This window comes from Gambusia affinis, linkage group LG01, assembly GCF_019740435.1.
Source record: "Gambusia affinis linkage group LG01, SWU_Gaff_1.0, whole genome shotgun sequence".
Classification (NCBI taxonomy): Eukaryota; Metazoa; Chordata; class Actinopteri; order Cyprinodontiformes; family Poeciliidae; genus Gambusia; species Gambusia affinis.
This window is the reverse complement of record NC_057868.1, coordinates 16,590,072-16,642,538: the sequence shown is the minus strand read 5'-3', so window position 1 is coordinate 16,642,538 and position 52,467 is coordinate 16,590,072. Positions and strand designations below refer to the sequence as shown.

Below are 52,467 nucleotides of genomic sequence, written 5' to 3'. Positions count from 1 at the left end.
CCAATACGACGGACGCCTGGAGAGGAGCTCCCGTCTTTTCTGCGTGTCCGTAACCGACCCGTCATCCTCCAGTTCTGCAACTGTAACAATCTGAACAAACAGGCAGCCTTTGCTATACCTAGAACCCGTCCCCGTTTGGATGAATTCAAATTAAAGCATTTAATTTTTCACACAAAATTAAATGTGCATGAAAAATATAAACAATATAAATTATAAATATTATTGACATGACATTTAACTTAAAAGGTTAAAAGTTCTTGTCACCTTATGGCCACAAGCTGGCATACTTAAAAACCAATTTTTACATGCATCCAATTGTTGAGAGATGGCTAAGACATACATTTAGTTGCATCAAAAGCTAAAAGGTCAGTCAACGTTTTTACGACATCATAGATACAAGCGACCAAAACGAGGTTCTGGACACTGGAGAAGCACCTCTAAAGCCCTTTCTCCATTGTCAAGTCTCTCTCTATAGGCGGTTTATGTCTGTTATTCACAAATTTCTGCCATCAACCTGAGGCCTTCAGAGGTACTGGATTTCTAAAAGTCTCTCAGTATATTTGTCTGTTGTGGGTTGCTCCTGCCATTTGACGATGTATGCACTCCTCTGCCAGAATTGATAAAAAAGATTGGATCTCAAGGTTTGAACATGAAACAATTGATTTGCTACTTGCACTCGCTTCTCGGATTGGTGGTTGAAATGTTATCAGAGGAGTCTGAGACATCCAGTGACTTAAATCCACAGTCCAATAAGTCTACTGCCAATCAAATCATTTGCATGCAATATCTGGCTTGGCCCAGCTTGCACCACCCCTGTGGTGGTTTTAAAAAACGGGGAGGACCATGAATCTGGCTGTGCTGGACTGGGGAACAACTAGTTAAAGCCACATCAGTGGGCTTAAAGGAGAGTCTTAGAAGCTCAATCCTCCTGGAGAGGCTCGATAGATCTGCTGCTTCCACATCAAGAGGAACCAGTTGAGGTGGACTCAAACGTCTGGTTAGGATGACCTCTGGATGTCTCAATAGAGAGGTGTTCTGTGCACATCACTGGATTGAGGTGGGTTCCTCTAGGATACAGGACACACTGGAGGGACTCTGATTCTTGGGTGGCCTGGGAACGCCTTGGGATTCTAAAACCAAACACCACTGGGAGTCTCCCATGACTCAAGCTGAACCACCCCAAGTTTCCACAATAAACACAGGACTGCAGATAGGGTATGAAACCACTGGTTTGTCTTTTAATTATTTCAACATAACACATGAGAAGTCAAAGATACACTGTACTGTACAATAAGTCAATATTTCTGCTGTTGTGTTCATCTCTTTGGATCAACCAATATTCATCTGTCACTAAGAAATTGCAGCAACTGATTAGATGAGATATGTTAAAAAGGAAGACTCCTGATGTGGATCCTTGAACTCTCCCTGTAGTCGATAAGCTCCATGCTATGTAACATAGTGTGAGAGGATGCAAGTAGCTTGTTATTGTTCACCTTTTTTAGTTTATTCCAAAAGGTGGCTGTAGTTGCTTGTAAAAAAATAAAAATGGGCTATGTCACCTACCAAGATACACAAAGAGGATGGAATGCACGACTTACATTTTAGCTAAAAAATATATAAATCTAGACATTACCCAGGTCAATATCAGCAATTTCTCAGGTTTACAATGATGGAAATAATTCCCTTAAAATGTCTGCACTGCACCTACCAGTAAAAAGGAAAGAGAGAGAGGATAAGTGCATCCCTAGTAGGTGCAGGCTGAGGTATTGGAGCTGCAGCCAAGCGGATGACCAGCGCAACATCTCTGTCAGAGCGCGGTGCTTCAGAAGTGTCTGTGTCTCAGCTTTTTGTTCAACAGAAGCTACAGAAGCCGCACACTGGAAAAATGTCGAAAATTTAGACAAAAAAAAAAGACACTACAGCCGTCAAAAATGATCATTTTCCCTCCCAAAGGTCTACATCATAAATGCTCACAATTTTTACCTACTGGATAGGTAGACATTCTATATTCATTATTATTATTTCTATATAATTATTTCTGTAACAATACCAAAATTACTCGTATCAAACTCCTCTTAACTTCCTGAATGGCATGTTGTTGTTTTTTTTCACTTCCTGAACTGTTTAGTTGTGATCACATTGAACGGCAGTGGCCTCCTGCAAATAATTACAATTTTACCGTCAGCTTAATCAGCCATAAACCGATTAGACAGCCTGTGTATTCAGAAAACATTTTTATGACCTCAAGCAAATTTGTAAGTCTTCATGCCAACGATTTCCCATTCTGCCGAGTTGACAAGATGCTTAACAAATAATAAAGGATGAGCGACAAATTTATCATGTGACAATAATAACAAAAGCAATAAAACCTGTTTCATCTATTTGTTGGGAGCTACATTAGCTGTGACTGCATGGGGCAGAAATCAATTAATGGTGACGACAAACCAAAATTATTCTAAGAAAATTTTCATGATAAATGATACACTAAATACCCAGCACTAGTGGATAATATTTTTCATATTTATGTATGGCAAAATTTCAATAATGATAAACATGACTAATGTGGTTTTAATGAATTAAAAGTGCAATGTATCAGATTATTACTTTTTCTGTAATCTTTTCCCCCCATCCTGGATTTTTAATCTTCTTTCTTATTCCTGTAGCGGTTTTAGTTTCAACTCCTGCATTTTTTTATTTTTTACTTTTCCATACTAGATTTAGAAAAATTCTCAAAATCTTGTCACTAAACAGACATCAACATCATATCAGATTCAAACCCACCGATAATTACAGGTTTGTGACTGAAGCCCCTGAAACACCTGAACGCTGCTCTTCAACAGGACTTTTTAACGAGCTGTACTATTAAAAAATAAATAAAATAAAAACGTTGTGGCTCTATGAAAAAGACCATAAGTGCTTCATAGCAGGGGTGACTGATTTTTCCAGCTATGTTGTGAAAACGGCCAGTAGGTACCACAGTTTGACTAAAGCCATTTGTAGACAGAAAAAAAAAAGGAACAAATTCTCACTAAAATAAAAACTGAAATTAAGAGATTAATCTCATGGAAAGTCTGAAAAATCAACATTTTAAAGATAAAAAAGAAGAAATTTTGAGATAGAAACTTCCAAAAATTTTCTCCAAAAGTCAAAATGTTTTAATTTTCAAAACCCAGAAATTTCCAAGTTTTGTCTAAAAAAAAAAAAAAAACTATTCTGAGATGAATCTCAATATTCTGGAGTTTTCTCTGGCACATTTTTGATGCGTCAAACTCAGAAATGTCCTACTTTTTTCCTGAAAAATTTCTGAATTTCTTCGGAAATGTATATATTTTTTTTTTTGACAGTTCAAGCTCAGAAAAGTCCACATTTGTTTCAAGAAAATTTCTGAGTTTTTTTTTTTTTCTAGCAAACGTCCAACTTTCTGCTCAGAAATGTCCAAATTTTTTTGTCTAGAAAATCTTTTAGATTAATCTCAAAATATCTGATTTTTTTGGGCAGAAATTTACTCCACTTCTCTTTTCCGTCTACAACGGCCCTGATCCTGGTGCAGCGAAGACGTCTTTTTGCGGTTTTTGCTGCAGCAGGATCCACGCGCTGCGACTGGCTGTGGATTTTGACGCTCTGCTGACAGCAGCTCTGTTCACCGTCGCCTCTGAGAAACAGACGTGCTGCTGTTGCTGCTGTTTTCTTCAAATGCTTGGCTGCAGTTTGACTAGATACACTTTTGAAAAAGGACAGGCGAAGCTGGTTAAGTCAAAAGCAACAAGGGAACGAGGAGAAAGGGAGCGGGGAGCTCTTCTGTAGAGGGATATTAGTGAAACGTATATCAAAAATACTGTTATTCTTTTGGAGAAGAGACATACACAAATCCTGATAAAGTTTAAACATCAAACTAATGGCACATACATATACAGGATCAATACAAAATTAAAAAACATATGAACATATAAGCTGAAACTTTAAAAGAAAACAAATACTCTTTTTTTTTAAAGTTGAAAGTGCTAGAATTCAGATTAGCTCACAGAAACCCAGGGAGGACAAACTTAATGCACACTGAAAGCTTTTTTTTCTTCTTCTTTCCTTTCATTTAGGGACAAAATGAGAAATTTGTTCCAAAAATATAAATGCTCAATGGGACTGCTACAAATTTGGCTTAACCCACAAGAGTTTTTCTTTAAGAAGTCTTAAAACTCTTACAAAAGAAAAAAATAAAATTAAAAAAAAAAAAATAAATAAAAATCTAATTTTAATCTTCGGTTTACAATAGAAATTCTACGGAAGGTGCCGACAGCTATTCATACAGGATCCTTAGGAAGTTTGATCAATCATAAAAAAAATAATGATTTAATCTCGTAACTTGTGTAATTTTACATTGATATTGGAATAGAAAAGTGTAACTTTGACGACAACGTGAAGCTGCGTTAGTTTTAAACCTTCAGACACCATCGCTCGGTCAGAATTATCTATCGAGTGAGCTTTTCCAGCGCACCGGGCCGTCAGCGACCCACTGTCAGGGTTCCTTTTTTACCTACAGCACAAACAAAAAAAAAACAACAAAAAAAAAAAAAAAGTGAAGATTTCCCAATAAGCTATTGTGCAAAGATGTAGTTTCTTCTCCCAAGGTTTTGGTAAGAAAATAAACAAATAAAAATGAGGTGATGTGTTGTGTCTTTTTTTTTTTCTCGAGGTCCTGTTTTATACAAACAGAAAATAATATATCATGAAAAAAAAGAACAAAACAAAACAAAAAAAAAAACAAATACATAACTATAAGTAATTTCCCCCAAGTTGTACAGTCAGTCTCTTAGCACCTTCCTGTTGCTTTGAATGTCAAAGCCCAGGCGGTTCCATGACTGCGTTCTCCTGGAGTCGCCGTGTTTTCAGACCCTTTTACTCTACGAAGCAGCTAAAAAATTAAAAATTAAAAAAAGAGAGGAGGAGGAGAGGAGTAACGAAGTGGTGGGGCTGATGAACACTTTGTTGGTTTGGCTCACTGTCTACGTTGCAGGGGGGAAAAAAAAAAAAGTCAGCTTTCAAAATGTTCTAGTGGTCTACAGTTGTCAGACATCACCAACCGTGGCTAAAGCAGCAATATGAGATTTAGCTTCAATGCTTATGTGCTATGGTTTTGGATTATGTTTCTTCTTTTTTTTTTTTTTTCTTTTGTTATTTGTTTTTTTCCAGATAGGGCTCACCTGATGCCCAGACCTTACTAAACATAAAGAGAGTTGGTGTAAAATTGTAACAATATTTATGGATGAAATAAGATGTTACGAAGGAGTGAGATGAATATTCAGATTTTTCTGTCGTTTCAGGAACAGAACAGCAACAACAACAAAAAAGATACGTTTCGTTTATATAAGTGTGATGCAGTTCTCTATAATGTGGTCACTGTGAACAACATGCTGTCTTTCTTTTAAAAGTCATTTTTACCTCAATGTATTTTATCTGGAGTCTCACAAAATCTTACTTTGAAAAATTAGATGTAACTCTTTAGATACTGTCAAAAAAAAAAACCGTTTCATACGTTAAGAAAAAGTCCAGTTTGGAAACAAAAACCTTTCTACAGGTGAAAGAGACCAAAAAAAATTAATAAGAGAGTAAATGAAAAACTTTGCATGTTAACCAAAAGTTTATAGGGAAGGAAAAAAATTCTATATGGGTTTTTGTAATATGCCAAAAAGGTAGATAAAAGTTCTGAATGGTAAGCAGTAGATCTGTATGGTTAGAAAGCAAAACAAAATAAATACAAAAACTGAATGGTAAGAAAAAACTAAAGAGGTACTAAGTAAGAAATCAAAAGGTCTTTAGCTCCATACGGCTAGCAATGCCTGCATAGTTTGTAAAAGCTTCATATGGTGAGCAAAATACCTGTATAGTTATTTAAAAAATATATGTCAAGGAGAAATTGTATATGGAGTAGCCCGGTACTATAAGAAAAAAAAAATTAATACTGGACATAATAAGTTTATATAGTAAGTAGCAATAGATCTGTATGTTAGCAACAGCTACATACAGTTAACTATAGCTGCTACAACAAGAGAAATGTCAATAACATGCTATAATGTTGAAAATAAGAAGATAAAACAGATTTAGAAGGAATTTAAATTTACTATGAGATTTTTTTTTGTTTTTTTTGAAACATCTCAAGCCAAGGAGCCACAGTGACCACACTATAAGAGATTTACAACAGATGGAACTAAATCTGAAAGGAATTTTGAAAATTGGATTTTCAGGCTTTAAGTGAACTTTGGACTAAGATTTTCTTTTTTATAAGCTCTTGGTTTAAGGTTAGAACACCAAGGCCTGCAGTTTGAAATACTTAAATGCCATCCATGTAAGCATCCCTACAACACAATCTATAGCTAGATGAAATACTAGCTGACAACTAAACCACTAGCAGCCTCCTACAAATAATTCCCATCCAAAGTTTGGATTCTTCTTCTCCGACTCAAGTACAACAAGTAACGGTCGGATACGACAGAGAAAGCTTGAGGGACAAAGAAAATACTTCATCTTTTTCTTACTCAAAAAAAAAAAAAGAAAAAAAAAAGCAAGATACAAACAACTGTAAACCTGCAAGACATTAAAAACATTGTCACTTAGTTTTAATACATCTACCTAAAATACACATTAAAAGCAATTTCGATATTTATTTTTGAGATATTTCGTACACTGCAACAACATTCTTAAAAACATTTTTACTTATCGGCAACTGATTTCCTTTGTTCTTTTCATCCATTCACATATCCCAGGGTTCATCATTCACCTTGATGATGCATCTTTTTTAAAGACTGCCTAAAAGATGAGTTTGGAGTATTTAATAAAAAAAAAAAAAAAAATAGACATACGTATCTTAAGAAAAGATATGTAAGGCAGCCAAGAGAATGCGTCAAGAAAAAAAAAACGATAACGGAAACTTTTAAAGGTAACTGCGAGGAGGAAGAAGGGAAGGGAGTCCTACGCACCGTCATCCAGAGTTTTCCCTCCCTGTGTGGATTATGTCTGCCAGCCCCGGCTCTGGAGTTGTCAAAGTTCATTTTCGTCTCAAACACGGACCGGAAGTTTTCTACCTGTGTGCCGCCTGTTGGTGGTATCCAAATTCAGGGACTGCGTCCTCCGAAAGTCTTACAAGTCAACGTAAGCTGGGTCCTTCGTTTACCGGGAACGTAAACGTGGAGCTGGATGCTCCAGCCGTCAGATTTATCGCTGCCTGTCCCTCTGTGTGTGCGATGTCACTTAGGAACAGTGACAGGGCTAAACACAAGCTAGCAAAAATAAATCTTGCGTTTTTATTACCTCTTTTGTCCTTTTTATTAATTAAATTATCAAATTAATTTTCTATTCTTCTTTTTTTTTTAAACCAAAATATTAAAAACAACGCAAATGACAAAAGCTTAATAATACAACTGCTTTAGGCTTCTAATTTTTCTACCACCAGATTTCAATGCATTTAAAACCGTATTCCTCTCCCACTCTCATTTCCTGCTAAGGCCACCATTGTTAGGACAATGAATCTTGGGATTGGGTGGGCTGCGAAGGACTCGCCGGGCCCGTCCTTCAAATCTGGAGACTTTGAGTTTGGACAGTCTTCGCCACATCTTTCAGATGTAATCGGACTTCAAGTGCGGCCTTTGACGGACGCAGCCCCTGAATCTGGACACATCCATTGTGTGATTCGTAGAGATATCAATATGGCGCTGTTAATGCAGAAAAGCTGTCATTCCAGTATGGAAATTATGCATGGATTTTTCGCAAACTACAAAACTGACTTGGGAAGAACTAACATTGTTCTGTCTCTTGATTCTTGCAGACCTTAGAAATAGAGTGCATAAAAAATTTGCTCTCCTGGTTTACGGTTTACGCAGTTTTGTAAACCGAACGTGTCAACTTCTGAATAAGTGGAGTTTCACAGAGCTCTTCGTATTTATTTCTAGCCAGCACAAAGAGGCTTTCTTACGAAAGTACGAGGGAGGAGACGAGAAGCGAAGTGCCTTCTGTTAAACAAAAAAGTGCTTTTCTTGAGAAACGACAACAAAGTAAGTTGTGGTAAAGTTCATAATTTCTTACGCATTTCTTTCGTGTTTTGCTCCTAAATCAGACTAATTCACGGGTCATTTTTGTATTATTTGAAGAGTACTTTCTTTGGAGGTTGGGGTTGTTTTGCGGGTCCGGTTAAGTCACCTCATGGAAGAAACTACCGTTCATCTCTTTCCCCCACTGAGCTCTCTCCTCTCCGAATTAATCAAGATGATTCAGAGTATTGGCACAGGTGGTTCAAAACTCAACATATGAAACATCCTACCATGTTCTTACATTTGGGGGGGCGGGGAAAGAACAGTAAAGTAAAAACAAAATTTCCACTTCAAACTATATTTTTCTGGGTCACAACAAGACAGATAATCTCCACTAAAAATTATCTTTGTTTTTTTTTTTTTTTCCTTTTATATTATTACTTTAAGTATGCAGTACCACGCCTTTAGGCCTACTGATCCTGCCCTCTATTCTACTAAAAAGGGGAAGTAAATGAAAAACAAAAAAAGCATGGGTTAATACATTGTTATATCTATAGGATAAGGGGGGAAAAAAGCCCAAATAAAAGCTGCTTCAACTTCTTTTCTTATGTTTTCCTTTTTTTGCTCAAAGGGGTTTCAACTTCCTTTTAAGGCTCAATCAAAAGCTTTTGTGCGCACTTTCATTTAAGGCTTCTAAGTGTTCATTTACATATTTATTTTTAAACTTAATTCTCCAACTTTCCCCATCAGGCCTTGTTCATGGAGACCTGAAATATCCAAGCTGAGCTTGTGCTGGTGTGGAGGAGGCCGCCTTGGCAGGGAAGAGGCTGCCTCTGTCACTGAAAGGCCTGGTGAAAGCGAGGCAACGTGGTGTTACTAAGGCTGGAGCTGAACACTGGAGGAAGGGGGTGCAGGGATCCAAGGCCTAGACCCCCGCTGGAGCTCTGCTGCTCCTGAGGTTGCGGTTGCAAAGAGGTAAGAGGTGCCGTGGCGACGGCGGCTGCTGCCGCGGCAACTGCAGCGGCATGGGGCTCGGCGGCGTGCAGAGATGAAGAGGAAGAGGAAGAAGTGGAGGAGGTCACAGATGAGGTGTACCCCATAACCAGTCCTCCTGTGCTCATGGGGGCACTGTAGGGAGGAAGGTTTAGGGGCAGGAAACCCAGCAGGTGGGAAAAATCCATGTTAGCAGCACACAGAGACTCAGCGATCACTGCAGGGCTCTTGGACAGGAGGGGATCCCCGCAAAGGTCATCGGCCAAGCCTGAAGTGGGCTCCAATCCGTCCTTGGGGGGTGAGGCAGCAGCATGGGGCTCTGCAGAGGGAACCGGGCCTGGTAGACCACTCTGCAGATCCATGAGAAAACTCTCCATCTCTACTTTCAAGGGCTTGTCCAGCAGGTATGAGGTAGATCCCAGCTGGTATTTGGGTGCCGACTGGGGCTGGTGCTGCTGCTGGGGAGCCGCAGGCTGGTGATGCGGGGGCGTTGGAGGGGAATGGTGATGATGGTGATGGTGGTGGTGGTGGTGGTGGTGATGGGAGTGTGGATGAATAGATGCGGTGGATTCCATATGACAGCCCATGCTCATAGCTGCAGACAAGGAATTGGGCATTAGGGAAGGATGTGGAGGACCCACACCAGAATTAGACATGGCCTGGAGATGGTGAGGGTTATACATGCTCATGGGAAACGGTGCCCCGCTAGGGAATGATTTTCCCATCATGGGGTCTTTGTTGGGCCCCATGCCGCACATCATAGGGCTGAGTTCCTCCTTTACTGAGCACGGTGGAGATCCTGTCGTCAACAGGCCTAGCATATCCGGAGGCTCCGTCTTAATCTTCAGCAGCTCCTGTGAGTGGCTCTTCTTCACATGCCGTGTCAGATGGTCTTTCCTGCCAAAGCGCTGGGCACAGTACTGGCACAGAAAGTCTTTTCGCCCTGTATGGACCACCATGTGTCGTCTCACATCTTTCCTGGTGTAGAAACGTCGGTCACAGTGGTCGCAGGGGTGTTTTTTCTCCTTGGCACCACCGGAAGACTTCCCCGAGTGGCTCTTCAGGTGCTCCAGGAGAACAGGTGTGCTTTCGTAATTCTGCATGCACACTTTGCAGGTTAAATCCCCTGCAGTAGCCGAGTGCATGGCCACATGGCGCTTGTATCCCAGCTTGGTATTGTAGTGCTTCCCACACTCCTCACACTTGAAGGCCTCTTTGTTGGGGTCATGGGTCTGCAGGTGGTTCTTCAGGTGGTCTTTGCGGTGGAACATTTTTTCACAAAACGAACACTGATGGGTCTTCTGCGGAGAGTGTGTGGCCATATGCCTGCAAATAATGGCACAATGCAAAGGGGGTGTAGGAAACATCATAGATCTCATGTCTTACCATCATGTATTCTGCAGATAAAGAAAACTGCTTCTTACAGAGCTTAAAAATTCAAGTCAAAAGAACTTTTTGTGGAACAGTTCACCAAGAAATGGAAGAGAATGTTGATTGATTTACATCTTGATTTAAATTTTCACTGATAACTTTGAAAACATTTAGCTCAATAGCTGTGTTTTATCATTAGACACCATGTCATCTCAAACTCATATGATCACACTGAATTAGGTGACTTTTACTGTCTTTTATTTAGGGTTATTAGAGTAAAAAGGCATGCAACAATTTTTGATTTGAAACATGTTTGACATTCTGCTCTTGGCCCATCACATAAAATCCCAATAAAACACATTGACGTTTGGGGCTCTAACGGGACAAATTGTGACAATGCTTGATTGGCCTGAATACTCCTTTGTATGAAGGTAGACATTTCCCATGTAGTAGTTCAAACGACTACATATAAACATAAAGGTTTACACTAGGCCTCAATGTGGTCTGTAATCAAATTATATCAAATTGCAGACGGAGGAAAAGTGACTGATACCTGAAGAGTTTGTACTTGGAGCTGAAGGCCTTGGGACAGTGTGGCTGTGAGCAGTGGAAAGGCTTCTCTCCGGTGTGACTCGAAGTGTGGAGCCGGAGCTTCTCCTGTGTGACAAACAGGGCCCCGCACACCAGGCACTCGTTCCCACTTGCTCTTCCTACCTGCTCTCCTTCCTCTTCCCTCTCTTTCCCCCGATCTCGCTCTCTCTCCGTCCGTGGCAGCGGGGCGGCGCTCCCAAACAGCTTGGCGGCAGTGCGTCGTCCCTCTTCCTCCGGCGTCAGTGCGGTAATACAGTGTGAGGCATCGGCGGCAGCAGCTGCCATGGCAGCCCTAGAGTGCCGCTGCCATGAAAGTCACGTGCGGTTCCCCTGCCTCGCAGGCTCAACGTTGGAAGGTGTTGGGGAGAAGCGAAAGCTGATCGGCGGTTCAAAGGTTGCGTCTGGTTTATAGCTGGAATATTGCGGTCAAACAAAGTCGGTTGTGAGACAAAAATGATTTAAAAGTCAAAACGATTTGAGGTCAAATTTCCCATCTTTGAAATGAAACCAAACTGTACCGACTGGTTAGTTCTTCTGTCTGTGAACTTCCCACCTTATGTCTCCACCTTGGTTACTCCTCCTCTCGTTTGGCTTCTCTACCCCTCACCCAGTGCCAACAGCTACGGCTGGCGGTGAGTGGGAAATACTGCTCTGCATCTTTACTGTCCTGTCAGAAGAGAAAGAACACAAGCGACGCAAAGATAAATGAATAATATTTGTCCCAGCAACACAAACTGCAATAAAACGCTTCTTGTGATGTGAGAAGTGGTGTGATGTGGTTTGGTGATGTGAGCAGCAACGTTCTGGATCAGCTGTAGCTGTCTGATTTTATTAGGCAGACCTGCAAAGACACTGTTGCAGTAATCAATGTGACTAAACATAAATCGTTGAGTTTCTCTAGAGCTTTATGAGACATTAGTCCTGCAATCTTGGATATATTCTTCAGGTGATAGAAGGCCGACTTTGTAAATGTCTCTATGAGGTTCTGAAGGTTCAGGTCAGAGTCCATCACTGCATCCAGATTTCAGGTCTGATCACTAGTTTCTATTTGTAATAACTGAGTGCCTAAATGAGGTTAATGCACAGCCTTAACACAGAAATCCGGTCAATTGGTGTGGGAATGTAGTGAAATGAAACCATCTTTGCTTAAAGTCACCATACAACCAGAAACCCGTGGCCCATGCCCAGCCTGCCCAAAGAAAATCATCTGCAAGTTAAATTTTTGCAACAGGTTGCTTTTATGACCACTAGAGGGAGCTGCACTCCAAATCTGACAGACATGAAAGGAACTTAAAGAAATCGTTCTCAGTCTTCAGAGGAAACATTTAAGATAAAGTGCAAACACTGAGTCCCATTGCTCGTCATGTGTGTCCATAGATGACAGAAAAGAGCAGAAAGCATGATGTGTGTGGGTGTGTGTGCATGTGTGTGTTTACATGTATGTACTTGTTATGAAACAGGATAAAGGCTATTGTAATTCTTGGGAAAACAGAAACAAACACAGCCACCTCCAGGCAAGCTGTTTAGGTGTGTGTAACATCCTTAACTGACTGAATTCTTGACAACAACAAGAACAGTTTTTAAGACAGAATAAGTCACATTAGTTGCTGAAGGAGCAAATGATCTCCCTTTCTTTGTGTCCTCTCTGCTGTCCCCCTTTCTTCCCCTTCAGTAACCTGACTGAGCTCTCCCAGGTGAAGTAGCTGCTACGTTCCACATGGAGAGGACACAACGCTGATCCCCAATGTCAGCCGCTCTTTGTGCATCCGTCACGTAAACACGGACAGTACATGCAAGATGAACAAGTTGCGAAAACACAACCATTCACATGTGCAACTAAAAAATTGTCATCTTCTCCTCTGTGTGAAAGGTCATTTGGATTTTGGAAGACAGCAAATATTCTGGAATATAAAATACTTCTAATGTTGTCCAATCACACGTTATGGCCTAAACGCAAACGCTTGATCGCTGTGTGTCACTTTCCTTTACAAACTATGTTTCCCTTCATCTGTGTTGAATGTCTTACACATGTGCATCAATATGTCCATGTAACGTATGTATATATGTATGCGTGTCTACAGCAGCTGTTGAGAGGACGAGGCAGCAGTGGTGCAGAGTGGTGGTCATCACCCAGCAGGGAGGCTGCATAGGGATGACACCCGTCCCATTGAAGGCCCTCAGGGAGCCCTGCTCTATTGTAGAGGGGGCTGCCCACATCACACATTCCTGACCTGTACCATGTCGTGTCGCCCTCTCTCTCTTCACACATTACATACAGTGCATTCTGCCTACAGGGAGAACTGCATTGTGTACACAGAAAAAACCGATTGGTTGTTTTTGGTCATCCTTCAGAAGGCAATAGTAGCTCAGGGATGAGGTGGAGAAACTGATCTTTTCTCACATTATGTGTCTCATGCTATACTGTCACAACATGTTTTAACAAATATTCAAAAGCATTTTTTTATGAAAGTTACGTACTGCAGCTTTAATAGCTAAAATCAACAGAAAAATGATATATATTAAAAATAAGTACAATCACTGTGAACTGTGAGATTTCAGTCTGCTAGCCAACAGCAAAACCTAAGCCAGGAATGACAGTCGGTCATGACAAAAATAAAAATAATCAACTAAGCCGTTGTTAATAATGAAAAAGTTAGTAAATAATTCAGATGAATATTTTTTTTTCTGTTCAGAAATGTATTTTATACTGTCTTAAATTGTGTGAATTAACATAAAATTCATGTTCAAATTCATGGGCTGCTTTTTTCCAGGGGCGCATTTGAGCGCCGATTACGTCACAGCGATGCAACAAAGGCTGTTGGAGTTCAAAGGCTCCTCCAAATGCTAACCTTAAATGTGTGATCCTTTTCCTGTATTTGAAGGACGGGTCTGGTGTATCCTATCCCAAGTCCAGCCTATCCCAAGAGACAGTTTTAAAAAAGAAATATTATGTGTTGTTGGGCTTTTGTCATTTGCATAGACGTGTATTTTTACTACAATGCTCTTTAGTGTGAACTATTTTTAGATCACACTAAAGATAGTTCTTTTTAAAAAAAAATTCTTAATGAGAGTGAATCATGCAGGTCACTTCGCTCAGCAGCATTTTGTCCTTTGCGGTTCTGGTCATTTTGTGCCCAATGATTTCACGTTTACATGAATTTGGACGTTAACCCACTTTAACAAGCAATGGCTTAGAAGTCATTTTCTATATTGTAATTATAGTCATAACGCCAGAGCCTGGTGTTATGACTCCAGAAGAGTATTATCTTTCAGTCTGAGATCATTCAGTCTTTCTGGTTTGATCCTGGGGAAATCATTTTCCAAAATGTAATGAGGAAATCAACCCAAATAAATGGAAAGTAATGTGTAATTCAAGCTTTTCTGATAATACCTGAAATTATGTGCGAGATTTCAGCATTTCTATAACAGAGTGTTCCAACAATTCATAAAAACATTTGTGTAAAACATGAAAGCAACCATTAAAATACACCGATATGGAAACAAGGCAGAGGAGGAGAAAATGGCAACATGAAGGTACAAACTGGGGGTGCAAATTTTCTATCCAACGACACCGTGGCTCAGGCTACAAACAGAAACACTGATGTGAAATATAGAGTTTAGTCTGTAAGTCTATAACTTGACTTCTAAATAAGGGCCATATAATGCATCAACATTGCAACAGTAATGAGTGAATCTATTACTTGTGTAAAAAACTGTTTGAAATGTGCTTATTTCCACTCATACAGAATACACACTCTGCATGAAATACGATATGAAGGCTCCCTGCAGTAGCTACCGACACCTGGCACAGGTAACAATGGCCCAGATGTTCAGGGTGACAGGAAGCACTGGATGCAATAATTTAGAATCTATTTACTGCAGTCAAAGTTAACATTGTGGAGGACAGGCTGCTGATTTTATTCTGATAATCAACATTATCAGAATAAACGTACAGAGATAAAAAATGTCGAAAAGAAACATTTCCAAAGAAAATATTTGTTAGTATTCAAGTTAACTATACAGCTGCAATAATTTTCAAGCAGCTGATAAAAATGAAAATCTGATTTATTTTCAAATATATTTTGGAATAAATCAGTTTAGCAATCATAGTTACTCTCGTGACTGTTTAGGGCAGGGGTCACCAACCTTTTTGATGCTGGGAGCTACTTCATGGGCCCAGAGTAACACGAAGGGCTACTTGTTTGAAACAGACATAAATATTCTTGGCTTAGCCTTTATAACAATAATTCATATATGTATGCAGTACAGACCTTCTAATTGAATTCAATTAGAAGGTGTCTAGACTGTAGAGCTATCTCAACCCTGCTGCTATTTGAACACTACTAAAGTAGTCACGTAAAGCTGTTTTTTCTCAGGTTTTTTTGTTAGAAGCTAAAAAAAAAAACGCGAATCAAGAGAGAATCACAAGTTACACTTAGATCAACTACTTAATACAGCAGTATTAAGTAGTTGATTGATGTTTTCTTGAGCTTTTAAAAAGAAATTGAGAAAAATAAAGCTTTACATTGACTACTTTAGTAGTGTTCAAGTAGCAGCAAGGTTGAGATAGCTCTGCAGTCTCAACACCTTCTAATTGAATTCAATTAGAAGGTGTGTCCAAACCTTTGGTCTGTATTGTATATGATTACATGCTGCCTGATCGTATTAATATTAGGGACTACTCACAATAGTTATCAGTAAGGACAGATATGGTTAATTGCTATTATGTGATCTGACATTCTTAGTTCAGAGTTTAAAGTTGGTGAGGTGGGACACACCAAAGCCTAAATCTGATTGGTCAGTTTGCCTTTGTTTATTTCACGGGTTGGCATTTTTCTGTAAGCTAATAATGAATGAGTGGAGTTTGAACCTCCTGTAGTTCAAAGATCCCGCCTGAGCTTCTTCTTCTTCTTTATTAAGAAGAAGATTAAGTTAAGTTAAGTTAAGTTCTTAACCGGGCCTTTAATAAGGCTCGTTGAGATTAGAGTTTTGTTTCCACAGAGCCACCAGGAATCTGAAGGGTTTTTCAAAACTGTGGGGTTTCCGATCAGGGAGAACTAAAATATAACAAGCTGCTATTGTAAATATTTATTGTGTTTTTAGTATCCTTGATCTGATTATATAACGTTTTTTGTTAAATTATCCTTTTTTGTTGCATTTTTAGCAAATTTATCCGCCAACTCATTTCCTACTCTTCCAATATGGGCAGGAATCCAAACTAATTTAACCCGGGATCCATATTTTTTAATTCTAAAAATGGATTGACTAATATCCAATATGATATCTTGTCTTGTTTCTGAATTTTACTCTAAAATACTTATTAATGCACTACTTGAATCTGAACAAATCAATATCTTCTTTTTTCTAGTTTCTTCACTCCATTCTAGAGCCACTAAAACAGCCATTAATTCACCTGTATATACTGTCAACCTGTCTGTTACTCTTTTATTTTTCATAATATTTAAGTCCAGAATTATAAATGATATTCCTATTTTATCATGACATTTTTTTTTGACATTTTAGAAGCATCTGTATATGCTTGTATATGCTCTGCATATTCTTTCCTTATATACTTTTCCACCTCTTTCTTTTCCATTTGTCTTCCTCTTTCCAATAAACTTAAATCAACTTCAGCTTTTCCACTTAACCAAGGTGGAGCATCAGAAATACTCACTACAGGACTGACTAAATAATTAGTTATTCCTACCTCATTTATTTCAGTATTAATAATCCATCCAGAACTATTAATTTTATTTTTTTGAACTTTTTCTTGACAAAGTTGTAACATGGCATTTGGAGGATAACTTTCCTGAAGTCCTTTAATATTTGCCCAATAATTTATGGCTGGTTGTTTTCTTCTGAGCTCCAGTGGCCGCCTGAGCTTTTTACAGTGCGCGGTTCTGACGGGTCACCGGTTTATTATTTTTTTTCTAGTTTTCCGAACTGAACAGCTGACGTGTCACCGCTGGCTGACACCAGCAGATGTTGAAGATGTCTCTCTCTCTCTCTCTCGAACCCCAGAAATTAAAAAATCCAGGGTGGCACCCGATATCTCAATGTTCCTGACTTGTACATCTGGATAAAAGTTCGCCCCACTCTTTGTAAAACGGTTGGTGCTTGAGTCTCTCCTGCGGTTTCTCCTTCTGTGTCTTTTTGTTTTTTCTCTGCCGTCTCTTTAATTTCGGGAACCTCCTTAGGGTTTTGTGCCACCCTGGACTTCAATCTATCAGTCTTCAGCTTCAAAGCTACAATCTTTGGTTTAATTCATCATTGCATGTTTGAATCCAGTTCAAGTGTTTAGATTTTTCTTTTAACGTACCCTCAAAAATTTTTTCTCATTGCACGCTCTGATTCTTCCAGTTGCACATTTTTTCTCGAAATTGTATCAAAGTCGCGTTCCAGATCATGAATTGTCACTTTTGCTTCATCCAGCTCCAAAATTAGTGTCCTGATCTGATTTTTATAAAATTCATTTGCGTTACCAAGAATCTCGTTCTCAGCTTGGAAGCTCCTGGCATTGTTATTGGTGCAGCTATTTATCCGTTCAATTTTTGCCCTCAGTTTATCAACTGTTTTCTGAAGCTGCTCCTTCTATTCCTGCAGCTTTACGCAACTCTTCTCCAAAATATCCACTTTGGCCAACAATAAATCCTGTCCTTCCATGTTCGCTATCTGGAAAACTTTATTCGCAGGCACACTATATAACGACAGAGTTATGCCTAATTTGTTCTGCCTCAAGAAAAAACAAATACAGATAAATATATTCAAGAAAAAGAAAAAGCTGAGGAACTTTGGTTCCCTACTGTACATTCAAAGCAACACAGATTTCAATTGTGTTAATAACTATTTTGTGTCTTTGATAGTCAGGATATAAAATTTAACTTCATTGTAAAATGCAGCAAGGCATGGCTTTGTTAGGAATAATTCAAATGAATTTTAATTTAAAGATCACATTAATGTTACAGATCCAAGTAAAGTCACAGATCAAAGTTAAATGCACTTTCAAGTTGTATCTAAGTTTAATTAACATTAAAACCAATTAAACTTAATTGATTCAAGTACTGTTTCAATAAACAATGAATTGGTTTTTCATTTTATTGCGCAACTCCAAAGAAATGAACTAATTCCAGAACCGCACACGGTAAGAAGCTCCGCCGGGATCCAAACGACCGCTCCTAGAACTACGAGAGGTAGAACTCCTGTCATTCATTTTTATCTTGCAGAAAAAGCGCCAAGCCGGTAAATATACAAAAGTAAACTGACCAATAAGATTTAGGTTATGGGTGCCCTTTGACCCCCAGAGACTCACACAGATGTGCGCTACGTACAAGATGTTTTGGCACAAAAGATCTTTTTTTCTCCACAATTTTGTTAATAGTAAAAAAAAGTTAAATACAAAAATTCCAGAAATTATTCTTTTCCTTTTTTACTAAAAGATCTCAAGGTTTACAGAGTCTGTACAGCTGCAGGCACTGCTGCCCTCCAATAAAATCCTGCAGGCGTTCTGAACTTTAATCGTAGGAAAGAGTTTTACACATAAAGCAATTTAGTTTAAACATTTTTATCATTTCCTTTTTTAAAACTCTAAATATAAACAAATGTTATTACTTCAATGTAAAAACATTTAATTAAATAATTTCTTTGGCAGTGCTGCCTAATGACAATGGCTATTTTTACAGCTTGCTCTGCGGGCGACTGACAAGGTCCCCTTGGGCGACCGGGGGCCCGCGGGCCCCGTGTTGGTGACCCCTGGTTTAGGGAGCTTAACTGCACATATACAAGGTAAGAAGAAATAATTGATTCACTGTCAATTCAGACTCTTTGATAAAGTAGCCACATACACTTAATAGAAAAAAGGACTCAGTGACTAATAATGCCTTATGACTTTGTTTTTCCGTTAGTAAGTTATTTCGTCTGGTTTGTAAGGATAAACTCTGTGACAAATGTATGCACTTACAGGTCACACAGGCCTTTTAGCTTCCAGCACCAGCGACAAACCAGCAAAAGAGTTAACGTAGTGTCACATAGTAACAAAAACATTGCTGCAGGATGGAAAACCAAAATGGCAGACGCCTCTACAACAAACACAGAACAGCACATTCACAAGGAGGAGCCTCTGCTTACTTTCCCTAATCAAAAATGTTGAAAGCAGAATTGAACCGCCACTTTCCAACCGCCTGGGTGTCTTTGGTTTCTGTCCTGGATGAAAGAGCTTCCACATTCCTTTCCTGCGGGGTCAGAGGTCAGCCTCTGCGCTGCCTGCCTGCCCGCCTGCCACGGCTCCCGCATGCTGAGTGACTGCTGTTAACCCCTTCGCTCCCGCACCGAACGGTTCGCCTTTTCTGTGTTAACGGTGGCATGGCCTCTGCAGAACCGCGCTCTGTAAAATCAGGGTAAAGTCACTGCATGAGCTCCCTAACTGAACTATATGAACATGCTAAATATAGAAAGTGAGTTCGGCGTCCGGAGCTTAGGTGACAACAGGCGCACTAGTGAGGAGAGAAGGAGTGGGGGGTGGGTGAAGTGCTGCGCTGCACAAACATTTCAGCGAAAATATAGGAAATGATTAGAGGTGAACGAGGAAGGGCTCTGCAGAGCTTGAAAAACACAGTTTTACAAGGCGGGTCATAAAAGTCTGAAAACTCCAAGATTTCTCATAATGACATTATTTATTTAGCATAGGTAGCTAAATAAGGTTTTTAAGCTGCCTATGCTGTAAAACTCACTGGTTGGTCATTTTAAATTAAGTTACTTCCTAAAGTCTCCAGGTTGCACAAATTTCAAACTTGATGAATTTAAAAATCCAGACTGGAGGATCGGCTGCGTCATCAAGACTGTTTTCTATTTTCTAAATGTCATGGATACAGGTCTCCTGCTAGTTACTCAGTAGCGGAAATACTGATCACTGAAAATGATTCATTCTTAAATTTCTTATGACCAGGGGAGGAGGGATGGAGGGAGGGAGAGACGGTTACTTCGAGCTTTTATTTTTTTTAAATAAAAGCTCCTCCACATTCAATACATAGATCAGACATATTTAATTATTTCTTGCGCGGCCCGGTACCGGTTCATGGACCAATTGTAACGCGCTCACCCCCCGCCCCCTGGTCCGCAGAAAATTTACGAAGGGTTTACCGGTGGTTGGGGACCACTGCTGTAATAGAATATAAGCAAAAATTAACAACAATGCTAAGGTTAGCATAAATGGTACCATGGTACTTGGCTGTAAACAGCAAAAAAAAAAAAAAGAGCAATTAAATGTCATTATTTTCTACATTTATTACACATTGACCCTTACTTTGCAGTTATTAGCAAAGGTACCAAGATTTTTGGGCTGACTTTTGACATATTTTTCTGCTTTTTAACTTTGTGTTAGCTCAATGTAGATGTCAACTATGGCTACAATTGTTTTTCTTGAGCTCCTTAAGAAATAAAAGTATGAAACAAGGTTTTTTTATTATTGGCGACAGGAAATACTTTTTTTCCACGTGTTCTTATTTATTTCAAGTTCATATACACGCTTAAAGAGATGGAGAAAAATTATCCACAATTGGCAGAGAGTTTTCTGAAGAAAATAAGAGTTGATAATCACACCCTGGTAAGGACTAACTTAAGCAATTCAAGAGATGGCTCGGGAAGCAGCAGAGTAAGACGGAGGGTGTGGGACAGAGCGGTAAACAAGAGGGGGATAAAGCACTGACGAAAAAAAGAGAGGGAAAAGCAGAGTCATTTGCAGTTGTGCAGTCAGGGTGTTAGCACCAGTCAAGTGACCCTAGAGAGAGAAAGCGATGAGGACAGCTACGGGGTGGGGGCAGCAGGTCACGCTTTACTGACCACATTGACCTGGATGAGAAGCAAGGAAGTTTACGGTTAGTGAGGGCAGCGGGGTCACCATCAGCTCACTCGGGGAAAAAAAAGTTACAATTCACATTCCAAGAAGGTTTTTTTTTCCTAGCAGAAAAGGTTGTGTATTTTGAATCCTGTCAGTATGAAGTGCTGTTCAAAGAACAAAGGAGATGAACAGGAAGATCGCATTTGGGCTGAAATGTTCTGAACATCACACAAAGTAGAGTAAAAGACCATTTCCGTTCTTTCCTACTACTGACAGGTTTTCACACCAGAGGAAATAACACGAGCAAGAAGGAGAAAACACGAGAACAGATTTAGCCCGATGACTTTAAAACACAGAACGTGAATCAAATTCCAGACAAAGAAAAGGGTCAACAAAAAAAATCACACTAAACACGGAAAAAAGCATGATTATTTCTCAACATGTAAACATGATGAAATTTACATTTCGGATGGATAAAATGGAACTTCTGAGATGATGGTTACTTCCCTGGCTTCAAGAACAGATTTTAACATTTGAAGTTTGTACTTTGCTTCTGTCTCCCCAAACTGTCAATCACTATTGCTGTGGTCATAAACTCAGTGAGATGTTGAAGTTATTGGTCAATGATGAGACTCATGAGAACACCACAAAACCTTCCAATAAAAACCACTCGAAGAAAATACAATGACCAGCGAGAAATTAGAAACAGTTTTCTATCTCGCCGCTCACAACTTTGTAAAAATGGATACAGACTTTTATGCAGATGAGTGAATATATGATGAACTACAATAACATGAACCATGCGGAAGCAGCAGATAGACGCAGTCTCAGTGCAGCCCAAACCCATCATCTGTTTCAGCAAAGTCACCCCCTTTTCTCATTCTCCATCCTTCCTCTCCTCGGTTTCATTTCCTCTCCTGACAGAGGGACACGTATGGGGGAGGAGTGGCTTCGGATGCTGTAAGGACGGCAAGAGGAAGAGTCTCTGCCATGCCAAACGCTCACCCGTCCCGACAGTAACCACGGGCCACATTGGAGCCGGGATGTGGCCATAAACCCAGAAGCACTGGCCCGGTGTCCTGGCTAAAAATAGCTGCGGTTGGGATGGAGGAGGTGCAGGGCTCAACTGCCATCTAGAAACACCTTCACTGTAGCACCAACGGTGGGAAAAAGAAAAGCTGACTTTCCTTTAACTGTCACTTAGTTTTCACAGGGGATGACCTTGATCATTCTTTAAAAGATTAGGAATGTAGTCTTCATTTGGTACAGATTTGATACAGGCGTTAGACGTTCTGAATTGGTCAGTAAGTGTTAGCTTCATATGTCCGGAAATACAGAGTGTAAATCCGCCTGAGTTGCTGCTCATCGCTAAGAGGTTTCTTTTGTTTAAAGAATGTAAATTTAAAGGTAAATTTTTCTAAAAAGATGCCGAAGAACTTGTTTCAAGAAGATGATCAAGTTCATTCTTACAGTTTTTTTCCCTGTATTTTTAGGCTGCTGTAACCACTTCTCATTTGCTGAATTTATGAATTTGTCTTTTAATCGCTGTGCATTTATACAGATCACATCTGATGTTGAACAACACTCAGCGTTCCTGATCAGATCCAGTACTTTCTTCTCTCTACTTCCTTCTACATTCTTCTTCTTTATCTTGGACAAATCAAAGAACAACTCCTGTTAGAAGCTGAAGGTGGTGATGAGGAGGCATTGATTAATGTAAGCATTGTCTTAGAATCAAGTTATTTTAGGTATATAAGTTATCAAAAAGGATATTTTCTGTTCTGTTTACACCGATAAACAGAAAATGGAATATTAACGTGACAACAGTTGCCGAATTTAAAATTCAAAAAGTCTAAGCTTGAAGACAGACATAGAGTCAGAGTAGCACAGAGACACAGTATTTGCTCTTTTCTGCTGATATTACAAACTTTTCCATTAACTTACCATGGCTGCCATTTAAAGCTGCAAAATGTGATGCCCATGTTGTGTGATTAAACCCTTTTTTGCCAAGATGAAAACCTTATCAGTAAATTATTGGTAAAAATAATTCAGTCACTTTTAAAACGCCGACACTGAAACGCAACAAACATAATTTGTTCACTGAATGAATCAGTTTGAGGAAGATATTGGCATAAGAACCAGTTGGACCACCAGCCTAACCAGATGATCATAAAACACGTTTCTGTGGAGAAATTCTACCCCACTTTTTCAAACCATACAAATACACAAATATGGACCGATTACAAGGTATCTGACAGACTTATAAATATACTTTATTTACATCAGATCAAACCACTGCACTAGCTAACACAGTGAGATATATTCAATCATCCGTGAAGGCCGGGCATAAAGACAGTTTTCTTGCAAACCACTCCAGACACAACAATGTTTGCACTGCCACACGTTTCACTGACATTTCTCGTTAAATTTTAACTAATATGTGTGTGTGTGTGTGTGTGTGTGTGTGTGCGTGTGTGTGAGAGAGAGTCAGTGTTTTATTAGTGTTGGGTTGGGGTTAGCCAGGTCGTTTAAGTCGACACCAAGCCCACCCTGCTTATCTGACACTGGTAATGTTTCTGTTAGTGAGACCACAGATCACACACTCAGACATATACACACGCACACACACACGCCGGAAGAAGACTTTACACACATTCAGTTTTACCAACTTAAAACAGACAGAGGAAGCCACGTCTGGCTTAAAGCAAAACTCTACATCAGAGCATATCTTGGTGTTTACGTCTGACTCAAAGACATGTCCGATCAAAAAGAGACGTTAAGTGGTTCTGGCTGATCTTGTCAGTTTCTTGAATATCTGCCTGATTTAAAGATATATTATTTTATCACAAAGTGATAAGGAGAGTTGGAGACTAAAGCCAATTTATTTACCTACACCACAAGTGTTCAAACTTTTGACACGTGGACAAACGTAGTATTTGCGGGCCATTATTTAAACACTCATTTGACCGGTGCTTACATTTTAACATGAAATACACAGCTCTATCTGAGAGTACAATGAGGCGATGAAGGAATGTGAAGAAGGGACAACCCCTGCTAAACTGAGCATAAACAAGCCTTGTACCAAACCCTGAGTTCGATCTGAATTATAAAATACAGAAGTAGTTTGAAGTAAACTATGCCGTAACATACGTGTTCATATTCTAACAGCAGGAATGTAGTGACACCTGGAACTCACATGGTGAGATGCAACGCAATACTGAGTTCACAAGAACAAGACGAGATATTGATAATTATATTATTCCTTTAAAAACAACAATAATTAATATTACTTTGAAGAAAACTTCATAGATCAAATGTATGCTTCAAGGCCTTTATTCTGCATTTCTATTGATTTTTGCTATAAACTGAGTAAAAAAAAAAGCAGCCCCATGTTCTACGCTTCGCTTCGTACAGATGCTCCGGACCCTCGGCTACTGAGAAATGATTACTTCTTGGAGGCGTGGACTCTGTTGGAGTTTTAAATGACTGGATCTGATTTTACCCACTCACTAATGTTTGGCTGTGACGCATACGACTGTGAAGGAGTCTACCCAATGAAGCCGGATATTTCCTACGCTGCAAACAACCCCGTGAAATTTGGGCCACGACATCTTTGCCAGCACTAAAGCGTCTTAAACGTTCCTGTCGCTCTCTGACTTTAGTTACTTAATATTTGGAAGCGAGACAAAAGCAAATTGAACGGCTTTGCTGCCACAAGCCAGACAAACTGTCATCTTTTTATTTCTTCAGACTTTAGGACAGTGATTGAACCATGCATGGGTCTGCAGTACTACATTTCCCATTTCGTACTGACAGGGTCCTATGTGATAGTGATGAAGGGTGTAACAATAGATACAAATAGATGATTATATGAGTAATTTGGGGTTAACTTCATCAGAAAAAAAATTTTTAAAATTGAGAAGTGTTGCTCATTTGTTTATGTGGTTGTTAGCATTATAGCTACAAACTTTTTTCCAAAACTTTCATCCCACAATGTAAAACCAAATAGGACAAAAAAAAGCAAGTGCTGTTTTCTCATTTGGTCAAGAACTTAAAAAACTAAAAATCATCTCCTGTGTTCTGTTTCAATTTAGCTGATAGATAAAAATCAGGCTTGTCATCTGAAAAGGATACCTAATCAAGACAGCAGGAGAAATGTCATCGTGCTTTACTTAATCTTTAGTTTTATTTTTCTCCATGTCGCATGGGAGGAATCTGCCTGTTCTTGTTAAAAGCTCCATCGATTAATTCCTAGCCTGAATCGTTCATCTCTTTCTCTCTCTCTCTGCCTCCTGCTGCGGATACTGCAGAAGAGGCACGTTTGGGAGGCACCAACCCAGAATAAGCTGCACATGTGTGTGTGATGGGGGAGGAAAAAAAAAGAAGCCAAAATTGAGCCACATCTCCCGTCAACACAAAACCACATCACAGTCCAAGTGTCATGTTGACAAAGATCCACAGCATCATGATCTCAAGTGCGACAGAATCCTCTTTGATCTGCTTCAGCCTCTGCTTTCACACATCTGGATAACACGTTTTAACAATGACTGAGCTCGGAAGAGACCAATTAGAAAATTAACTGGCTCCGCAAACAAGAACAGATTTCCACTCTCTCTAATTAAGTAAGAAAACATTGGGTTTGGTTGTAATAAAATCAAATCAGCAACAGTCTGGGTCGGCCACTTCCTGAAAAATGATGCCCAGGTCGTGCGTGTACGTCAAAGTGGTCCACCTCAACACGGCTACACCTCAGGAGTTATTGGTTGAATCTATCACGGTGTTGGAATCAGGTAACTGACTCTCTCTTTGGTGAGCTAGCAACAATCTTTTGAGCAGCATGCACAGCAGCAGTTTCAGGTTGCCTCCAACATATTCGGGCGGACGCCACTCGTAGAGACCCGTAATCGAGGCGGGTTCAATGTGGACTCAAAGACAACGAGCCCTGGACACGACTATCTTTATGACCACGGACACTTAGCTGGCGAAACAGTTTGGTTTGAAACTTAATTCATTCAGTTTCTTGTTTCTGTTTGTCGTGTTTAACTTTGGGTGTTTAAAATTAAACACCCAAAGTTAAGTTCCTTCTTTCAAAATAATGGATTATTGATCTCTGAGAGGGCAAACTTGAATTATTCAATATATTACTTGGAAAAAAACAAAAACAACAACAATTCTCTGGTTTATTGCTGTAATTTCTGGGAAAATTTATCTCCCAGTAAAATTTGTTGTTGGAATAACAATTTTTTGGGGATTTTATTTTAAAAATCAAATTTGTTTAAGTAAAACAGTACAAGATAAAATTCTGGATAAAAGAGGAAAGATCATGTCACTAGTTTGGCAGTATTTTGGATATTGAACGCAAAAAAAAAAAAAAAACAATAATTATTGTTAACGACTGATATGTATTGTTAATATTGTGGTACGTTTCTCAGTCATATTGCTCAGCCCTAAACTCTAGTAAAATATTTATTCACCAACAACTCATATCTAACTATATATTTAATTACTTTACATCTCCTGTATCATAGGTACTGCCCCGCCCCACTGCACCTACCCGATCATTTAACTTTCAAACAAATCAATCTATAAACCACTAAAATATGTAGAAATACAAGCGTGGCACCTTTGACTCAAACATTCACAGTACTGTAGATGTTGCATCACCACCACTGCACATATGAAACTTGTGACAATCTTCAAAGTTCATCTGAGGCTTTGGTTTTAGATTTTCAGCTAAGTAGGTTGAAGTTATGAGCATTTTTTTGTTTGTTTTAATCTATACAAAACTACTCATATTAATTTTCAATCAGTAATAAGATGCCAATGAATGCTATCGTTTCCTTAAAGTTTTTGTGCCAAGACCAATAACAGATTATGCTTCTGACATCATCTAAACGCAGATCACAAAGATTTCTATTGGTTGGGCCTTTAAAAAAAAAAAAAAAAAGAATACAGGGTTTCTTTTTCAGAGCGACTGAGTGCCTGACAGAGATGCCTGTACAGCACGTTTGTCTTTAGGATGGAGAGAGAATGGATGTGTGCAGGAGAGGGTCTGGGGGAAGCCCTTCTGGCAGGGAGTCCTGGCATTGACACGGAGCTCCGCAGCAGCTGGAGATGTGGGCACGGTGCCAGCAGGCGTAACGCCAGTCGCCCTCAGCCTCACTCTAACTCTCCCTTTTCTTGCTCCATCATGTTTAAAGAGCACGGCTCCGACAGACACAACAAATATGCATGCTTTAAAAGCCGCCGGCCTCCTCACTCGTGTGCTGAAACAAGTGTGGAACATGTATCGGGTTACTCGCCAAAGTCTGGAGACCTCGCAGAAAGTCTCTGACTGCAAAAACTGACTACAACTCAACGAGTGTACCAGATGTATATTCTTTGTGATGTGCTCTTGCTGCGTCTGGCTGAGGTGCCTTTTGAAGACGGGCCAGGACGCGCTGCCCGGTGATGCAAAGTTGTAGATATGAACATGTGTCAGAACTTGCAAGTCAATCCGTCCGACTCTGATTTAACACAAAAAGCACATGTTTGAACTTAAGACTAAAACAAGGTGCTTTCCCAGGAGTATGGAACGTCACGCACCGTTTCCACCTTCACACTGCATTCAGAAACACCAAGCAATGAATAATAATTTTTTTTTAAAAAGAAACTGAATATGAAACAGGGACATAAGTCTACAGGCGATGGGAACGCTGATGCCCAAACTGCACACCAACACATGCAGCCGGCGGTCTGAGCCGGTGCATCCACTCACTAGTGCGTGTTCACTTTTGTTTCCCCGCGCTGCCGCTGGCTCTCTCCGATTCAGATGGGGTCAGCAACAAACAATCTCTAAGTTTGGCAACGTCAGCTCAGCTTAAAACAACAGGCATTGTTTCCTGGGCTTTTGCTCACGGAAATCTACAGGTTTCAATGGATCTGTCGCCATTTTCAGGTTTTTTTGTTTTTTTTCTCCCCACCCCATCCCTACTGCTCATATTCTTCTATTTGTTTCTAGTTTTAACTAATTCAAACAAGTGACTGATCTCCTAAAATACATCCGGTGAAAGGACAAAAGTTCATCAGCATGTTGGGAAAGTATGAAGTTGTATGGGGGTGTTGGTGGCTAAAATGTAGACTTGTAAAGATAATATTCTTCCATAAACAGGACCCTGAAAATGGGAAGAGGGTGGTTTGCATTCCTCAAATTTCTTTTTAGAAACCTGGTCACGTTCAGTAAATTAGAGGCTGCAGAGACTTTTAGTCAGATGACAGCGAGTGGGAAGAGAAAAAAATAAAAGATGAAAAATGAAGGAGCAAAAAAGGTGGGGAAAAACAAGACACAACCAGATACAGTTTATATGAAATGTATGAGTGGGACTTGTTGTTGGAAGACCCTGTATTTTAAAGTTTCATTTGAAATATCCATAATCCAGTCATTTAGAGCGGAAAAACAACCTGTATCCTTCGCACCCAGCAGAAAAAAATAATTTAACAGCAGCCACACCAATCCTCATCAAACTTACTTTCTACTCATTTTTTCTCATTGCACAATTAAGTAATGCATTAAAAATGTTTCAAAACCAATTGGAGCTGTTCAGGTTAATGCAAATGTACTTCTGTGGTTTGGTCGTGTGTGCTTTGCAGATTTTAATTTAAAGAAAATAAAGTACTAACAAAATTATAACCTGAATATTCAGAATGAAGATTTAATTGTAATAAAAGTTTAAGACCAAAATTACACTAAATGTTAGTTGGGTTAATTCTGAAGCACTGATCATGAACAGCTCCGCTACCGCACAATTCAAAATATATCTTGAAGCACTAAAACCTATTTAATTTTGACATTATGTAGAACACATAATGTGTTCTACATAAGTCCTTAGATATTGTATTTATGTTTATATCTTGTTCTTTATTGTCCTAAGTTTTATTTTGTTCCTGTCTGTTTCTTGTTTTAAATAAAGTTTAAAAGTTTTCAGAGGAAACAGAGCTGCTGCATAAACAGTCTTCACCCACTTCAAAATAAAAGCATAATAAACATCTAAGATTTTTTTAACAATCAACAACCAAAACTTCTCAAGGGACGCTACGTGCACCAAGCGTTTTCAAAGCTAGCAAATGTGCTAAACAAAGAATCAGTGCTATACACGACTTTGTTTTTGACCCTTTTTTGTTTTTGATAATAAAGGCACCCACATAAAATTCCTTCTCTTCATCGTGGGCCGGCATCATATCTCTATTTCAACACTAAGTAGCTCAGAATCCACAAGTGAGAGTTGTGCTTCAGTTTGTTTCTCCTAGAAAACATTTTTGCCATGACTAACACATAAACAATGTGTAAAATGTAACACACTACTCTCATATTCCCCTTACTAAACTGTAGCAAACACCAGCTAACTACACAAACTAAATCTGGGCGTATGATGGCGCAGGGTTACTCTTAGAGGACGGTTCCTGCTGCAAAATGGCACGTATGGTCACCTGTCTGATCATGGACATAATCTCCTACGGCAGTGGTTCCCAAAGTGTGGGGCGCGTCCCCTGTGTGGGGCGCAGTGCCATTGCATGGGGGTCGCGGGAAGCAGTATGTGAATGGCAAAAAAAAAAAAAAAAAAAAAAAAGACATTTACACAAATATGTTTCACTGTAAAGATGGTTTGTAGTGTGTTTTGTTGCAACCTGAAGTGTGAAGTAAACTTCAGTGGAGTTTGAAAACAAAATATGTGTACAGGTTCATGTCTGGTTGAACGATGTGTGTGCCCAGTTGACTTTGTTTTCTTTTTTGGAGGGGATTTTGTTGTAATCCATAAGGGGGGGGGTGCAGAAAATCTTTGGGAACTACTGGATGAGCGATGCACCGATTAAACAGTGGAGAAAAGTAAAGCGATGACGCAGCATTTCAAATAGAGCAGCTCTCGCCTGCAAAGCAACACAAATCTGAAAATATTTACAGATAGTAACACTAAAATTTAAACAAGACTGAATCGACTATCTGGTTGTTTTAGTTTCATATTCATCTTACTACTGCACAGTAATATGGTTAAGCATGGCTTTTAAATGACTTCCATAAATAAGTTGGACTAGTTATTTATTTCCACATTTTAACACAACACTTTCCATTTTCTTTCTTCCAGCCCCCAGTGATAAAAACACACTCAACTGAAGGAATGGGATGTCCCAGAGGGGGGTCTTCCACCTCACTACCTCTTGCTTTAAAATCTGTATGTGTGTATGGAAAGTGTGTTTGGGGTGGGAGTCTCTTTTTGACGCACTGTCCTTCTCTCTGTAAGGTTTAGGTTTCAGTCAGAGGGTTAAATGGTAACCAGATTGTCCTGCATGCATATTCAGCTGCAGTACACAGCAGAATACGGGACAAAAAAAAAAAAAGTAATGTGCAATTTGGTAAATACTATTAATATAGGATGTTACTGAATTGGATTTGACCTGAAAACGAGAAGAAGTGCTGCCAGGGGTCAAGACAGCCATCTTCAAATAAAAATCCAGAAACAGATGTCAACATGGTCTTTGTCTTCAGAGGAAAACGGCATAGCAAGTATTGGGTCAAATATCTCAGAATCAGACGCAAAAGTATTAATTAGTACAGAGGTGATATGTGTTTCAGGCACATGATGGCATTTTAAGCACAATCTAGCAAGTTTTATAAAAAGTTTTATATATAGAATATGACTTAAAAGAAATTTTACTTTGTAATTTAACGCCACTGTCGCTTTCTACACCTTCAGGAAGTCATCACAACATGGCTCCTCTATTAACCCTTTAATAATGGCTTTACAGGCATTGCACTGAGACGTAGCTCATATATTGAGCTCGGCTGATGCACAGTTCCACCAGGTATTTGCTAATTGATGCTGGCTAGTCTGTAGGAGCTGAATGGGGGAGTCGTTTGGAAGAAGCTGCTCTGTGAGGCATAAGTTCGGAAGCCTGAAAAATAAGATAATCTATGAAACAAGTCGAGCTCTTCTGCCTTCTGCCAGTGGTCCCAGTGCTAAGTGTAGAGATACACCACTCAGTCAAAAACAACCAATCAGACCGAGGAGCGTTGTCAATCACACCCACCCCACCACAACGTAGCCTGCCACGAATGCTAAGGCTAGTTAGCATGGCCACCGATGACACTGCATAAACGGTTTTCCAGTAGCTTCTCCGCCATTAGCACACTTAGCACCATACATGAGGATGGTTGACAGCACTAAGACCCTCCTCCTGGCTCTGATTGGTTGTTTTGGAGAGAGAGCGGTGCATTTTTGCAAACAACAACAGTAGCACTGGGAAGGACCATGCTGTCCAGACACAATGACAGATCGTGGGAAAAACGTATTTTTGTAACACTTACATACTGCGGCTGTAAATACAAACGTGTTACGAACATTTTATACATTTCTGTTTTGAAATTACAAAGCCAGAATGCGTAAACAAATGAGTTTTGTGTCATTTCTTTGAGAAAAGTAAAACAGCTGACTGAACTGTTTCCAAGCTTAGGAATTCCATGTTTTGTTTTGTTTTTTGTTGCCTTTTTTTTTTTTTGCCACCAGTTGTGTAACACAGGCACAAACAGAGATTGCTACTTCTGAGAGTCACTCACTGGCCAAATGAGCCCAACCAACCAAACTGGCACATAAAGAGAAGGCGACGAGGAGAAGGGATTGGCTAGCCCGCACAGGGGCGGGGGACGCAGCACAGAGAGGAGAGGGGGCGAGGGGCAGGAGTGCAGGGTGGGGGGGCAAGGAAGGCAGCGTCACGTGATCGGATCCAGCAGAGAGCGTTATAATAGGCCCCCTCTCGGAGCGGAGAGGCAGAGGCTGGATGTGAACCAAAATCCCTCTACCACACACAGGCTGGCCATTGTTGGCTATTCACTGGACTCCATCTCAGGGCACTTTATCATTCAATTAGGACAGCTTTCACACCGCACACCACAGAAAAGAGGCCTTCAATCAAACTAAAAACTTCACACTGGCCCTGGAGGGGATGCAGAGAGGGGGACTCACAGTTGTCACCCCACTTTCATTTTTCCAACTTGTTGTTGCCGTTCACAGAGAGAGAGAGGGAGAGGGACGAGGGAGAAGGGTGGAGAGTAGATGGAGATATGCGAGGAGAGCGGAGGAAGGGTCGTTTCATGTTTGGTACCACGTGTGTGTTTATGAAGCTGGTGGAATGCACCGGAGTGGGTGAGGGGTTAAATTTGGTACGTGGTCATGGATGAGGGGGGGAGGGAGGAAAAGAGAGAGAGACAGAGAGAGAGAGAGGGGGGAAATTTCAAAGCTCAGACAGGAGAATGACACAGAGGAGTGTAGCTGAAGAAAATAATGAGAAGGAGAAGTATGCTTCAAAAAAAAAAAAAAGGGGGAGAAGAGAGGGCACTCATGGCAGATGAAAGCAGCATGAAGAGCGAGAGCCGTGAGGGGCCAAAAATAGATGAAGTTAGCTGATAAACATGAAAGGAAGGAGGGAGCAGTTCCCCGATAGGTGATACAGGTTAGAAGACAAAAACAGAAAGTTTTTGTCTGACAATACAGTTCGTTCTAAGACGTCACAATAACGTTCTGCATGTTGACTTTAATCAGTCTTATGTTAGCTTACATTACGCCTGTCACAGTAAACAATTAATCTATCAATTGCATATGTTAAATGAGCTCAGGAATTTCGATTCTGGTGATTTGTATTTTTGTACGGCAATTTTTGTTTACAGGGACGTCAAAGCTAATTTTCTTTATGGTTTCGTTGTGCACGTGTTTTTTTTTTTATTTCAGTTTGATTTCTTGTTTTTCGTTGTCGTGTTATTTTGGATATCAAATATCTTCCAGTTCCAGTGTTAAAAGTTTATCGGTTTTTGAGACGGCAAACTTATATTATTGTTCCATTATCAATATCTTACTTGAAAATGGTCTCAAAAACAACATTATCATTTATAGCAATCATTTTCAGGACAATTTATCATCCAGTAAAATGTGTTATTGCGAGCTTAGATCACACATAGCAGCCTGGGCCAGAGGTACTTCGGTTCGTGTCTCAACATCGGACTAAACCAAGCAATCTAAATCAATGAAAACTAAGATTTTCTTCATAAATTTGAAGGCGGGTGAAAACCAAAGACTTTCTTCTTCTCACTTCGTTCTACGACAGACACACAGCGAAATCGGCTGGTTGCTGAAAACTCAGCTTGGCCCGGAAAATCAGAAACTAAATAAATGCTATCTTTTGTTCAGCGATGATCGTGTTCGACCCGATCAAACTGATAATAATAATCTTCAGTGTGGAAGTCATGGCTGCAGGAAGAGGTGGAGTATTTTGAGTGTCAGCAAGGTATTTAAAAATAAAGTCAAACGATTCACAAATAAAGCTACAGCTTTTTAACCCTGTTTGCCAACCGTCACGTTAAAAATCCTTCTCCAAGCATTCCCTGTTCTATCTTAGTGATTATAACGATAGTGATTATAGCTAGACACAGAATCCGGCGTGTAAAAGCGAAGGTTTCTTTTGCCGCTTGTTTCTCTACACCAGCTCCTCAGCAGACGTTTTTACAAGCCTGTAAATCCGCCTTTCCATTTTTTCACTGTAATTGGTGGATGAAGGCGTCTGTCAAAAAAACTGAGCCAGTAAGAGTGTAGATCTATGACCATATGTCAGGTTCCTTCGGATGTGAGAATTTTGCCCGGATCTTTTCGTTTTAAAACATTGCAAACAACCCTGTGCTGAAAGTTTTGATGCAAGCTTTCTACAACAGAAAGGATTCTTTCATATCGTTACATTGTGAAAAACCGAACGTGTTCATCCTTCTTCATAAAAGATGGCTGAACTGACTGAAAAGTATTTTTATAGTTATTTTAAATTTCTGTTGGAACAGAGAGAACAAGAAAAAAAAAAGACGGGTAATTGTTCAGCTACATTACTGAGTTGTAAGTTGTTGTTCTTGGAGATCGTTGGGGCTTTTCAATTTGATTTCGTCGAAGAAATTGAATACTTGCGTTCATGTAATTGAAAAATAAATGCCATTTATTTTGCCAGCAGAAAGATTTAGATGCTCGACAGCCAGAAGAAGCACAAGCAAAAGCTGCAGATGATGAGTTGATCATCTATAATTCAATACCAAACATAAACAGTCCTACACGTTTGTTTTCCAATTAACGAAAAGCAACAGTACTACATTTTGAGAAAGGCAATTATTTTACAATTATTAACTATATAGATAATATTTTCCATCCCTTGTGTGAAGGTTAGACTTGGGTAATCCACTTTCAATCTTTCCCCAAAAAAATCTTTGGTTTTGAAGCATTTATAAACGTGCTTTAAAATGAGCAAGATGTGGAGTTTGTTTTCTGTTTTGTTATTGTTTCAATCACCATGCGGTGCTTGAGTTGATGCTATGCATAGCCATTCTTTAAAAAAGGAAAAGACTAGATTTCATTTCCAATTTATCAAACAGCCCACTTGACCTTTAGTCATTCTTAAGTCTCAACAGCTTTGCTACAAAAAATACACAGACTTCTTGGCCCCAAACAGTGGCAGCAATTTGTACCACATTCAAATGTTTTGTAGCGTCATAAAAACCATAAATGTCACCACAGGGCCCTTTTAAAACAATAATCCTGTAAATTCAAGGTGACTTGAACCCGGTGGAATTTATGACACTTTATTAATGTTTAAAAGTTTTTTGTTTTTTTTAATGCTTGATTACGTCAAACACAAGGTTCTTTTCCTAAAAACTAATCTAAACAGTTGAAACTCCAATGATGGAAATGAAGAAAAACTCTTGAGCGAGACCGAATAAAAATGCGAAACAAAGCCATCACCAACGGTAACGGTAAGCAAAATACTGAAAATGAAGGGAAAAAAATCAAAACAAAACAAGAAGTTTATATATATTTAATCTGAAAACAAAAAAAGCATGGAAAAAATACTGTATAATCTGAAGAACATTAAATCTCCCAGTTCTCCGTTCAAGTAAAGTGCAAGTCCACAAACTTAATCCAGTATTGGATTAAGTTTGTTCCACTTTTTAAATTAGTGGAACAAAGTTTAAGGGTAAACCTATTTTTAGACTTCATTCACAATCTGAGAGTCTTATAATAATATACAGCATCAGAAGACGAAGAAATTATGCTAAGCTTTATTTTATCTGAAACTTTTGTTTTTGTTGGAATTAATATCTATATTATTGTCAAGGATTTCATTGAATGCTTGTAAACTATACGTGATCAGATCACAGTTGCCTGGCCGATCACCAAGCTTCTCTGCTGATCAATAATTATTTTTCCCTGGAGTCAATAATGATTGTAAATATCAATGAAAGTGAAGTGTGACCAAGCAGTGAGTGATACTGATGGACCGACTGGAGTTTTCTGGCCAATGACCAATGTTTAAAAATCCTGACCTGCCAATTCCGATTTAAGCGATACATAGTTTTTCTTTTTGTCTTAAAAGTCCCTGAACTCCTAATAATAATAATCCCATCTGAAATTCTGATCATATCAGACACAATCATAATTAATCCCATCAACCCCAACAGTTTCATCATCAAGCACTCAGTAAAATGCCAAAATTATGTAATAAACATTTCTCTTGCGTCTATTGCCCAATTAAAGCCCTTATGTTTGCCTTCCAGATGTTGGTTCTTTCTGTATTACCATTTTTTTCTTTCTGCTCTGAAACAGTTTTATGTCCAAAACCTCTGATTTTCCTGCAATTCAACTTGTGCTTATTTTGAGCTCTCCATGGTTGCGGTTTACAGTTACCGTGGTCGCAGTGGTTTAAGCATTTCATTATTTCTTAAGCCGCGGATGGTAACCAGTTGGTGCAATGCTAAAGCCTAACCATAACAATGAAGCAACCATGCATGCAGGAATATTTAGCAATCCTGAAGCATGCTGGGATGTAGCCGTGAATGTCATGGTTTTCTTTAGAACATCCTTTCCAACTTTGGTCTTATTTAGAGAGCAGAGATCTCTGAGAGCCAGCGGATGAGTCATGACTGACGCTGAACTCTGGGGGGGTTTCTCTGCAGTCACCTTTTTACCCATTTGAGATTTTTCAAAACTCCTGCTAAATGTGTGTGTGTGTGTGGGGGGGGAGGCGTGAGCGTGTGTGTGTGAAACAGAGGAAGGAAGACAGAGCCAGAGGAGAAAGTGTGTGAGTCAGGGTCAGTTTCTTACGAACCGCACAGATCGAGTTTTACCCCATCCGGTGAATCATAAGAACTCCAGACTCGCACTGAACGCACTGAGTCCATGTTCCAGATATCACAGCGCCGGGAGAACACACATAGCTCCGCGTTTAGTCACGTGCCGTAACGGCACTGATTCAGCTTTCTGTCTTTCCGCCAGTGGTGCATTCCTCCGCCGCAGCGCACGATGCCGGAGCACCGCAACACTTCCTCTGGGGTTCCCGACAAAAGCTTCGCATGTGAGCAGGAATGCTGATAATCATGAACACAAGCCTGCTGCTGCATATTTTGGACAGTTCTCACTGTCCTCAGAAAAAAAAAAGTCAAAAGAAAATGCTCCAAAAAAAAAAAAAATCAACAATAAATGGAGGCTTCAGAAAAGGGGAAAGACTCAATCTGTCAATGTTTGCTTTGAGCAACATGCAGATCTTCTGGAAGCAAACTTTCATTCTTTAAACACGTCTACCTGACAATATCTTCAGATGTCTGCAATATGCTCAAAATAAAATTGCAATAATGAATTATTTTCCATCACACTGTAGGTTTATGTTTTCGATTTCAAAGCAATATTAAAATGTTTTCTATAAAGTGAGCCGTAAGGGAACGGTTTCAAACTGGGTGGCTTTCTGTAATATTTAATATTTGTTTTTAAAAATATTGAAAATGAAACAACAAAAAACTAAAATCACTCAGGAAGCAAAAGAAGCATGAAAACTAACTAATGAACAAATAATCTTAGTTAATATTATATTATATTAATATTAGTTATTCAATGTCTTCAGAGGAAGATCTCTGCAAAAGAATGAATGCAATATTATTGGCTTTCCCGTGGGAACAACTAAAGTTCAAATTTCAGCAAAAACTGATCATTAATATTTATTCTTAATTCATGTTTATGCTGTTTATTTTCTGACTATAATGCTTAAAATTCAAAACATTGTAAAAGTTTCCTGTCAAGTACATAAAGGTTCCTCATTGTTCCCCAAAAGCAAAAGCATTTAACATACCTCCTTTAAAAAACTGGAGTAAAATGTTCTAATTATTGAAAGGTAAAATAAGATGCTAAATACAAAGAATAGTTTATTAGTTTTTGTGAAAAAATGATCCAAACCAATAAACAATCCCTTCAGTTGACGCTCTGTCAAATCTTTAAATTATGACTCAAAATCCAGTTAAATGGATAAAAAACAATTAAATAGCTTTACATGAATCATAATAACTACATTAGTAAACACATATCGAACACACGGAACATGTAAAGAACAATTTAAAATATAGTTAAAAATTGAAAAGTATTTGATAAGACTTTTTACATTTGATACAAGATTTGCTTTTTGCAGAAATTCCTTATCATCTTATTCTTTTGTTTTGCTGATATTACATTTAATATCATTATTGATACGACAATACTACAGACTTTTGGAGATTGTTGAATCAACTGAAAAATTCCCACAATTCCTTACAACAATAATTATTGTTTACAATCAGTTAACTGTCAGCTCATTCTTTGCTGACAACCGTCTTGAGGCGACGTGAGAATTTGTTTCAGAACAAAAAGGCCCAAAACCTCAAGGTGGCCTACTGCAGGCCGGTTCCACTGCTTGTAACACTCGCTGCAAATTCAATTATAAGTGCCCAGAAAATTCTGTCATTCCAACAAGTAAAATGTAAAATGAAAAATATCTATCTATTATTAAGTAAAAAAACAAAAACAGTGACATTGAAAGGTTTAACTCAGACTTGAGAATTTATCTCTGATTGACAATCGGAGCCCAATCTGGAAGAGACATGCAGCAACTCATTCTTTGATTAACCCGTTAATTTATCTGAACATTTTTTTACAAAAAACAAAACAAAACCCAAATCAATTTAATTTATTTTATGCTTTAATTTTACATTAAGCTTTCACATTTGTTGCGTGCCAGTAAAAATTTAAACAGTAACTTTTAAGAAGTTTATTTTAAATATGTCATTGCTAGCATGGCCAAAATAAATAAAACAAAGTCCTTAATATTTATGTATGTACAGAATAAAAGCCTGAATACTCAGAATGAGAATTCATTCTGAGATTGGCCTTGAAATAAACAATAGGCCTCAGTTCAGTCATGACAGTAAATGGAAAAATAATAAGTTTAATCAAACCTGTCAGTTAAAATTTCCATGTAACTTATTCAATTGTTAAAACATAATAGTATGTGCATATTACCTGTATTTATTATGTATGGACTTGTCTAATTTAAACACAAATAAACAATTACAAATAAGATGAACACATGCAGCCACAGCGCTAATAAGTGAAACATGGATCTAAATGCTTCCAGAAGTTTTTATCCAGTGCACGACACAGCTTCAGAAAGACGATCAAACGGCTAAATAAAAAAAACAAAACCTTTTCAGAGGTTCAGTCTTTACTGTCGGCTCATCAGCAGAATCTGGTTTTGTCTCTACAGCTGCTCAGACATGATGCTTCTGCTGCTGCGGTTGCAATGAAACCTGACAGAGTATCTAAACCCTGCTGGTCTGACACCTTCACCAGAGGCTCTGACAAACGTTAAATCACTCCTGCCTTCAATTAATATCACATATAATGCTGCGTAATCAAGATAAAAAATTAAATAAGTTAGTTGCGCTATCCCCAAAGTACTAATTGTAAACATTAGTTCCACTAAAGCACTGTGAAAATACTGGGTTAAGCAGAAGCTAATGCTAACTTCACTAACTTCAGTTCCAATTTGATTTGTCCTTGAAAGAATACAAATAATTGGCAATAATTATACCTTTAGAATTTACATGTTCTGTAATGCCTTTAGATACCATGTTTATGTCTGCTTTATTTCTATTTTTTCTGAATGTTTCTTGTTTGAAATAAAAAAGGAAGAGAATGTGAGAAGAGGAAACAGAACTGAACTTCAACAGATATGTTTAACTTTTTTCAACTAAAAGTTTACAAAACAGTCAAGTAGCACTTTAGAATTTAACCAGAAGAAATTATTTAGTGGAAGCTAAGTGCGCTAATTGCTTTCAAGCTTGCAAAAGTGCAAGACAAAACGTTAGCTCTGTTATTAGCAAATTAGCCGAAGCAGGCCCACCACTAATGTTTGCTGGTCAACTACAACAGCAAACAGAAGAAGCTGTACGAAAATAATTAGCTTAGTCAGATTTCTGAGGAGAACATCATTTGCTCTTGTCCTACAGCACCCTTGGTTTTAAATATAAGATACTTATCAATAACTTGGTGGAGCATTTTATTTGCATTTCTAGAAACAAAAGAAATTGATATGAGTAGTGGAGTAGCTCTACAGATGTTAATGTGACCTGCATTTTAATCCACTAGGAGACTGACAAGAACAAGAATCTTATGATCTCTAATTGGATTTAATAAGATCCCGTAAAATTGCAGCAATGGAATATGGTTTGTTAAACGATCAAGAAGAAAAGGGATTATTTTTGCACCTTCTCAAATTTATGTTAACAGAACTCACTGGCAATAAGAGCATTTTATGCATGGCTACAAGAAAGATGAGCAATCATCCTCAGTCAAGGACAATGCTCCATTTTACCAGCACTAAAATTTAATGGCTTCTTCCTCTGCTTTTGCTCCAGCTCTCTGTTAGGAAGCTGACTGTCAGAAATACCGTCCAAGTTTGTCCTGCAAGGTTACGTTATTCGACTAGTGCTGTAAGGTGCTTCTGTTTCAAAATTTAAAAAAAAAAAATTATGTTACCCTTTTCTGCTATGAGACATCTGAGAATGCTTTGACACCATCTGCTAAGCATATTATCTGATCCTGCGTTACACTTTCAGGATGTCCCAATCCAGATTTGTTTGACCCTGATGCTGATCCAAGTAATTCAAGATGGAATATCAGTCTATAACAAGGTTAAATTTAATATTTTATATCTCCAAAAGCACATGGTTCAAGTTATTAAAATCCAAGCCAACCTTAGTTTATGCTGTTTAAGTGTTTTCTTTATTAGTTACATTTAAAGGACAAATACATATTAGCATTTCATTTTAGCTCATTTGCACATTTGTAAAAAAATAAATAAATAAATCTAAAAATTCCACAACCATTTAAAACTACTTTAATGGTTTATTACGTTAGCTTGTCAGTGTTTATGTGGACAATATTTCTTGCACTTCACTGCAGACGTAACAAATTCATATTTAGGAAACTCAAAAGTTAAACTGAATCCATAAACAAAGGAAGGTATGGCTTCTTTTTTTTCTCAGTCACTCAATAGAAATAACCTGAGATCAGTGTACAATCAATACAAGAAGTTTTAAATTGGCGAGCCACTATTTGTTGCAGTCAGGGGTCACGGCCGTCTGTGAGAAGCTAAAATCCCCAAAAACTTGAGATCTGCCTACAGAGTTGAAGGCAGAAAGCTGCCAACAACTCTGTATTTTAATAGTTCAAACACAAAATATACCTTAATATACATTAATAAGTGCAGTGGAAATCATTTTAGCACTACCACAGAAGCTAGCATCCACGGTCATCTTTGTCTATGTTCTTGAGGGTACAACCAATCAGCACCAAGGAAAACAAAAGGTGTTTCTGGATTGGCTGCTCGCCAATATTCAAGCAGCGTTGCACCAAAGTGTTTTGCTTCTTAAATAATTAGGCTTCCTTTGTTTTACCATGGATTAGTGCATTAATAATGAGCTGATATTGAGTAGTATAAGACACAATATCTTATTCTCCCTAATAGCTTTTCAGATATTATATTTGAGAAGACGACACTTCTATTATTATTGTTTTGACATACATCATAAAAACTAAAAGCTCCTTTTTTGTATTTTTAATTGTAGCTTAACAGTCAATAAAAAGGTCTAGTTCACGCTACACAGGAGATTAAAACAATTGAAAAGACATGGTTTATACACAAAAATAATTCCTATGATGTGAATATTAAATGTCACAAAATCTAAAATTAACCTGCTTAGAATTAATTTGCTTAAACCGGTAATATGAGTGTTATTAAGATGGAGGGAAACACACAGGGATAAATCATCAAGGTAAGGAAAAGCTTAATCAATTACTACATCCTGAATTGAATAGTGCACACAAATAACGTGGGAAATGTCGGACACGAACACATGGAACGCATTTCGCCACAAACCTGAGTTATTTAAAGGCATCGGCTTAAAGCTGTAAACTGGACGCCGTCTGAGCAGTTTTCTTCCTGATGCGTCACTCAGACCAAAACACTAAAAACCAGGCAGTGTGTTTGCTCCCTGAAAATAGATGTTGGGAGGTTGTTGTTTGAACACATTTTTATTTAGTCCTTAGTTAAAGTCAAGAAAAATTTGAGGAAACATGTCCTACTTCTGACTAAAGGAAGTCAGGATTTAGCAAACAGACGTACCCAGGAATATTTAACGTCCAAGTCAAAGTAAATCTGAAGCAGTTTGGCATATCTTATTGGTTGTAAACGGGAATAGATAGGTAGATTTTTATTTATATTCCAAGAGGCAAGCGATTGCACAGCAAGTCACTAAAAAAAACAAGAAACCTAACAATGAATATTTAGCTAGAGGGCATGGCACTTAATTCCCCTCCTTCAACCAGTGGAGGTCAAAAACATTAAAGCTGTCAATCAAAAACATATATATGCTGGAATGACTAAAAACATAAACAACAAATAAACCAGTAAATATATAATACTAAAAAACATTCAAATTACTTCATATGAGAGAACAACACACTACTTAACTCATCACACAATTTCCATCAACTGTATGAAACTAACAGCAGTCTGGGAATAAATTAATACGTATATCTGTTGCTCAGTTTATACCAACTAGGGGAAGCATGCTCTGCTTCTTAGCCTCCATTGTGAAATACACGGCCAAAGATTTGACCAATTACTGCAAATTACTTCTGCTCCTGATTTCCCCCCCCCGCTCCTTCTCCCAGTCTGCTTTAATACCAACAGACCTTCCTGTATCCTGAGGTCAGTGAGTGTGTGAGGTCAGGTACCAGTCCGTCAGTGTCGAGAGTCGGCCTGTTAAACCAATGCCATGTTTACCGCGCAGAGAAAAGCCTATTAATAAATCAGCTGCAGACAGCCTGGCGGAAGTGGCCTGGGGGCTGTAAACTGGAAGAGAGGGATGGATGAAAGCCTAAACAGAGGGGGACAGTTGGACAGAGTAAAGAAAAAACATAGGTGCAAAAGAAAAAGAGAAATGAAGTGGTAAATAAATGGAAGGATGGAGTGACAGGAAACCAAGCATGGAAAAAAGAGGGGGTGTTTCCCCGTGGGTGAACCGTGGGTATCGGTTAATGCATGGATGGATGGAGGTTCTGCAGAGCCACAGCTGCTCTGGTTTAGCACCACAACACATTAAAGATCTGCTGTTGTTTTATCAACCTTCCAGACCTCTCAGGTCTTCTGGTTCTGGTTCTGCTCTGCATCCCCAGAACCAGAACCAAACGAGGAGAAGCGGCATTCAGCATCTATGCACCAAAAATCTGGAACAAACTTCCAGAAAACTGTAAAACAGCTGAAACACTGACTTCCTTTAAATCTCAACTAAAAACCCACTTGTTTAGAGTTGTATTTGAAACGTAATCAATTGCAAATTTATTGACGGAATCTGACTATGTTGTGTTTTTGATGTTGATTCTGTTGCATTGTGTTTTTTTGTGTTTGATTTGATGTAAAGCACTTTGAAATGCCTTGCTGCTGAAATGTGCTATACAAACAAAGTTTGATTTGATTTTGATTTTTGATTTGATTCTTCCTAGAAAACGATACGCAGGGAAAAGTGGCGGCGTGTGGTTCCAGCGTGTAGCTTCTCCTTACTATTTCTGCCTGGCACGCTGCGTAAGCCACCAGGAAAAAAGCCCAGGAAATGTGTGCCTGCGATAAAGAACCGTACATGTCCGCGTAATAACTATCAAATTGTGGAGTTATTTATAGTTTAATTAGCCCAGGAAATATCAGTGTGGAGTGCTGTGAGAGTATGCTACACACACATTCAGATGTCTGTTTTCAATCAGCATCAGTCCTAGATCTGTCACGGCTGACAGCTTCATGTTGGAAATACATACTGCTCTATTTACCCTGATGTTCAACGGACCCCCACTATTCATGGGGGTTAAGAAACATAGCTGTCCACCAATAGCTACAATACACTTGCAAAGGTAATTTACTGACAGTATTTCATAACAGAAGGAGCCCATATACAATGAACCCCCCTCATTACAGGGACCATGAATAGCTAAAATCCATAAATACTTGAGACCCCATCTAAAACAGTGCCAGTTTTAATAGTTCAAACACTAAATTTACCCTAAATACGCATTAATACACACAATGGAAACCATGTTAGCATTAGCGCAGAAGCTCAAATCTATGGTACATAAAAGGCTCTGCTGGATTGGCTGGACTGACATATAGCTGACAGTGTGTCAAGAAACATAGCGCTGAGGTATTTTAGCTTCACATGCTTCCTTTTCGAATATTTTAGATTGGATCTGCAAACGAAAAAAAGAAAAACTACAAATAGGCAAGGTTTTCCATAAAAGAATTTAAGAGTTATGTTCCACAGAAATATCCATGAATACTGAATCATGAATAAGGGAATAAGGGATTTCTGGTTATTTCATTTTACCAACTTTGCACCAACATTACCAACATTTTACCAAAATTGCAAATTTTTATATAAATTTGCAATTTTGTGCAAAACAAATAATATGGAGCTCTTTAATCCCATATGTAAAAAAAACAAGTTGGCCGGAGGAAAATAAAATACTAATTTGCTTTTTAGATTCTTTTGAAGACTTCATTATAAATTATGATTTTAATAAATAAGATTAAGAACAAGAAGATCAGATTGGTGGAATAGATCAGTTTCACATGTAAGTCTTTGGGCTGCGACTAACAAGTATTTGAGTAGTTTATTGATTATTCTGAAGATTAATCTGAACAAAAGAAGGCACATTCAAAAATTTTTTATTTAACCACTTAAGCCTTTCTTAGACAATATTAGAAGCATAATAAGCAATGCAAATGAACAAATAATTTTGTTTTGTTTTTTAATTAATAAAATAAGTATTTAATTAATTAAAATGCAACAACAGAAGTCCTTTAGTGAATCTGAACCTGTGGAGCTAAAACGATGCAACTTTAAGAGTTTTGACCGAAACATATCAACACGGTTCTTGGCTTAATTACTGCTCCGAATGTGTTGTTTTTCTCAGTAGATGGCCTATTTAGACTGAGTACTCAGGTTAACAATTACTTGATTACTAGGTAAGTTGACGATTGTTGTAATAAAGGATTAATAACAATTAGTCAGATTATAATCGTTTCAGCCCTAGTAACTATGAAAGCTTTTCAACAACTGACTGTATATTCTGCAGGAATCCACTACCACAGACTGTTTTATTGTGATGAGAAACATTTACAACATATTCTCTCATTTAACAGCTCACTGATCTTCATTTCCACAAAAATGGAAGAGCAGGGTTACAAAAGCACCAGGTCACCATCCCAGAATAGATGGGAACCACATAAACTAAATGGAGCACAATTTTAATGCCGTTTTTATTTTTTTTTTTAAGTATGGTACACAAACAGAATCTACAAAGAATTGATCAAATCTAAAACCCAATTGAAAGTGGACCCCTGGTATACACGGGGGTTAGCCACCGCAAGAACCTGCCAATGGTTAAAATCAACAAATACTTCAGACCCTCTTTGTAACTGTATTTTGTAACATTTTAATTTATACAGTGGAAACCTTCTTAGCGTTTTTAATGTTTTTAGTGCCACTGCAAAAGCTGACATTCACTTTCTTATTTATCTCCACTCTTGAAGCATACAGCCAATCAGCAACAAGGAAAATAAATGGCACTCTGGGTAATGGCTGCTTTGCAAACACTGGCCAATAGAACATCAAGCAGCATTGCACCTAGCTCAAAGTTTTCCAATCTGCATTTTATTTTGAATATTTTAGATCTGCTCTAAAAAATAAAACAACTTTACAAAACAATAGTAAATGGGCAATTTTCTATGAATAACTTTAGTGACGTTTCTGGAAAATTGTAGTTCAGTCTGTCACACAGCACCAACACATCCAACAATACATCAATTCTTAAATGATTTATTTTATTTTATTTACATTAACAGCTCGATCCTATAGTCCCTCTGTTTCTATTGTACTCCTGTTTGCCCTCCTTCCAACCTCCAGTGATGAGTTGAAGAGTTTCATTGCATGAGGGACAAAGGAGTTCCTCAGTCTGTTGGTCCTGCACTTTGGAAGAAGCAGTCTCCCACTGAACCTGCTTTCTTGGCCGCTGATGACAGTATGCAGAGGGCAGCTGGCATTGTCCATAATAGCCTCAAGTTTCTATAATGTTCTCAACTCTTGCCACTGCTGCCAGAGAGACAACAAAGTCCCTCACCAGGCTCCTGTATTCCTCTTCGCTGTCTCTGATGCACCCCATGATGGCAGTGTCATCAGCATACTTCTGAATATGAAATGTTTCAGAGTTATAGCAGAAGACTAAGGTGTACAGGGTGAAGAGGATGGGTGACAGCACCGTCCCCTGTGGGGCTCCAATGTTGTTGACCACAGTGTCAGAAGTGATTATTCATCCTGACGATCTGTGGTCTGCCGGTAAGGTAGCTGCAAATCCAGGTGACCAGGCAGGAGTCTACTTTCATTCTAGTAAGTTTCTCCAGAAGTGCAGGGGGCTGGATCGTCTTAAGGGCACTTGAAAAATCCAAGAAGAGGATCCTGACTTTGCCACTTCCTTTGTCCAGGTGCGAGTGGGCTCGATGTAGGATGTGGATGATGGCATCCTCCACTCCAACCTCTGCCCTGTAGGCAAACTGCAGGGGATCTTCAGCATCCTTTACCTGCATTCTGAGGAAGAGCCACTCCAGAGTCTTCATCAGATGCGATGTCAGTGCCACCGCTCACTGGGCCGGCTCCTCTCAGGGACAGGGATGATGCAGGATGTCTTCCAGAGCGTGGGCATGCTCCCAATTTGCAGGCTAAGGTTGAAGATTCTTTGTAATGGTTCCCAGAGCTCCATAGAACAGATCTTGGGAATCCGAGGAGATATTGTGTTTTTTTTGTGGCGGGACAATTGACAAGCTGGTGAAAAGCAACCAGAGTGGAATCCAGGATGACATGATTAAAATCTCCAGATATTATCATGAGAGCTTCAGATGTTGTTCATACGAGACTCTCAATCATCTTGGGTAAGATCACTTTGATTTTACAATGTTTGCACAAAAAAAATACAAATAAAAGCAATAATTACAATAATGTCAGTGGTTCTCATTTCTGGTCCTCAGTGCTTGCTTTCCTTTTTCTTTTTTTCATGTGTCTCTTCTCCAGAACACCTGATTCAGATGATTGCATTGGTTCCTCAGCATGCTGCCGGTTGCTAGGTGTGTGTTCAGTAAAGCAGAGAAACACATAAAACACACAGGATAGGTGGTCCTGTGCTACAGGACTGAAAACCATCGATCTCACTGTAACTTCAAAACTGAAAAACAATAATTATTGCAACTTTACCTTAAAAGAAAATAATAATAATAATAATAATAATAATAATAATAATAATAATAATAATAATAATAATAATAATAATAATAATAATAATAATAATAATAATAATAATAATGACAATAATAATAATAATAATGACAATAATGTTACATATGTTTTCCCATGTTTGGTTATAGGCAGACAAGATGCTGATATCTCTGCTAACTATAAGTTTAAAATCATGAAACTTAATAAAGGGCAATGCATCAATAGTTACCACACCATGACTGTTTTTAGCAGCTGGAAATATTTCCAAACAGCTGATTTATCTTTCATGGAACTAAAGGGAATATTTTAGAAATCTTTCCTCAGCCAGCTGACAAACAGTGCACAGCAACTGCAGTCCCTTATGCACCATAAGGTTTGATAAAAGACCAGGCGCGAACTGTGTTTCCATCAATGTTTCTTATGTGCATTTTGAAGTATCACATTAGAAAAGGCTGATAGAAAAAGGTCAACACAACTTCCTCAGATTTACAAGAGACTTTTCACGCTCGCTTGAGGTGTTTGAGGCTGGATGAGATTTTAATATTACATTCAAGAAACCGTCAAAGATCAAATTCATGCTTCACAAACAGACGTTTTCACAGACTTTGCCAAAAAATTCAACAAACTGGTATTTCATTTTCTGTCTTGTTTTCGTCTTTTCAGACAATTCTCTCTGGTGTACGGCATTTCCCAGTTGATAGTGACATAGTGGGCTGTGATGGTTATGTAGCTTAGCGTACCCTTACACATCCGTCCACTGCTTGTTATGGGAATGCTTTCTGCCTCTTTTTGGAGTACTTACACATTTTTTGTGTCCTGTTTTTCACTCTGTTACACTGATAGTTCCAACTGTGAACTCAAAATTCTGCCAAACATATTTGAAAAACGTGTAGTAGGGCCATCTCCTACTTAATATTGTGAGATCCTGTATGACGAGACTTTGTTACAGACCTACTACAAACACATAAATCTTGCTGCCTCGTTGTCCAACAGCACTGAACATTCATACACAAATCCCTCCCATCTCTATAGGAGTATGCAAAAAAGAAAGTACAAAAACCCTGCATGCGTAACTTGTGCAGGAATGGCCCATATTCTATGGCAGTTCTCCTGCTCTCAGCTTGCCGCTGTCTGGAGAAAATAACAAATAGTCCGAGCTTCTTCAGTGAGCAACATCCATTCTGGCGTGAACCCAGTGTCCCTTGCTCCCTCACCCTGCCTTCCCCTGCACACCCCAGCCCCTTCCATTCCATTCCCTCTATAAGGTGAAGAAGTACAAAGAAAGGGATCAGAGCTTTTCCGATTCTTCCCTGGTTATTAACCACCATTTGCTCCCTGGAAGAGCAGTCCCTCCCATTAACCCAACTGATGGTCTTTTCTCATGGAAATCAGCCTGCTGTTGCAGCCACCGCCACCGTTGCTGCCGCTGCCGCTGCCGCTGCCACCACCGCCACCACCGCCACCGCTGCAGCCTGCAGTGGTGCAAGGAATTGTGGGGGGATTTGACGAGGAGAAGACCTCCCCCAGACTCTGTAACTGCTCTCTTAGTTTCACTCTCTCTCACACGCATGCATACTGGGCATACTGGGAAAAGAAAAATGCACATATCTTCCTAACAGGACTACGTGGTGTGTGTGAGCATACTAAGACAGAGGCGAACGTGAAACACGCTGACTCCCAACCACAGGGGCATGGAAGTAAAGTACAACAAGCCATAGAAGTTAACGAGAAGAAGCTGACTCCACGCAGGCAGGAATACAAGATTTGGGAGAGCAGAAAAAAAACTTTATATCATCCGGCATTTTATAACGACACGGAAAACATCGAAGGAGATGAAGGCCCGCTTTGTCCTTTTAATCCTCAGAACAAACCGATCCGCAAGACACGTCTGGAGATTAGGACTTCCAAGGGGACAGTCGAGATAGTTTTCACCTATTAAATTCACACTTAAACTTTTAAAACACACACACAAAACCACATCCATCTGTCGGCGCCTCGGAAACCACCGCAACAACAAGTGCTACCTCACACAACGCTCCAAAACGCTCTAAGAATAGAAGTCTCCAAAATCCCTGCGGGGCAGATCCATCACCAACTGTTGGGTGGTTGTGGTGAGAGAGGGGCAAACGTCAACACATGGGTCTCAACTTGCACCGAAAGCCATTGTCTCTCGCGACAAACTCACTTCCATTTCCTTATTATGTAGCCAGAGGCTTTGATGGTCCGCTGGGAGCTGCAGGGGGAAGAGAGGATGAGTTTGATTTTAAATTATATTCCTATCTGAAAATGTGCCTTAAATGGTGGCACTAAATGTTTCTCATATAAGAGACTCCTTTAAGAATCATGCTGCTGATTTTGGAAAAATAAAATACAGAAACCACTGCATCCACCGTGCAACTTGTTACTCAATCATCTGTCAAAGTAATTCAATACAGTTTGATACCATCAGTTGATGGGTTCCCAACCTGCTGGCTCCAGTTTTTACAAGGGATGCATTTCCAATACTGATATAAATATCAGAGGTTAAGTTTTGGCCGATACCGATCCAATACAGAAAAGCATTACTGAACTGACCTTAAACGTTTTTTTGTAAGTTTTTTCTTAAACAGTCATAAATGTACTGAATTACAAACTTCTTTCACAACGCTGCACCAGTGCAGCACACATGCATACACCAATAGAACGATAAACTTGGTCAAACATGTAAAAAGAACACAACTTTAATTCGTTCAGTCAGCGCAATTAGGAGTAGAACAACCAATGTAAAATAAATAACAAAGAAATTGAAACTGACAAAAACCATAGGTTGACTATCTTGGTCAAACATGTAAAAAAACAGACTGCAACAAACCTTTCAAGTGGTTCAGAAAGTGCAAATATGTATATATATGGCAGTTCTCTCTATATATATACTTAAACAAAACGACAGAAACGAGAAATAAAATGAATTCTCTGAAGTTTCTTTAAACAAAGCTGTCCTTCAAAAAAAAGTCAAAAGACTGAAGACTTTTTGGCAAAAAGAGAGAAAAGACAATAAATCATGCAAATGGAAGTGATTGAGCTCTTTTTAATTTATCGTGCGATTAATTTCTTTCTTGCTTATCGCGACAGGCCTGTACATTTGTATGTTTTTTTGCAATTTTATTCAACTCAAAAAAAGGAAAATCAAAATAAACACTGTTGATTAATGAGTTTAGAGCTAAAGATGGTAGTAGTTCTTTGTTTTGATATAATTAATGAATTGGAGGAAATTAAAAAAAGTCTGATCACTAGTGTCTGGCCGAACTATCACTAAATGAAAATATGTCCGATTCTGATGTCTGGCCCTGCCATGGCAGAATCTCTAAAAGTGAAAAACTTTAACACAGTTGAAGTGTCTTTCCATAAAATGTTCATTGTTGTACTTCATTTCTTTATTTATTTTTTTTAAAAATGGAATAAATACATAAATCACCATCAGGTGAATAACTTTTAAATGAATATTTTTGTTTTAAAAAAAAATCTTTGCATTTTTTCACATTAAAAATAATGCATATATCATGTACACATTTTATCTATTTGTTTTTAAACTATTGTGCTTCAGAAAAGAAAATACTTTCCAACAAGGCAATAACTATCCAAATCTTAATTCATGAGCAATTTAAGAGATTCAGTTTGTGTTTTGCAACAGAAATATTAAGTATGACTTTTCAAGTTGAATTCAAGCATCACTTTAAAAGCTGATCTAAAGTTTTTGTAGATAGATTTTTTTCCCTTTAATCATACCTAATCAAATGAGAAATTTAAAAAAGCAACAGAGTTGTTAAAACAATCCATGTTTGGGTGTGTGAGGGGCGGGTCTGTTTTCCTGTACAATCCCAGGATGTGTGAATGCAGCTGATGTCATGAAAACACCTTAAATAACCCAAAGTTCAGAGCGAGTTCATGCTGTTTGCTCCATGAGGAAAACAGTAATCAGTAATCTTCTAATGAACTACAGAAAAGCCCTATCAGCAAAACTAAGGGGCGTGGGGGAGAATGGAGGGGGGTCCAAACACGCAGAGAGGAACAGCGCAGCGCAGAACAGCAACTTCTTTAAACTACAACTCTTTCTGCTCGTTTTCACACTCAAGTGGCAACAAACCCTGCGGCAAAAGCAGCTATCAGTAACAAGTGCACAAGCTGAGTCCACACATTATGAACCCAACAACCCCTTCCTCCCCCCACCCCCTCTTTTTTTTTTTTTTTTTTTTTTTTTTAGAAGGCTCCTGCTTGTTGTTTACTCTCTTTGCAAGGCGAAAGATTCTCTTCGAAACATCCGATCAGGAGGCGAGAACCACAGCGAACGGTTCGTTTGGGAGACAATGACAAAAATATTAAATGTGAAAATAACAGAGAATGCATGTTGCGGGCCGCTTCAGTCAGAGCGCAACTTTCAGCCAAGTTTTCTCCTCTGGACTAGAGCAACACAAACAACAGGACGTTCAGTCCGACCCCCCCACCCCCCTCCTCCTGTCCTCTGCAGCGCCAGGCATGCCACACTTCAGAATTATTCCCAAACTGGTTCCGACTCACCGAAATCACCCCAAAAATAAAGAAAAAATAAAAACTCTCAACGAAACGTGCAACTGCACCGTAGTTTCGTAGAACACAAGCAGCGTCAGAGTTGATCAAACTCAGCAGACTGATTTTAGGCTGCCAAAGGGAGAAAAAAAAACTGCGAAACGAGTGTTTAGGGAATCGGATCATGCAGGCCGTCCACAAGGGTCCTCCTGCACGTCAGTCACCACAAGTTCACCTACAGTCCGGAAAGTTGCCTCAAAGCCCGCACGTGTACGCGAGAAGACGGTCAGCTACTTCACAGAAGAAGAAGCGAGAGCAGGAAAAAAAGAAGCAAGTTTACTCACCGAAAACTTTCCAGCACCGCATTAGTCAAATTCACATGGAGTCCCGGTGAGCTTCTGCTTCCATTTCTGCCCCCCTCCCACCCACTCTCCACCTCCGGTCCGGAGTACAGTCCAGCCGCAGCGGTTCCTTCGTCCCGCCGCTCCCACGCTTCCCGTTTTCTCCCGTTTGATCCGCGCGTCCGAGACTTTTATCATCCGCTACTGGGTCGGCTCTGTCTCCGAGGCCCGAGAGTATGCCTGGCTCTGCCTCGCAGGCTGCTGCGAAGTTATGGGGCGGTAAGCATTGTGAGAGTGTGACGTCAGGCCACTTTCACAAACTTTTTTTTTTTTTGGAACCAGTCACAGCAGCATGTATTTACTGGTGTTTTCAGCTGCCAGTCCTCCCCGCTGCAATTTGTGACCCAGTTTAAAACACCTGCAGCTGAGCTTCTTCCACAGACCTTGCACCTTCTCTTCTTCTAAGCAACAATACTTTTGTTTCTTTCTTTTTTTTGTTCTAATATTAAAAGTTATTGATATAATTTTTTAACGATTGATTGGTCTCAGTTGCTTTCAGCAGAAGACATTTCAAATTCTAAGTTGGAATAGAAGGTCTGTAACGCCCTAATGTTGAAGCATCGAAACCTTAAAGTCACCAATCCCAACGCGAAAAATTCAAAATGGCTACCGTTCATTTACCACATAGTGATTGCTGCAGTAATAAATAGCTTATTTGCGATGCTGTTCGAAGAAAGAATTATTTTAATAGTCACAAATTTAGCAATACACCACAAATGTTAATGAGGACATTCCTGTAGAGCTTGAACATATAAAATGTAGAGAAATATGTGCTTGTTAGATAGTTTTGCTAATAGCATTTAGCCTGGTCACTTAGCCAATCCTGGTTTACAGATTTCCGGGTTTTATCCACAGAGTAATACATTAAAATTCATGTATTTTAAAAAGTTTGATTTGCTTTTTCAGATTTAAAAAATAAAGTAAAACTACTGGCAAAGATAAACAAAAAACTGTCCCATATTTTGACACCTTTTATAATTTAACTTGTGCTAA

General features: G+C 39.0%; 1 protein-coding gene across 3 annotated transcripts; it reads right to left on the bottom strand.

Moving 5' to 3' along the window:
• Positions 1 to 1,213: 1,213 nt before the first annotated feature.
• Positions 1,214 to 52,047, bottom strand: plagl2 (pleiomorphic adenoma gene-like 2). Of its 3 annotated transcripts, none has more exons than XM_044115751.1 (4): positions 51,418 to 52,047; positions 11,489 to 11,637; positions 10,933 to 11,382; positions 1,214 to 10,334 (listed from the first exon to the last, which is right to left on the bottom strand). In XM_044115751.1, exons 3-4 carry the CDS (start codon positions 11,253 to 11,255, stop codon positions 8,852 to 8,854), a joined length of 1,806 nt encoding a protein of 601 aa, XP_043971686.1. In that variant the 5' UTR covers positions 11,256 to 11,382; positions 11,489 to 11,637; positions 51,418 to 52,047; the 3' UTR covers positions 1,214 to 8,851. The 3 variants fall into 3 exon arrangements, with proteins under 3 accessions (XP_043971686.1, XP_043971695.1, XP_043971679.1); XM_044115760.1 differs by having other exon boundaries at positions 11,493 to 11,637; XM_044115744.1 differs by having other exon boundaries at positions 11,524 to 11,637.
• Positions 52,048 to 52,467: the final 420 nt, after the last annotated feature.

Excerpts from the sequence above, each read along its gene's own strand:
- plagl2 (XM_044115751.1), bottom strand. The coding sequence starts at position 11,255 with ATGGCAGCTGCTGCCGCCGATGCCTCACACTGTATTACCGCACTGACG. Across the intron at positions 10,335-10,932 it reads TCCAAGTACAAACTCTTCAG|GCATATGGCCACACACTCTC; the intron begins GTATCAGTCACT and ends CATTATTTGCAG.